This window comes from Mustelus asterias, chromosome 2, assembly GCF_964213995.1.
Source record: "Mustelus asterias chromosome 2, sMusAst1.hap1.1, whole genome shotgun sequence".
Classification (NCBI taxonomy): Eukaryota; Metazoa; Chordata; class Chondrichthyes; order Carcharhiniformes; family Triakidae; genus Mustelus; species Mustelus asterias.
The window spans coordinates 112,140,048-112,212,136 of NC_135802.1; the positions used below are offsets into that span (position 1 = coordinate 112,140,048).

Here is a 72,089-nt window from a genome sequence, read left to right on the forward strand (position 1 = left end):
GTGACAGACTTTTTCCTATTACTTTGTCTGGAATTGCCCTTTAGAAGACAATTTCATACAAGAAATTAGCCTTGAATTTCCATTGGGATTCTTCCACAGTGGAAACTCAAAGATGGAGTGGACAACGTTTGCAGTGTTTTACTAGGGTTTCTACAGCTCATTAAGGGTGCTATATAAATGCATATTGTTATTCATAGAATCCCTACAGTGCAGGAGGAGGTCATTCAGCCCATTGTGTCTGCACCAACCACAATCCTACCCAGGCCCTATTCCCGTAACCCCACATATTTACCCTGCTAATCCCGTGACACTAGGGTCAATTTAGCATGGCCAATCCACCTAACCCGCACATCTTTTGGACTGTGGGAGGAAACCGGAGCACCCGGAGGAAACCCACGCAGACACAGAGAGAACATGCAAACTCTACACAGACTGTGACCCAAGGCCAGAATTGAACCCGGGTTCCTGGCGCTGTGAGACAGCAGTGCTAACCACTGTGCCACCGTGCCGCCCCATTGTTACAAAACATTTGGATGGATGAATTAGAAAAGGGAGTGGGAATGGCAATGTTAGTCAAAGATGCCATTTGATCATAGATGAAATGACAGATGGTGCAATGACCTGAATCACTGAATTTATTTTGTTGAATTCAGTGAGACAAATACTTTTCAAATATTAGGGGGTGAAGGAAGACTGGAGTAATGTGACAGTGGAGTTCTGGAGTTGGTACTATCACACTGCTTTTCATGATATATGTCAATGAACTAGACTTTGGTGAACAGGGCACAATTTCAAAATTTTCAGATGGCACAACATGTGGAATGTGATAGTCTTCAAGAAAACATCGGCAGACTGGTGGAATGGCTAATGAAATTTAATGCACAGAAATATGAAGTGATACATTTTGATGGGAAGAACAAAAAGAGGCAATATTATCCAAAGGATAAGATTATAAAGGGCGCGCAAGAACAGAGACCTGAGTTATGTGTGTACAAATTGTTGAAGGTAGCAGGGCAGGTTGAGAAAGTGGTTAAAAAGGACATATGGAATCCTGGTGTGTTTAAGTACATATAGTACAAAAGAAGAAAGTTGATGGAACTTTTCAAACACTTGTTTAGCCTCAACAGGAGTATTGTGTCCAAGTCAGGACATTGCACTTTTAGAAAGGCTTTAGAGAGGGTGCAGCAAAGGTTTATGAGAATGGTTCCAGGGATGAGAGACTTCAGTTGTGAGGATAGATTGGTGAAGAGAAGGTTGAGACGAGATTTGATAGAACTGTTCAAAATCTAGACAGGGGAAAATAGGAAGAGCTAGTTCCATTGGTGGAAGTACTAAGACCCAAAGGACACCAATTTAAGGTGGTTGGACAAAGAAACAACCTTGACATGAGGAAACATTTTTCATGCAGTATAAAAAGTGGCAAGAATCTGGAATGTACTGTCTGAGAGTGTGGTCAACAAATTCAATTATTACTTTCAAAATGGAATTGGATAAGCAGCTGACGAGAATAAAGTTGCTAGGTTATAGGGAAAGGAACGTAAGAGTGAAACTAGCAGAATTGCTTTTGCAGAGCTGTCATGGAAAAGAGGGACTGAATGGCCTCTATCTGTGCTGTAATCAATCTATGTTTCTATAATGTCTATTTGGGCTCGGTGCTACGCATGGAAATTGAAAAAAATTGCGTAAAAAGAACCATTATATAATCTGCTGCTGCTTTATGATTTAGCATGCATGCAAAAATAAGGAGCACCCTGGTCCAAAAATTAATTACAACGAAGAGCAGGTTAAAAAGAGCATTTATTTACTGTCCAATATGATATTCTCTTCCATTCTTTTATCTTTCTTTGCCTTTTACATGCCCCCCCCACCCCCCACCCCACCCCCCATCTCCCACCAATACTTGGTCACTAAAGAACTATACGGAGATACCAGCATAAGTGCAATTGATCCCATTCAGACAATTTTAACAAACTTGGTTCTTTAAGTTTTACCCTTCGGTTAGAATGCCCATCACATGCTCAAAAGGCTATGCATTTGGCAAACCACAAATAAATTAAACAAAAAAAACACAAATGTCATTACCACTTGACAAAATGTAATAGCTCTTGACACAGAACAAATGACAGCAACATTCTTTCAGCAAACTAGCAACCACTGATTCCTTAAACATGCAGATACAGTAGGAATTGAAACATCTGAATCATTTAAGACATTTATTTATTGCAGGATTTTGAAATGTATCGCTGCAGTGTCTTAAAACTACTCCTCTACAATCTATCATGAGCATGTTGCTTTCCTTAGTTCCACACACATTTGATGTACAATTCTACTATTAACCCTGACATTATTTACCACATAGGCACATTAACCCTGTGAGATGTTGGTTTGAATGACAGGGGTGACTTCCCCTGTTAAAGACTGTTTTCATAAATAATGTACAGTAATGCCAATCAATAATGATGCTGAAACACATTAACCCTCCTATTTTTGTCTCACTGGACTTGAAGTTAGAACAGTTCATTTTCAGTAATCAATAACCAGCTACATGACAATGTAGAATTTTAATTTTAGCCACGATAGAGCACAGCTCCACAGAAATTACAATTTTCAAGTTGCATTGACCAGTGACCTGTGAAAAACAGCACAGCAAAATGTCAACTTATGCTTGCCACCTGGGTATTAAATATTAACTGCTTCATTTAAATTTAAATTAGTGGAATGGCGATGAATGGAACATATGATGCCATTTGTTCATTAGCATGGAGCGAAGCATACTAAATTGTAGTAGGATGGGCAAATGATGCAAACACAATGAAGCACAACCAAATTCAGATGAACTCAATTCCAGCAACGAAACAGATTCCCCCCCCCACCCAAAAAAAATCCCCTTAGGCATTTATCTGTAAACATCTTCCCTCATAAATAACGTAAATGTCTCCTTAGTATCGCCATGTCTAACTGAAGCTGAAATAGAAAGAATGGATCATACACAGCACGGAGAAGGTGAAAGTGTTTTTGGGGTTGAAAACGCTGGGAGCTCTATGGCTCAGCCATCGGACACAGGTGGAGTAACCCAGCCATATTTCTCATGTGTCTTCACCAAACTTTTAAATGTTGCTTCGGCTTCTTTACGAGTGAAGGCTTTCTTTGTCTTCCCGACTTTTCTGCAAATTCGGCCCTATATCAAAGGAAGGAAACACAAAATAAAATGGGTCAGTACTTCTGTTCACTGAAATGATAGGAAGAAAACAACTTTCACATGTTTAAAGAGCATCCTTATTGTGAAAAGAAAGCATGTAAAGATTTTAAGCCTATCAACAGCCCCTAAAGACAGGAGGATTTTGATGTGTATACATTGTGGGGGAGTGGGCAGTGGAGTGACTGTAATGTCAGCAGCAAGAAGCCAGATCTATTCTGATTTGAAATGTTAGTTAAATTTGATGGTCAAGCAGTCTGTGCATTTCCAATGCTGACAGATAGCTCTGATCGATAGAATGCCCATCCGTGGAGTAAAGCCAACAGAGAAGTCATGGGTAGGTTGACCAATGGTGGGTGGTTTGGGAGTGGAGGCAGTGACACTGGATTCTAAAGAATCGGGGAATAAAAATTGAGTGAGTTTATGTGAGTTTACCGGCCGGGTGGTCAAGTTAGAAATCTAGCCCCTAATCTACTAATCAGGTAAAATGTCCTTAAAAGGCAACCTTTGTAGGTTGCAAAACCACTGTTAAGGAGGCTGCAGCAAGGTTTAGGTGTAAGACTCTCTGGCCCTCCCCTTCTTAGTGGGGGGGGGGAGGTGTAGACAGGGGGGGGGTAGACGGGGGTGGGAGGGGGTGCGCTGTTTGCTCGTAGTGGGATCCTCAAGTTCCACCGCTGTCAATAGGAATTCCCACTGAAACCATTCCAGGTCGCCAGGAAACCCGCAGCAGGAGGTGTGTCGCCGGCAGGGCCAAAGAATCCCATCAACCTGAACAGCGGGAGAATTCCAGTCTATATTTGCAATTTCTGCAGATAACTGACATTTAAATATATTGAATAAAGAAATAAAAAGATGAATTGAGAGCAATAAACTGCCTGCATCAGCTGCCACTCATAGGAAGGTGAAGAGAAGTAATGTAGGGATTCCCACCAATTTTCACTTGGGAGGTGGCTCATTAAGAAGCTTGTGGGTGAAGTTGTTCAAGTGCTGAATTATGACCGAGGTAAAAGAGGCTTAATCTTGTTGACACTCAAGGGCACCCTACCTGGAGAGGAATCATTTGAACCACCTGGAAATATAGCTGTCTGGGTGTTTGCTCTCTGTAACACACATTCCAAAGCCCAGGACTACGTGCTGAGGGATGCACTGAAGGCTGAGGCAGCCAGTGCCAGAGAGACACAATGGGGAAAGCTTGCTGTCTAAGACCTTTCAGCCATTGTGCACTGAGAGATGCAACATTGTATAAAATCCCCTCGGGTTGTATGACGCACATTGAATGTATATTACATGTATCACAATTATACTGAAATGCCTCGGAGTGCAACTTGATCTATATAGACAACTTAAATACCTTTGTGTCATTTGTAATGACCATTTTTAAATATCTGTAATTTTTTTTACTGTATAAAAATACCTCAGAGTGCAACACAGAAAATCTGAATATTATTACACTGTGACAGCCATTTTGAAATGTTTGTAATATTCTTTCAGAAATTTTACGAATAAAGTATATTTTTGCAAAAAAAAAGTTTGCTCTCTATAACAGTCTGCAGATTTGGAAGGTGACAGACCTAAGGAAAAATGCCAAGGTAATGTTGCCCATGAGCAGTTGTCACTTCCACTTACGTAGGCTGCATTGGTTACTCGTGTTCTGCTTACTTCTTCAGAGCTGCTTTGTAAACTTGCAGCTGTTCGAATTGTAGCATGCATGGCTATACAGCAAAACCGTGCATAGTCAGGGTGCACATTACAGTTCAGGTCACGACAAACTAATCTTAATAGTTTACATAATTAGATCTCTCAACATGCCACTGCTGAACATTCCAGTATTGACGGACGGCTTCAAGGTAACCAATAATGTCATTGCAACCTGCAGCAAAGTGGCAAAATAGGACAACTGTTTCAATTTTGGTGGCAATGGATGGATGAAGTTTTGCGGGATAGCAGCCTAAAAACTAGAAAATGGCAATCTGAATACTTCTGCCATATGCATGAGAGATTAAGCCCGCACTCAGAAACATGCTGGTGAAAATGTTCTCCAGTAGCAGCATTTCTAAGATGACCTATTCAGGGCTAAAACTCCACAATATAGCTAGCTACTGAGAAGTACTTACATGCTATATCCGCTGTTTATGATTGTCGACAAGGCAGTGATTATAGATATTATTGCAGCTTATGCTGGGTTGAAGTTGCAACATCTATTGCACAATGAAACAGTTCTCCAATTTTGCACTTTCCCAATTACTTTAAAGCAATCATGATTTTTCATTCTCTTTAAACAATTTAACCACAATGAATGCCCGGGATTTTAAATGTATTTAAAAACAACAAAGAGAATCTTTACAGATTTGCCAAAAAGATCATCAATGATTTCTGCAATATTGCCAATCATGTTCACATAACCTTACGCCATCAATCTGAGTATGTCAACGTCTCTGAGCGGTTGCAGGGCATTTTTAAGGGGGAGGGTGAGCAGTCAGAGGTCGTTGTACATATTGGTACCAACGACACAGGTAGGAAAAGGGATGAGGTCCTGAAGAGTAAATATGGAGAGTTAGGCAGAAGGCTAAAGTGCAGGACCTGGAAGGTAGTAATTTCTGGACTACTGTTGGTGTTACGTGCTAGTGAGAGTAGAAATAGGAGGATTAGGCAGATGAATGCGTGGCTTGAGAGCTGGTACAGGAGGCAGGGATTTAGATTTGTGCATCATTAGGATCTCTTCTGGGGAAGGGGTGACCTGTTCAAGAGGGAGAGGTTGCACCTGAACTGGAGGGGGATTAATATCCTGGGTGGGGAGATTTGCTCGAGCCACTCGGGAGGGTTTAAACTAGTTCGGCAGAGGTGTGGGACCCAAAGCAGTAGGGAGACAGAAGACAAGGTTAAGGACAGCCAGAGATGAGGGGTGTTGATTATGAGGAGAGACTGAGCAGATTGGGTTTGTACTCGTTGGAATTCAGAAGGCTGAGGGGGGATCTTATAGAGACCTATAAGATAATGAAGGGGCTGGATAGGGTAGAGGTGGAGAGATTCTTTCCACTTAGAAAGGAAGCTAGAACTAGAGGGCACAGCCTCAAAATAAAGGGGGGTCAGTTTAGGACAGAGTTGAGGAGGAACTTCTCTCAGAGGATGGTGAATCTCTGGAATTCTCTGCCCACTGAAGTGGTGGAGGCTACCTCGTTGAATATGTTTAAATCACGGATAGATGGATTCCTGATCGGTAAGGGAATTAGGGGTTATGGGGATTAGGCAGGTAAGTGGAACTGATCCACTTCAGATCAGCCATGATCTTATTGAATGGCGGGGCAGGCTCGAGGGGCTAGATGGCCTACTCCTGCTCCTATTTCTTATGTTCTTATAAAAGTTAAAGAGAGCACATTAAATAGTAAAGGCAGTGTCAGTAATCCTAGTTAAAAGCAAATTATTGTGGATACTGGAATCTGAAACCAAAAGAGAAAATGCTGGAAAATCTCAGCAGGTCTGGCAGCATCTGTAAGGAGAGAAAAGAGCTGATGTTTCGAGTCCAGATGACCCTTTGACAAAGGGTCATCTGGACTCAAAATGTTAGCTCTTTTCTCTCCTTACAGATGCTGCCAGACCTGCTTAGATTTTCCAGCATTTTCTCTTCTGGTTTCAGTAATCCTAGTACTAGACAGATCAGGCAAAAGGAGGACAGAGACATAGACACAGACTAAACTGTATTTATTTCAATGCAAGAGGCCTGACGGACAAGGCAGATGAACTCAGGGCATGGGTAGGTGCATGATCTGGGATATTATAGCTATTACTGAACCATGGCTAAGGGAGGGAAAGGACTGGCAGCTCAATGTTCCAGGTACAGATGCTATAGGAAAGATAGAACAGGAGGTAAGAGAGGAGGGGGAGTTTCACTTTTGATTAGGGAAAACATCACGGCAGTACTGAGAGGGGGTAAATCTGAGGGTTTGGCCACTGAGTCTATATGGGTAGAACTAAGAAATAAGAAGGGGGAAATCACTTTGATAGGGTTGTACTATAGGCCCCCAAATAGTCAGCGGGAAATTGAGGAGCAAATATAAGATAAATGTAAGGAGATTACAGATAGCTCCAAGAAAAATGGGGTGGTAATAGTAGGGGACTTTTAACTTTCCCAACATTGACTGGGACAGCCATAGTATTAGAGGCTTGGATGGAGAGAAATTTGTTGAGTGATTCCGGAGGGATTTCTTATTCAGTATGTGGATGGCCCGACTAGAGAGAGGGCAAAAACTTGACCTCCTCTTGGGAAATAAGGAAGGGCAGGTGACGGAAGTGTCAGTGAGGGATCACTTTAGGACCAATGACCATAATTCCATTAGTTTTAAGATAGCTATGGAGAATGATAGGTCTGGCCAAAAGTTAAAATTCTAAATTGGGGCAATTTTGATGGCATCAGACAGGAACTTTCAAAAGTTAATTGGGGGAGTTTGTTGGCAGGCAAAGGGACGTCTGGTAAGTGGGAGGCTTTCAAAAGTGTGTTAACCAGGGTTCAGGGTAAGCACATTCCTTTCAGAGTGAAAGGCAAGGCTGGTAGAAGTAGAGAACCCCGGATGACTCGGGATATTGAGGCCCTGATCAAGAAGAAGAAGGAGGCACACGACATGCATAGGCAGCTGGGATCAAGTGGATCCCTTGAAGAGTGTGGCGGGTGTAGGAGTAGAGTTAAGAGAGAAATCAGGAGGGCAAAAAGGGACACGTGATTGGTTTGGCAGATAAGGCTCAGGAGAATCCAAAGAGCTTCTACAAATAGATAAAGAGCAAAAGAGTATCTAGGGAGAGAGTAGGGCCTCTTAAGGATCAACAAGTTCATCTATATGTGGATCCACAAGAGATGGGTGAGATCCTAAATGAATATTTCTCATCAGTATTTACTGTTGAGAAAGGCATGGATGTTAGGGAACTTGGTGAAATAAATAGTGATGTCTTGAGGAGTGTACATATCACCGAGAAGGAGGTGCTGGAAGTCTTAAAGCGCATCAAGGTAGATAAATCCCTGGGACCTGACGAAGTGTATCCCAGGACGTTGTGGGAGGCTAGGAAGAAACTTGCGGGTCCCCTAGCAGAGATATTTGAATCATCGACAGCTACAGGTGAGGCACTTGAAGATTGAAGAATGGCAAGTGTTGTGCCTTTGTTTAAATAGAGGTGCAGGGAAAAGCCTGGGAACTACAGGCCGCATGGTAGGCTGTTGCATAAGGTTAAATCTCATGGTGAGATAGCCAAATGAATACAAAATTGGCTTGATGACAGAAGACCGAGGGTGGTTGTAGAGGGTTGTTTTTCAAACTGGAGGCCTGTGACCAGCGCTGTGCCTCAAGGGATCGGTGCTGGGTCCACTGTTATTTGTCATTTATATTCATGATTTGGATGAGAATTTAGGAGGCATGGTTAGTAAGTTTTCAAATGACATCAAGATTGGGGGCATAGTGGACAGTGAAGAAGGTTATCTAGGATTGCAACAGGATCTTGATCAATTGGGCCAGTGGGCTGACGAATTGTAGATGGAGTTTAATTTCGATAAATGCGAGGTGATGCATATTGGTAGATCAAACCAGGACAGGACTTAGTTGATGGTAGGGTGTTGGGGAGAGTTATAGAACAAAGAGATCTAGGGGTGCAGGTTCATAGCTCCTTGAAAGTGGAGTCACAGGTGGACAGGGTGGTGAAGAAGGCATTCGACATGCTTGGTTTCATTGGTCAGAACATTGAATACAGGTGTTGGGACATCTTGTTGAAGTTGTACAAGACATTGATAAGGCCACACTTGGAATACTGTGTACAGTTCTGGTCACCCTATTATAGAAAGGATATTATTAAACTAGAAAGAGTGCAGAAAGATTTATTAGGATGCTACTGGGACTTGATGGTTTACGTTATAAAGAGAGGCTGGATAGACTGGGACTTTTTTCTCTGGAGCGTAGGAGGCTTAGGGGTGACCTTATGGAGGTCTATAAAATAATGAGGGGCATAGATCAGCTAGATAGTCAACATCTTTTCCCAAAGGTGGGGGAGTCTAAAACTAGAGGGCATAGGTTTAGGTTTAAGGCGAGAGGGGAGAGATACAAAATGGTCCAGAGGGGCAATTGTTTCACACAGAGCGTGGAACAAGCTACCAGAGGTAGTAGTAAAGGCAGGTACAATTTTGTCTTTTAAAAAGTATTTAGACAGTTACATGGGTAAGATGGGCATAGAGGGATATGTGCCAAATGCAGGCAATTGGGACTAGCTTAGTGGTTAAAAAAGGGGCGGCATGGATAAGTTGGGCCGAAGGGCCTGTTTCCATGCTGTAAACCTCTATGACTCTAATGCTGGAAATTCAAATGCATTGCATCCAATGTTAGTACCAAAATGCGCCACGTCAATTATAACACAGCCCATTTGCAGAGTAAATGCAGTTACCTTCATAGAACAGCATCATATAAATTAATTCCTCAGACTTTGTGAGAACAGAATGAGCAACTCAGTGCTGACATTTTGTGTTAGTTGTGGGAAACGGGAGAAGAGACTGTTTCCCGTTGTGATCCTAGCCTGGGGTTGGACGGGGGATTGATTTACTGCACGATATTCATGGGATCCCTTAACTAACATGGAGATGTGTTTGTTGTCCAACTAGAGGCTGCCGGGGAAGGAACACAGGGGGGGCCAGAGGAAGTGCAAGCTTGATTTAAACTTACTATGGTGATCATTACTGAGACTGATGTTTGACTGAAGGAGGAAAGTTGCAGAGCACTGCACAGGACAGGAGTCGAATCAAGATGTCACAGGGTAGCCAGAGGCCCTGCACCTGGGGCAGGGCTGGCCCACAAGGTACAGATGCAGATCTGAATGTTCTTACTGAGGTTGTGAGGGAGATGATTAGATGGATATAAATCCTGTGTCAGAGGAGGTCCAATGACCCAGTATGCTCAAGCAAGGTGAGTGCAGCCCACATTCCTAAAGATAGGATCTGGTTATTTGCCCTGCAGCAGACACACCAGCTGAGGAGTTTCAGAACTGCTCCTGAACATGGGTGCCTAGAGCACTTACTCACCCTTCAAAATGGTTCAGCGCTAAGAGTGTTGCTGAGGCCTTGTCAGCACTGACAGTACCTTCTAATAAATGGGGCCACATGATAATGGACACAGAAAACTCAGTGCTTCATCTTGCGCTCTTTTGTCCTTGTGGGAGAAATAAGCAAAATAGCAGACTGAGTCAGAAGCAGTGCCATTTTTCCTCCACTTTACCCAAGTTGCAGAGAGAACGCAGGACAGTACAGCACAGGAACAAGCCCTTTGGCCCACGATGATGCGCTGAACATGACGCCAAATTAAACTCATCCCTTCTGACTGCCTTTGGTCCATTTCCCTGTATTCCTTGCATTTTTGTGTGCTTATCTAAAAGCCCCTTAAACGCCCCTATCGTACGTTTCCACCACCAGCCCTGGCAGCGCGTTCCAGACACCTACCACTCTCTGTGTAAAACATTTGCCCCTCGCATCTCCTTTGAACTTTCCGCTCACCTTAAGTCCATGTACCCTAGTATTAGACATTTCAACTCTGGAAAAAAGATTTTCACTGTCAACCCTATCTATGCCTCTCACAATTTTATAGACTTCTATCAGGTCTCCCCTCAGCCTCGCCGCTCCAGAGAAAGCAACCCTGGTTTATCCAGCCTGTCCTTATATCTCACACTCTCTAATCCAGGCAGCATCCTGGTAAACCTCTTCTGCACCCTCTCCAAAGCCTTCACAACCTCCCTGTAGTGTGGCCTAACCAAAGTTTTATAAAGCTGCAACATGACATCTTGACACTTGCATTCAATGCCCTGACCAATAAAGACACGCATGCCATATGCCTTCTTTACCATGGACATAGCCAGGATAGTGGACAAGGAAGTCAACCCTGGTGAATCAGGAGCTCATAGTGAAGCAATGTGGTCATTCCAGAGTGCATTGCACTCCATCCCACCCGATAGAATGTTGTGCACTGAATTGCATTGGATAATCACAGCACTGCAGAGGCTTCGACCCTCTGGCGAGATGCCAGTAAGGTACACCGCAGACCTTTGAAAGGAGCCAGAAGGGAAGAAATTCAAGGCCGCAGTAACTATAGTGTTACTGGCAAGACATGGTGAGCAGTGGTGTGAGATTCGAGGTGTAAGGTCTTCAGTTATGTTTGTGACCATCGGCCTAGAGTGTTACAGGCCCCTGTGTCCAGGTCATCTCCAGGTAGCTCTGTCTCCTATGTTGAGGGTATGGCCTCCACTGGCTTCCTGCCCAGCTTTTCTCCTGCTGCTCTTCGTAAGGTGTTGGTCCTTATCATCATTTGGCTCAACATCTGAAATCCATGCTCCCATTGACACCTGCAGCCATCCTTGTGGACAGATGCCCATGCTATTCTCATTGGCAGCCTTGCCCCTGCTCATCTTCCCCCCCGATGCCAGGGTGGTGTCAATCCTTCAATGCCTGAGCACTGACTGCCCACTCTTCTGTCACATAAAGAGCACCAAGAGTATTTATTTCCCAAACAAGTCTCTCTGCACTGCTGATCTTCTTATGGGGTCAAGGTAATTCCCTGGGATGGCCATGAATGGCTCCTTGTCTATACCCATCTCCTTTCAGCTGGTCAACTGCAGGCAGCATGTGCAACTGTATATCCCCATGAAAAGTTCAACAACTTTAATTGGCCTTAATTGGGAGGCAGACGGCATCACTATCCCACCCTCCCCTGCAGCAATGAACATTGCCGGCTCTGGGAATGGATTCTCTAAACACCCTGGCTGGCGCCAATATATTTGGGTCCCATCCATGTCTGTTCATGCCCCTGGTGGGACCCAAAGAATCATCCCAGTTTCTCACACTAACTACCCATTCAGCCTTGAGAGACTTTGTGATAACAACTCTCTGTGCTATCTTTAACATTTATTGAAACATATTAGTGAAATTCCTCTGTCCAATATTTTAATCAAGTCAATCTATTTAAAATAAATAAGTTTATAATTGTGTTATAATGACGGAGACAGTGTATTAAAAAAAAAGTTTATTTATTAGTCACAAGTAAGGTTTACATTAACTCTGCAATGAAGTTGCTGTGAAATTCCCCTAGTCGCCACACTACGGCGCCTGTTCAGATTAATGCACCTAACCAGCACGTCTTTCAGACTGTGGAAGGAAACTGGAGCACCTGGAAGAAACCACGCAGGGCACGAGGAGAATGTGCAGACTCCGCACAGACAGTGACCCAAGCCGGGAATCAAACCCAGTTCCCTGGTGCTGTGAGGCAGCAGTGTTAACCACTGTGCCATCGTGCCGCCCACGGTGGCAGTCCGGTTTCCAGTCCACTAAAAATAGTGAAGAGGAAGTTAAACCAGAGTCAAATAAATTTCAGCGCAAAATTCCAACTAATTTTCACACTGTTCAATGGATTTAAACAACTAGAGATGAAATTAAATAGCAAACGCCCAAAAAAGACTGAGTGATGCAGTGGGTCTATCATGATGCACAGGCACTAGTATTAAGGTGAACAAAATGCCTGCATTATTGAATCATAGCACTAAAGCATTCATCTTTCAACTTTCCAGTCCCATGGGGGAATCCTGCCTGCTGAAATCATATATTTAAAAATGCACTCTGCATGCTTTTTGAGCTATTATCCAGGTGTAGCATGTCATCATAGAAACCCTACAGTACAGAAAGAGGCCATTCGGCCCATCGAGTCTGCACTGACCACAATCCCACCCAGGCCCTACCCCCATATCCCTATATATTTTACCCACTAATCCCTCTAACCTACACATCTCAGGATACTAAGGGGCAATTTTTAGCATGGCCAATCAACCTAACCCGCATATCTTTGGACCGTGGGAGGAAACCGGAGCACCCGGAGGAAACCCACGCAGACACGCGGAGAATGTGCAAACTCTACACAGACAGTGACCCAAGCCGGGAATCGAACTCAGGTCCCTGGAGCTGTGAAGCAGCAGTGCTAACCACTGTGCTACCGTGCCGCCCTGTGTCTGAATTCCTGGAAGCAAAATGGATAAGTTAGCTGCATTGATAGATGTAGGGGGGGGGGGGTATGATATTGTTGGCATTATGGAGTCATGGTTCCAAGGTGAGCAAGGATGAAAACTAAACATTGAGGGCTATTCAGTGTTTCGGAAGGACAGACAGAAAGGAAAACATGGTGGAGTTGCATTGTTGATTAAAGAAGATATTGATACGATATTAAGGAAAGATATTAGCATAGGTGAGGTGGAATTTGTATGGGGTTGAGATAAGAAATAACAAGGGGCAAGAAACATTGGTGGGGCTAGTATACAGACAACCAAACTGTAGTAGTAATGTTGAGAAAAGCATTAGACAGGAATTTCTGGAGATATAGGATGTTTTTCTGGAGCAATGCGTTGAGGAACCAATAAGGGAGCAGGCTATCTCGGATTGGGTGTTGTGCAATGAGAAAGGATTAGTTGGCAATCTAGTTATGAGAGAACCCTTGGGGACGAGTAACCATAATATGGTAGAATTCTTTGTCAATGATGTAGTTGATTCTGAGAGCAGAGTCCTGAATCTCAACAAAGGTAACTATAATGGTATGATGCCTAAATTGCCCATGATGGACTGGGAAACATTACTGAAAGGAAAGACAATGGACAGGCAAAGGCAGACATTTAAAGAACGAATACGTGAACTCCAGAAGTTGTTTATTCCTATTTGGTGCAAAAATGGTAAAGGAATTGTGGCCAAATCATGGTTGACAAGGGAAATTAGAGATAGTATCAGATTCAAGGAAGAAGCATACAAATTAGCAAGAAAAAGCAATAAGCCTGAGGATTGGGAGCAATTTAAAATTCAGCAAAGGAGGACCAAGGGATTTATTAAGAAGGGAAAAATAGAGTATGAAAGTAAGCTAGCAGGGAATATAAAAACTGACTGTATAGATATATATATATATATTCTATAGATATATAAAGAGAAAAAGTTTGACAAAAACTAATGTAGGCCCCTCACGGGAAACAGGAAAATAATGAGGGGCACAGATCAGCTAGATAGTCAATATCTTTTCCCAAAGGTAGGGGAGTCTAATCTAGAGGGCATAGGTTTAAGGTGAGAGGGGAGAGATACAAAAGTGTCCAGAGGGACAATTTTTTTCACACAGAGGGTGGTGAGTGTCTGGAACAAGCTGTCAGAGGTGGTAGTAGAGGCGGGTACAATCTTGTCTTTTAAAAAGCATTTAGAGAGTTACATGGGTACGATGGGTATAGAGGGATATGGGCCAAATGCGGGCAATTGGGATTAGCTGAGGGGGTTTTTTAAAAAAGGGCGGCATGGACAAGTTGGGCCGAAGGGCCTGTTTCCATGCTGTAAACCTCTATGACTCTAATTCATAATGGGGAATAAAGAAATGGCTGAGGAATTAAATTTGTACTTTGCTTCAGTCTTCACAAAGGAGGACATGAAAAATGTACCAGAAGTACCAGAAGTGTTCGGGGCGGCACAGTAGCACAGTGGTTAGCACTGCTGCTTCACAGCGCCAGGGACCTGGGTTCGATTCCCGGCTTGGGTCACTGTCTATGTGGAGTTTACACATTCTCCTCGTGTCTGCGTGGGTTTCCTCCGGGTGCTCCGGTTTCTTCCCACAGTCTAAAGATGTGCGGGTTAGGTTGATTGGCCATGATAAAATTGTCCCTTAGTGTCCTGAGATGCGTAGGTTAGAGGGATTAGTGGGTAAAATATGTGTCGGGATAAGGAGGTAGGGTGTGGGTGGGATTGTGGTCGGTGCAGACTCGATGGGCCGAATGGCCTCTTTCTGCACTGTAGGGGTTCTATGAATTTAAAAAAGTGCTGAGGGAAACATGTTTTAGTGAGCAGCTAGGAAATCAGCAATAGTAGAGAAATGATTTTGGAGCAATTGATGGGATTGATGGTGAATAAATCTCCAGGTCCTGATTATCTTCACCCAGAGTACTTAAGGAAGTAGCCCTGGAGATAGTATCCATTGATGGTAATTTTCCAAAATTCTTTGGACTCTGGAAAAGTTCCTACAGATTGGAAGGTAGCTAATGTAAGCCCCCTATTCAAAAAGGGGTGTAGAGAGAAAACAGGGAACTAAAGATCATTGAGCCTAATGTTGGTACTAGGGAAGTTGCTAAGTCTATTATCAAGGATTTCATAACTCGGCATCAGACAAAGTCAGCACGGATTTACAAAAGGGAAATCATGTTTGACGAATCTATTGGAATTTTCTGAGGATGTAAATAGTAGAGTTGACCAAAGATAACCAGTTGATATGGTTTATTTAGACTTTCAGAAGGCTTTCGACAAGATGTCACACAACAGACTACTCTGTTAAGTTAAAGCACATGGGATTGCAGGTACTGTCTCGAGATGGATAGAAAGCAAAGAGTTGGCATAAATGTGTCTTTTTCTGATTGGCAGTCAGTGACTAGTGGGGTTCCGCAGGGGTCTGTGCTTGGACCCTAACTGTTCACATTACATATTAATGATTTGAAGAGAACTGAATGTATTATCTCCAAATTTGCAGATGATACAAAGTTGGGTGGAAAGGTGCACTGTGCAAAGGATGCAGAAATGCTTCAGTGTGATTTGGACAGGCTGAGTGTGTGGGCATATGCATGGCAGATGCAGTATAATGTGGATAAATGTGAGGTTATCCACTTTGGTAGCAATAATAGGAGGACAGGTTATTACGTGAATGGGTGTAAATTGAGAGAGGTGGATACTCAACAAGACCTTGGAGTCATCGGGCATCAGTCACTGAAAGTAAGCACGCAGGTACAGCAGGCAGTAAAGAAGGCAAATGGTAAATTGGACTTCATGGCAAGAGGATTTGAGTATATGGATAGGGATATTTTGTTGCAATTGTATAGGGCATTGGTGAGGCCACATCTGGAATACCGTGTGCAGTTTTGGTGTCCTTATCTGAGGAAGGATGTCCTTGCTATAGAGGGAGTACAGTGAAGGTTCACCAGGCCGGTTCCTGGGATGGCAGGTCTGTCATATGAGGAGAGACTAAGTCAGTTAGGATTATAGTCACTGGAGTTCAGAAGAGTGAGAGGGATCTCATAGAAACTTATAAAATTCTAACAGGGTTAGACAGGGTAGATTCATAAAGAATGTTCCTAATGGTGGCGGAGTCCAGAACTAGGGGTCATAATTCGAGGATAAGGGGTAAACCTTTTAGAACTGAGGTGAGGAGAAATTTCTTCACCCAGAGGGTGGTGAATGTCATAGAAATCATAGAAACCCTACAGTGCAGAAGGAGGCCTTTTGGCCCATCGAGTCTGCACCGACCACAATCCCACCCAGGCCCTACCCCCACATATTTACCCGCTAATCCCTCTAATCTACACATCCCAGGACTCTAAGGGACATTTTTTAACCTGGCCAATCAACCTAACCCGCACATCTTTGGACGTGGAATTCACTACCTCAGAATGTAGTTGAGGCCAAAACGTTGTTTGATTTCAAGAAGAAATTAGATATAGCTCTTGGGGCTAAAGGGATCAAGGGATATGGAGGGGGAAGGGGGAATCAGGATATTGAATTCAATGATCAGCCATGATCAAAATGAATGGCGGAGCAGGCTTGAAGGGCCGAATGGCCTACTCCTGCTTCTAGTTTCTATGGAACGCATTTCTGCTAAGCAAAGCTCGCAATTCTGAGCCTAATAAGAGAAAATGACCCCTTCTAAATAAAGTTCACATAGTGGAAAGAAGCAGAAATTATTGATATTAAATTGCCAATATTTAGGTTAAACAATATTGATGGCAGATTTGAATAAATAACCACTGAATTAGGTAGTCAAAATGATGACGAAAGGAACACAGTGGCTATTCCCTCAAAAAACAGATGGTTGAGAAATAAAAAAAGTTTTTTTAAAAATTCATTTTGGGATGTCATAAGCCTTTCGGCCCATCAGGTCTGCACCAACCATCAAATACCTATCCATTCTAATACATTTTCTAGCACTTGGTCTGTAACCTTCTCTGCTATGGTGTTTCAAATGCTCATCTAAATGCTTGTTAATTGTTACCCCTTCCATCCTTTCAGGCAGTGTGTTCCAGATTCCTATCAGTCTCTGTGTGAAAAAGGTTTTCCGCAAATACCCTCTAAATCTCCTGCTCCTGACCTTAAATCTATGCCCCCTGGTTATTGACCCCTCTACTCCTTCCTATCTACCCTATCTATGTCCTTCATAATTCTGTACCCTTCAATCAGGTTCCCCCCCCCCCCCCCCCCCCGCCTTCTCTGCTCTAAGGAAAACAACTGAGGCTAACTAGCCTCTCTTCATAACTGAAATGTGCCAGTGCAGACAACACCTGGTGAATCTCTTCTGCACCCTTTCTAGTGCAATCACATCCTTCCTATAGTGTGGTAACCAGAACTGCACGGAATACTCTGGTTGTGGCCTAGCGAGTGTTTTATACAGCCCCATTATAACACCCCTGCTCTTATATTCTATGATGTGGAGATGCCGGCGTTGGACTGGGGTAAACACAATAAGAAGTTTAACAACACCAGGTTACAGTCCAACAGGTTTATTTGGTAGCAAAAGCCACACAAGCTTTCGGAGCTGCAAGCCCCTTCTTCAGGTGAGTGGGAATTCTGTTCACAAACAGAGCATATAAAGACACAAACTCAATTTACATGAATAATGGTTGGAATGCGAATACTTACAACTAATCAAGTCTTTAAGAAACAAAACAATGTGAGTGGAGAGAGCATCAAGACAGGCTAAAAAGATGTGTATTGTCTCCAGACAAGACAGCCAGTGAAACTCTGTGGGGGTTACAAATAGTGTGCCATGAACCCAATATCCTGGTTGAGGCCGTCCTCGTGTGTGCGGAACTTGGCTATCAGTTTCTGCTCAGCGACTCTGCGCCGTCGTGTGTCGCGAAGGCCGCCTTGGAGAACGCTTACCCGAATATCAGAGGCCGAATGCCCGTGACCGCTGAAGTGCTCCCCAACAGGAAGAGAACAGTCTTGCCTGGTGATTGTCGAGCGGTGTTCATTCATCCGTTGTCGCAGCGTCTGCATAGTTTCCCCAATGTACCATGCCTCGGGACATCCTTTCTTGCAGCGTATCAGGTAGACAACGTTGGCCGAGTTGCAAGAGTATGTACCGTGTACCTGGTGGATGGTGTTCTCACGTGAGATGATGGCATCTGTGTCGATGATCCTATATTATATTCTATGCCTTGGCTAATAAAAGGAAAGTATCATGTATGCCTTCTTAACCACCTTATAGAATCCCTACAGTGCAGAAAGAGGCAAGTCAGCCCATCAAGTCTGCACCGACCACAGTCCCACCCAGGCCTTATCCCCATAACCCCACATATTTACCCTGCTGTCCCTGACACTAGGGTCAATTTAGCATGGCCAATCAACCTAACCTGCACATCTTTGGACTGTGGGAGGAAAGTGGAGCACCCGGAGGAAACCCACGCAGACACGAGGAGAATGTGCAAACTCCATACAGACAGTGACTTGAGGCCGGTATTGAACCCGGGTCCCTGGTGCTGTGAGGTAGCAGTGCTAACCACTGTGCCACCCGTATCTACCTGTCCTGCTGCCTTCAGAGATCTTTGGACATGCACCTAAGGTCCCTCTGGTCCTCTGTACTTCCTAGCATCCTACCATTCATTGTGTATTCCCTTGCCTTGTTAGCCCTCCCAAAATGCATCACGTCACACTTTTCAGGATTAAATTCCATTTGCCACTCTTCTGCCCGTCTGACCAGCCATACTGTCAAGGACAGAATTTACTTCCCATCCCTAATTGGTCTTGAGGTAGTGATGGCCACCTTCTTGAGCCGTTGCAGTCCATGCGTTTTAGGTGTACCCGCAAGACAGTTAGAAAGAGAGATCCAGCCAGTGTAAAATCAGAGATAAGATTCCAAAGCACGATGGAGAGTGACTTGGAGGGGTTATTTGACCTCATTCTTATGAGGCGAGGAATTTTTAAGTTTTAAAGATTTTTGTTTAAAGTACTCCATTTTAAAGATCTATGCCAGTAATGTCCTCAAATGTTGTTCTCCCTTAGCTGCTGGTACCTATGTTAACAACATTTGGACAAAGCTATCACGAGAGTGGGGGAGAAGCATTGGCATTAGTGAAATTCCCAATGATAAAATTCATACCACATACACAGTTATGGCAACCAGCAATCCACTTGGCTCAATAGGTCAAAAGGATGTTACTGGTAAGTATTCCAATTGAGTCTGATCCTCCCTTCAGATAACATCCATATCTGCATACTTTACAACAAGGATCACCAGATAGTACTCAAAAATAAATTTTATTTGATTTCACCAACCCTGTTTCAAACTCCTTGGTACCAAATAGAATTGTGGTGCCCTTTGACATTGGTTTGTTGGTGTTCTTCGTTCCACTGCAGGAAGTCAGGCTTTAAATGTGGATTCTCATATTATATCTTCTCTGTCCTTTGTTTGTGACCAGGAAGTGTCTCTCCAAATCTTTCCTATTCCATCTGAAATCCCCCTACGCAGGTACTGCATTTTAAGTGGGCTAGAGACAGACCTATACTCATCGTTTTTCTCACATCTAGAGGTGCGTGATACAGGTATCTATTTCCATAGCTACCTTTTTTTCTGGAACAAGGTGGCTACCCTGTCAACAGAGAACATAGCTTGAAGAGCGCCACTCCATATCAATCATGGCTGACCAGGAGTCTCCCATTCATACCAGCTGCCATAGACATATTAGAAGGATTTGCAGATTGATTGCTCAAGTTATGCACACATCTTCCCTGGCCATCAAGTCCAGGAGTGAGACTTAAAGCTTTTGCAAGCAAAATGAACATGTTGCACCTCATTTGAATTAAACAAAGTAGTTCCCTGGTGCGTTTTCCATGACATCGCTTTGATGAGTCAGAGTCAACTTGCCAACCAATCAGCACTCTTTTCTCATACAGTCTCAATTGTTGTTCCCTTTTAAATTTGGATTATTGTATCTGTCCTTCTGAGTGCAAGGCAAAAAGCTTCAAGAGCCTCTTTTTCTTTCCAGAAATACTCAAGTTCTGTACTACCAAGCAACTCATTCTCTCCCTGTTCATTTGCATGCACAATTTGGCTGTTGCTCTGGATCCAAAACCTGTTTTTCTGGGTAGAATTTAATCCAGTCTGCCACTGCCAGAAAAATGGCAGCTGGGTGCATTTCATACCGGGAGAAGCCATGTGTCAAGCTGCCAGCATTGGGAAAACTCCCTCCATTAATTTGGGGTGGGGTGAGAAATGTGGGGGGAAGTGCCTGCATGAGAAACTCTTATTCTGAGATTGGCTCCCAGCTATTTCCAGCTGGGAAGCAGCATCTACTCTGTCAAGCCCTTTTAAGAATTTTATATATTTCAATGTGGTTACCTCTCATTCTTTTAAACTCTACAGAATATAAATCTATTCTACTCAATCTATCCTGAATGGGCAGCCCCCTCATCCCAGTAATCAATCAAGTAGATCTGGCCTTAAATAAGGAGATTATAACTGTACAAATACTTCGGGTGTGATCTCACCAAAGCCCTGAATAATTGAAGCTAGTCTTCCTTGTTCTGGTAATCTAACCTCACCAACCCCCTCCTTCCACCAATGGCTAACATATCTTTTGCTTTCACAATTGTTCAATTTACCTGCATGTTAACTTTCTGTGATTCATGTACAAAGATCCCCAAATCTCACTGCATGTCAACATTTTCTAATCTCTCACCTTCTAAGAGATACTCTGATCATAAAAAAATGACCAGGAGTCAGCTGTTTGACCCATCAAGGCTGCTCCTCTCCGAGTCTACTTTTCGATTTTTCTCACCAAAGTAGATAATTTCCCACATTCTCCATATTCTTCCCTACATACTCTGCTACTTTTCCAATCACTTAACCTATCATTATCCTTTTGCAGTCTCTGTGTACTTCTCACAGCTCACTTTCCCACCTAGTTTTGTATTGTCAGTAAAGTTGGATATAATTAAACTCGATTCCGTCATCTAAGTCAGGCTTGTCTAACCTGCTGCCCACAGTCCAGATGCGAACCCTGAGGCTTTTTCATGGACTCAGCCATTGAAGACTTCGTGAACCATAATTTTGAAAATTGCTACAAGCCTGATTATCCAATGATGGGCTGGTTTTCCGTGCCTTGGCTGCTGATTGGCTCACCAGTGAGCCTTTTGGATTTGAGCCTGATAATTGGATTTGGACGCATCTGACCTCACATTGGAGACATCAGGTAGCCTCCACTTTAATATACTCGGAGGTAGGTAGCAGTCAGATGGAGCTCAGGTGACCTCAGGTGGATCTGGGATGGTCATAGGTGCGACAGGCCCAGGATGGTCGAAGTTACGGTCGGCCCAGTGTCTTGGCATGTATGTGTGGGGAAGGGGACAGTGAGGTTATGTATGGCGTAGGAGTATAGAGGATGCATGTGTGTGTGGGTTGGGGGGGGAATTAATGTGTGTGTGCATTGTGGGGGGCAGGCTATGAGAATGTATGTATGTGGGGAGGAGTCAGCATTGAGCGTCGTATGTCTGTGGACAGTGAGAGTGTGTGTGTGTGAGACGGGGCGGAGGGCTGGTGAGTGTGTGTGTCAAGGAAGGGTGGTCAGTGAGACTTTGGGTGGAATTTTCCCGTCCCGCCCACCACAGAAATCGTAGCGGGTGGGATAGGACGGTCTTGGGGCGAGCACAACTGGAAAATCCCACCCTGTGTATGTGTGTAAGAGGCGTGGAGAGGCAGTGAGTGCTTGTGTGTGTGAGAAAGAGAGAGAGTGTGCCTTACTCCCAGTCTCAGGTTTCTCACTCACTCTCATTACCCCACACCAACGAATTCTTATGATCCCCATAACCCCACACATCTTGGGACACTAAGGGATATTTTAGCTTGGCCAATCCATCTAACCTGTCCATCTTTGAACTGTGAGAAGAAACCGGAGCACCCAGAGGAAACCCAGGCAAGCATGGGGAGAATGTACAAACTCCACCCAAGGCCGGAATTGAACCGGGGTCCCTGGTTCTGTGAGGCAGCAGTGCGAATCATTGTGCCATCATGCCACCCTGATCAACAGAGTTCAGCTTGAACAGGTTACTTCCTGCTATCTTGGGTCAATCACACAAGATGCAGAATCTACAAAGAAAATTACTTAACAAGGGTCATGGCATTGCAAACTCACTTTAAAGAGTATGGAGTAGCCATAGCACCTCAATTGCAACAAAAATGGGTCTTCTGAAAGCCCTTATTTGTCTGGTGACGATGCACGGCTGTGAAATCTGGACCATCAAGAAGGATGATGAGGCTTGAATAACAGAGTCTGAAATGAAACGACTCAGATAGATATTATGTGTGTGGTGGACAGCAAAGCAGACAAACAAGGTGCTCGAGAAAGTTGGTGTTAGAGAAACTGCAGTCACCTCTTTTACAATCCATGGACTTGTTGGATTCAGTAACTTTGCCATTTCCAAATTTCCTGGTATTTCCCTAGTCTCTGCCTCTAAGGGTATCATAGTAATTATTGCTAAGCTCCTTTTTTACATACTTGCAAAAGCTCATAAAATTGGTTTTATATTTCTCACTAGTTTACTCTTATCATCCATGTTCTCCTGCTTGATCAATTTCTTGGCCACATTACTGATTTTAAAAATCCACTCAATCCTCAAGCTTATTATGTCCTTTGGCAACATTGCTTTAATCTACCACTGTTCTTAACTTTTGTCTTTACCCATGGTTGTGACATTTTCCAAGTCTTTTTTAATCATTCATGGGACATGAGTGTTGCTAGCTAGACGAGCGTTTGTATTGCCTATCCCTAATTGCTCTTGAGTACATGGTGGAGAATAGCCTCTTGAATCGCTGCAGTCCATGTGGTGTAGGTACACCCACAATGCTGACAGGGAGGGATTTCCAGGATTTTGATCCAGTGGCGGTGAAGGAATGACGATATATTTCCAAGTCAAGATGGTGGGCGGGATTTTCTGCCCCTCCCCTGTACTGCCATTGGCCAGCAGTACGATCTTCCGGTCCCACTGCTGTCAATGCAATGTTGTTCGCACTCTCTGGAGAGTGGAGGAGGTGGGGTTACCATTGAAGGGACTGGCCAGAAATTCCCACCTGGTGTGTGACTTAGAAGGGAACTTCCAGGTGGTGGTATTCCCATCTGCAACCCTAACCTTCTAGATGATGGCAGTCATAGGTTTGGAAGATGCTATTAAAGGTTTTATTCTTTAAGGGAGTGCCTATTCATTGAGAATGATGAATTATATGAAACATTTGCCATTGGTTATCTACCATCATTTTTAAAATTTAAAGTTCACAATCTTCCTCAGCAAACTTAACCCCAAAGCAAAGTAATTGGCTTTGTTTAAATTTAAGACTCGGGGCTCTCACTTGGGAGGAAGTCCCACCTCAGAGAGGTGCTGGATAATCTTACTGGCCAGTAGCTCTCTCGCCTCAGCGGTGCCACAGGCTGCAGTGGTCAGGAATGAGACTTCAAGCAGTCCCCTGAGTTTAAGATCTGGGAGTCCAGAGCCAGGTATGTGTGGATATCTCAGGATAGGAAAGGGAGACGAGGCCCAGGGTGTGTGGGTGGGGATTGGATTGTTGATGGAGAGGCCAAGAGGGGGGGGGGGGGGGGAACCCACAGGGGCCAGACCTTGTGAGTAGGTGGGGCACCAAAAAGGAGGCTGTTGATGGATGCCTCCCCCCCTCTCCCCCACAGTCCCTTCCCATCTGAGCCCTGAGTAGGGTTCACTCCAGGCTACCCCCAGCCCTGAACCACTCTGCAAGCCTGAAAATTGAGACTGGATGGGAGATGGCCTTTACATGGTCACCAATTGGCTTCTTTTATGGGCTCTTGCCTCTCCCAATATAAAATTGCAGGGAGGTTGGGGTGGGCAGGCGCTTGGTAGAAAGATCATCTGAGGAATGTTTGTGGTTCCTGCCTGCAAACCCGCTGGTAAGTGAAGATAAAATTCTGCCCCTAATTTCAACCTTAATCACAACACTCTCAAACTTAATTAGGATCACTATCCCCTGGAGGATCCTTTACTATAAGATTACTAATTATTCCATGAATTCATCCTTCATGTTTCATTTGCCAACCTGGTTTGTCCAATCTATGTGATTCTTGCATTACCCTTTTAACAAGTCCAAGTTTATAATAAGTGCAACACTATAATTGCTGTTAGGACGTCTAAAAGCTACTCCCCTTCGTGTTTTCTGTCCTTTACTCTTTCTTATATCTCTCCATAGTGGTTCCACATCCTGATTTTCAGGGCTAAGATTCTTGCTCCCTACTATCTTTATCTTCTTCTTTACAATCATAGATACCTCATCCCCATTTCTATTCTGTTCACCTTACCCTAAAGCCACATACCTGGAATATTTTGTTCTAATCTTGGTCACTCTACAAGCATGTTTCAGCAATGGCTACCAAATCAAACCCATTTATTGCTACTTGTACTATGTGTTACAAATACATTTTTCCCTTGATATGGCCTTAACTCTAATGTCCAATTTTATTCCTAAACTCTCTTCCTAACACAGTCTGTTTGAATTTACCCAAATCACGCCTTGATTTATAAATTTACCCTCACCTTTACCTTATTAATTTAAAGCCCTATTCATCACCTTAGTTATTTGCCAGGGTTGTGGTCTTAATCCAGTTTGAGTCCATCCCAACAGAACAGCTCCCTCCCCTCTTTCTATAATGCCAGTGCCAGAAACCCATGTAATGAAAACCCTGCTTCCAACACCACTCCCTTAACCACAAATTTAAACCCCTAATTGGCTTGTCCCTGTGCCAATTTGTGCAAGAATGAGGTATTAAATCAGGGATTTTTGTGATGATATTTTAATTTGTTAACCTAGCTCCACAAACTCTCACAGCAAAGCCTCATTCTTAATTGTACTTGGGCTGCAAGAATTGGATCCTCCCCTTCCTTCTCCAAGTTCTTCCTCAACCTGGATGGAAGTGTGCTTTACCTTGGCCCCATTCCCCATCCATGACTATTCGTGCCAGCTCATGTCCCCATTCCCCCATGGCAGCTCATACACTCAATGCCAACCCATGACCCCCACTCATCCCAAGGCTCTTTATCGCCCCTAGCTAACTTAATGCTAACTCATGCCAACCTATGCCCCCTGCCAAAGCACCCATTGGTTATCATAGGCTGACCTCAGGAGCTATGTTGAGCTGAAATAAAATAATGTTCTAAATATCTATTACAGACTTTACAATATTATAAAAACTCTCTCAATGATAAAAGCCCATTCAATACATTTGAATCCCTTCACATACTTAATCCCGGTATTCATAGCTCCCACATCAAAGCCAGTTAATCCTTTTAGAATCACTTGGAGCTTTCGGTCAGATTGTAAAATTACAGCCCCCCCACTGTGATAATGATAGATTGTGGAGGCAGTCAAGCAGTACTAACACTATAATGATAACACTCAGGTTTATGTAAACAAATATATGCTGAAATTGCAAGCACTGATTTTTTTCAACTGAGAAACATGGCAGGCTTTTTCAAACTTTAAAGAGCAGGAAATGTAAATGACTTGACAGCTTCACAGTTCCACATACCTTATCCATCTTTTATGTACATTCAATTATACACTTAACAACCCAAAAGGATATCTGAGCTCTCCAAAAGGGTACCTGATCTCTACAAAGAATTCTGATACTTTTAAATGTATTCCTCAACTTCATAAAGCTCACAAGTTGTGTTACAAAAATCTGGATGATGAAAATTGCCACACTTCTAAATGTGCCACTGCCTCTCTGGAATATGGATGTATGAAATATGTTCTGCCCCTGTTCTACCCACCTCCTCCCCTATCACCTTGACGAAAATAGTAGGGGTGCCAGATACGGCAGTAGGACTTACAGATTTGGGACTCAGAAGCCACTTTGGCTAAGGTGCAGAACCCTTCTATCTCCATGAAAATTCTGACTCATGTTTGAATCTCTCCAATCTGATTTTCATCCCTGCCACAGCACTGGAACAGCCATAATCAAAGTACTAAACAACATTCTCTGTGACTGTGACAACTGTTACTTCCCATTATTATCAATCTCATTGTAGCCTTTTGATAGTCAACTACATCATTCCCCTTCAAAGCCTCTCCTTTGCTGTTTAGCTGAATGGAACTCCCTCAGTTGCTCTCATTGTTACTTATCCAACCTAGTGTATTTTGACATTTTTCTGCATTAGAGGAACTAATTGCTTGTTTTTAATTATGTTGGTATCATTCCTGCTGCTGCTCCAGCCACTTGATGGTGCTGCCCAGCGAATTTGGTCCAAAACTTGAAGTACCAAACACTTCAGTCGAACATAAACTTGGTTCTTGGTCAATTGAAAGTATTTATGATGGGTATGAGCAGCTCAGTCTTGTGATACACTAAGTCACTTGATCCATTTTGGTGTCTAGCATGAGGTCAAAGTAATAGTTCTTGTGTCTTTGATTTGAGTATATTGCAATGTCATTGTAAAACTGGCCTCCTACAGAATAAACATAGAGGACACAAACATTGGCTGTACAAGGTGAAGGATGTTGCTGTCAAAAAAAACCCAAAAGAAAGCAAATACATTTGGAGAAAGGAAACAATCTGTGGCTAAGCGATGTGGAGCTGCAGCATCCAGTTTGATGACTGATGGAGTTAAGGTAATGCGACATGAGACTGGTGCGAAGACAGTTTGTTTGGCACAATAGGGTACCCTCTCAAAAGGAAAGCCGTGCAGTATGCCTAATGGAACAGCAACAATCAGCATTGTGTACAGTACAACCATACCTTGTGATGCAACACATGTTGAAGATAGCTTAAGGAAGCTGTCAAAGTCTGCCAACAGAACTACTTATCAGGCGTAAGTTCCAAACGTGCATGCAGCAAAGTGTGGCCTGTCAACCTGTTCCACATTTGTTGCTGAAAGATGCTTAGCTCTGGCACATATTTACAGCTCTTTCATTGCTCATCATGTATGGACAAGCACATATTTAAGCTGCAATTTACACAACATTCTTCACTCACTCCAATCTTCATACAATCGCTAACCCAAAATATCTGCATGACACACCTAAATGTCATGCAGGGTGCTTCAATGACAGTTTGCTTTTCAGCGAAGATAATAAGGCAATTCTGTGAGGCGTTGCCATTGGCACAGAGCCTCATTCAGGGTGATTCCAGATCATAAATTTATAGCTACAAGGCTGCAGCTGTGATTTGCCAGTGAAGCTTTGTGCTGAGAGCACCTCAGAATTAATTACCTTCTATGTTATCTTAATAAAGAAAACATTTTGCAGTAAAAGAATTATTTGTTTTCATAAAAATGTCAGTGTGTACTGTAAAAATGAAAATTAATATAGCAGCTAAAAACACCTCTGACCGTTCAAAGCTTTGGTGGTTTATTTAAACTTTGCTTAGATCCATTTTAGTGAACTTGAGAATTTCTCACTGCAGCTAAGGACTTGCTCACATAGAGGGCCGTAAAGCAATTTTTCATGTTTGTTCTTGAGATGTGGATGCGCAAGGTATTGCCTATTCCAAATTGCCCTGAGGAGTTGCTGACATTTGATTTGATTTATTGTCACATGTATTAGTATACAGTGAAAAGTATTGTTTCTTGCATGCTATACAGACAAAGCATACCGTTCATAGAGAAGGAAAGGAGAGAGTGCAGAATGTAATGTTACAGTCAGAGCTTAGGTGTCGAGAAAGATCAAATTAGTGCGAGGTAGGTCCATTCTAAAGTCTGATGGTAGCAGGGAAGAAGCTGTTCTTTAGTCGGTTGGTACGTGACCTCCCTGGCAGGGCCAGGGAGATGGCATCTGCTGTGGAGGTTTCTTCTTGAAGTCCCACAATCCTCCTGTCAATGGTGCCAGATATTGAATTCCAAGATTGTTGAAACAAAGGCATTATTCATCCAAGTCAGGATGCTGTGTGATTTGGAGGAGAATCTGAAAATGATGGTGTCTTGATAATATAGCTGCTCTTGTCCTTCTAGGCAGTAAATGTTGTAACCATATTACTGAAGCAATGTTTTTCCCAATGGAAGAAGCTGGAAGAGATTATGTCTGGGGTCGTGGGGTACTTAATTATGCTGGCTGCTTTTCCGAGGCAGCGGGAAGTGTAGACAGAGTCAATGGATGGGAGGCTGATTTGTGTGATGGACTGGGCTTCATTCATGACCCTTTGTAGTTTCTTGTGGTCTTGGGCAGAGCAGGAGCCATACCAAGCTGTGATACAACCAGAGAGAACTTTCTAAAGTGTATCTGTAAAAGTTTGAGAGCGTCGTAGCAAACATGCCAAATTTCCTTAGTCTTCTGAGAAAGTAGAGGCATTCGTGGGCTTTCTTAACTATAGTGTCAGCATGGGGGCAAGGACAGGTTGTTGGTGATCTGGACACCTAAAACCTGAAGCTCTCGACCATTTCTACTTCGTCCCCATTGATGTAGACAGGAGCATGTTCTCCACTACACTTCCTGAAGTTGCCGACTATCTCCTTCGTTTTGTTGACATTGAGGGAGAGATTATTGTCGTTGCACCATTTCACCAGATTCTCTATCTCATTCCTGTCTCTGTCGCATCATTGTTTGAGATCTGACCCTCTACTGTGGTGTCATCAGCAAACTTGAAAATAAAGTTGGAGGGGAATTTGGCCAGTCATAGGTGTATAAGGAGTATAGTAGGAGGCTGAGGGCACAGCCTTGTGGGGCACCGGTGTTGAGGATGATCATGGAGGAGGTGTTGTTGCCTATCCTTACTGATTGCGGTCTGTGGGTTAGAAAGTTCAGGATCCAGTTGCAGAGGGAGGAGCTGAGCCCTGGGCTCAGGTTTGGAGATGAGTTTCATAGGAATAATGGAGTTGACGGCTGAGCTGACGTCAATAAATAGGAGTCTGACATAGTTGTCTTTGTTAGCTAGGTGTTCCTGGGTTGAGTGCAGGGCCAGGGAGGTGGCATCTGCTGTGGAGGTTTCTTCTTGAAGTCCCACAATCCTCCTGTCAATGCTGCCAGGTATTGAATTCCAAGATTGTTGTCCAGTGAAACAAAGGCACTATTCATCCAAGTCAGGATGCTGTGTGATTTGGAGGAGAACCTGAAAATGATGGTGGCTTGATAATATAGTTGCTCTTGTCCTTCTAGGCAGTAAATGTTGTAACCATGTTACTGAAGCAAACTTGATGAATTGCCGCACTGCATCCTGTAGTAGGCAAAAATGGCCATGAGGATGGATAGAGCTTAGCAGTAGGTTACTGAAAAAGCTGACAGCTCCATGCTGCATGGTATTCAGCTTCTTGATTGTTGTCACACAATGCTGTTGAATAATGAATTCAAGAGAATAAGGACTGTTACATTCCTGACTTCAGCCTTGTAGGTGGTAGACAGGCTTTCAGGAGTCAGGAGATGACCGCTTCTGCCCTTCTCTTATAATCATGGTGCAGATATGGCTGCTAATCTTTTTGGCTAACCAAGTAAACTAACTCAAATTAACTCAGGGACAAATTAAAAGGGGCAGCTCTCAAAAAGGAGGTCAACCGCCCGAAACAAAAGACAAAGCGGAAAGGAGACTTAAAATATCAAATCAAAATGTGATTAAAGGGGTCAATAATGCACCCCAGTTCCTGCGGTGCCCAGCGGACATGGAAGGCGTTAACAATGCCCTCAGACACCGCATGTTCCCTCTCCAGGGACACCCGGCCGCGAATGTAGCCGTGGTAGAGGGGCAGACAGTCGGGTCGGATGACTCCCTTGGTCACCCACTGTCTGGACCTGTAGATGGCACGTTTTCAGGAGCAGGTTCAAGAGGAGGTCCTCCTCCTTCCCCGCCCCCCCTCCGCACCGGGTGTCCGTAGAACAGGAACGTGGGGCTGAAGTGCAAACAAATCATCAACAAAACGTTTTTGAGGAAACTAAAAAGGGAGTGCAGTCAATAACATGAAATGTAGACATGGCTCACGGACTCCACAAGGTTGCAAAAAGGTCAGGTCGCTTGTGAACTGATTTAACCTTTTGTTGTATGGAACTGCTGTATGCACCAACCCCCATCCCAGGTCCCCAAGATAATGGGGAGGATCCTTCCGCAGAGGGACCTCCACGAGGGACCTCCGCTGCCCAGCGGCAACAGGGCCCACCAAGGTGTATCTGGGCGATGGGTGAGGAAGTGAGGTAGAAAGTGTGCAGCAGCAGCCCGTACAGTAAACGCCTCCGTGCAGTAACAAAGGGCACAGAGGGCATTTCCACGAGGCGGCTTAAGCTGTGGGGCACCTGGCCTGGGAGGGCGGGGAGGTCGAGGCTTGGGGCCAATGTGAAATTCCGTCCGAGCAGGAGTACACTAGGGCGGGATCCCACCGCACAGTTGTGCCTCCTCAAGACCATGTGTGCCCTCGGGTCCGAGCATGACCATTCTAAGGTCTTGGATGGCATTGGCCGCGTGCTCAGAGAGCTCGTGGGGTGCCATCCAGCCCACTCCTCCGCCACCCAGCACGTCCCCGATCCTGGTCACCCCAACATCCATGGCCCTCCTCTCCGCCAGCCACCAGAGGTTATATGGTTGGAGGAGCGGATTTCTGAGCAGTGGCTCTCGAATGATAGCCGCTACTTCTGACGGGGAGAACTGTGGGGCGAGGCGACCGTGTTCCAGACTTTGAGAAGGTCCAGATAAAAGACAGGCAACGCCTGCAAGGAGTTCCGAAGACCCTCCAGACTTATGTACAGGAGCTGCACTCCATAATTCAGGCTATGCACCTGGCGGAAGAAATACGTCGCCAGGGCACACCATCGTGGAGGAGGCTCTACGTAAAGGTGTCTCCACAGGGTCTGGAGACAGAAAGTCGCCACCTGGGTGTGAAGGCACACCAGCGCCTGACCGCCTTCCCCAAGCGGGAGATGCAGAACCTCAACAAATCTTCAAATAAAAGAGAAGTTAACCCACAATCAGCTTCAATTCCAAAAACTCCTTCCAGGTGAAACAGTGATTTAGTTGTACAGTGCAGTCCATTGTCCCAGAAGAACCGGACGAGAGTTTTCTGGATGTCTGTGACAAAGTCAGTGGGGAGGGGTCAGAGTGACCAGCCGGTACCACAGCACGGAGGCAATCAGCTGCTTTATGACGAGAACTCACGCCCTGTAAGACAGCATTCGGAGCAGTCCTGTCCAGTGACCCAGGTGAGCGGAGACTTTGGTCTCCAACTCCTGCCAATTCGTCAGCCAGGATGCAGATATGGCTGCTCTGGTTCAGCATCTGGTCAATGGTTATAATTGGTTAATTAGGAATGATTGCTGAAGTAAAGTTCATTAATTATTTTAAAAGTGAGTTTGATAACTGCTTGGAAAGGTGCATACTGATGAGTTTGGAAGCATACCAAGTGGAGAAAAACCATAGTGCAAGCATGGTGCATTGAGCTGTGTATTCCTGTGCTACTTATATTTCTTGCAGGAAGCAAAGATTTGCTTGTTTAAATAAACTCAAATTCCAATTACGAAAAATCTTACATCTGACTATAATTGCTGCATTTAGAGAACGAAGGCAGCAGAGTAAATATAGATCCAGTTCTGAAAGTAAACCTCATGGTGAATTTGTGACATGACCACTTCAAATAAAAGAGAAGTTAAGCCACAATCAGCTTCAATTCCAAACACTCCTTCCAGGTGAAATAGTGATTTAGTTGTACATCCTTTAATCTGGCACACTAATATTTGCTGCTCACAATCTGGTCTCCTCCACCTCAGAGACACCAAACACAGATTGGATGATCATTTTGTTGAACACCTCCGCTCAGTGAATTGAAGTTCCTCAACTTTAGTACCATCCTCTGCGCCCTTTCCAGGGCCTTGACATCCTCCCTGAGGTATGGTGCTCAGAATTGGATCCACGATTCTCGCTGAGGCCTAACCAGTGACTTATCACAGCTTCCTTGCTTTGGTCTGTGTAACTTCTCTTCCCAGTTCCAAGACCTGTTTTTGATGCATCTATTTGCTGTTCTGTTTACAAATTGTAACAGTCCAGCTGCTTGACTTGGTCTTGACTGTTTAACTAACATAATTCTGTAACATTAAATATCATCAAGGCTTGGGAAAACATAACAAAATAAAAATCCTTGAGCAAATTCAACACCAAGCTCTTTTTAAATCAGGTATACATAGAAAATTCTACTACCTGCACAAAAACATCTGCATAGCTTAAATTTGTAATGTATCCTTGATCTTAGCCATCGGACAGTAACTCAGATCTTTGCAGGATTGTTGTGCCTCTAAGGATTCTTACCTTTCTCAGCTTCTTAGTTACTACGACGGACATGAAATGCCTCAGCTTGGTTGTTTGAACTATGATCTTGAGTTTGATTAACATTTTAAGTTTTTTGTTTTATGACAATAGATCATCCACTAAGGAAATGAAACATTGGGGTCACCTTCGGGGATTTAGAGAAAAATGGTAGTTTCCCTGTTCCTGGCCTCTTTCTTGAAGGACACATTGCTTCTCTTTTTGGCTTCGTTCCCATAAAAGTGACTTTTACACTTGTAACCCTTTAAACTTGCCTTTACTATGATAGCAAGTGTATTTTTGACTTGTTCCATTTATCGATTGCTTTGCTTCCAGACAAAGTGTGGAATTGCTCTTTGGAATGGCTATAATTTCTATAACGTACTTCTTACAATTCATTGGCTTTACTAAAATTATTTTTCCGCATTCGAGGTTTTAAAAGAGTTGTGTTTCACACAGAACCTGATGTATCTCTTCAAACTCATTATTTGCTAAGGTTTCTCAATGTTGCACTTTGCATTGCAATCTAACAGATCTGCTGTTCATTTACTTATCTGAGTAGATTCAATTGGGAAAGTTGCTACCACTTAGTGTATCTGCCCTTCCTATAGAAATAGGGCTCCTGATTTAATATCTAAATTTTGCCTATTATTATTTTTATTATATAAAACTGAACCTTTACTTGGGAACTTCCAAGAGGAATTGCCCAGAGCCTCTCTGGGGTACCCCACTAATGCGACTCTGGGGAGCCGGGAAGTTATGGCTCAATATTTTAGGTTGCTCACCTTTCATCAGAAATGGGAAAAGTTGGAATCTGATATGTTTCAAGCAAGTGAAACATTGGGGGAGGATGGCTAAAGAAAACAAAGGAATGTCTGTGATAGGGGGAAGACCGAAGAGATTACATGATAAAGGAACTGGTGGCTCAGGGCCAAAGGGAATGGTAAAAACAAGGAATGGTAAAAACAAGATGTATGATGAGTGGAGGTGTGAATGGTTGAGTGACGAATAGCTGCCTTCTAACAGCAAAAACAAGATTAAAATCAAAACCAATGTAGAGAAAGAAAACAATATGGGTGAAGAGATTACAGTCCGAAATTGTTGAACTTAGTATTGAGTCCAGAAAACCTACTCAATATATGAGGCTCTGTTGCTTGAGCTTCATGGGAACAGTGCAGTAGGCAGGGGGAAGGAGAGATCAATGTGAGAGCAAGGTGGAGATTTAAAATGACAAGTCAAAAGCTCAGGGTCATGCCTGCAGATGGAGGTGTTCTGCAAAGCAATCACCCAAACTGTTTTTGGTCTTCCCAATGTACAGCAGTGAATATTGGTTGATGGCCTATCCCCAGAAATGGAACAAGAGAAGTTGAGGAAAGGAAGAAAAGAGTCAGAGATGAACTACTGAAAGTGAGAGAAGGGTGAAAATGAGAAACAAAGGGCCCGATTTTACCATTGCGTCATGCTGTTATTGGGCATGAAAACTTGGTAAAGTCGGGCGTGAGGCGATTAGCGCGATCCGCGCCCGCACAGATGCCCACTTTACCAAGGCCTGAAAATGGCCGCGATCCGAACCACGCCCGAAACGGGCGCGATGTCAATTTAAATGCATTTGCATGATATTTAAATTGACTTAATGAGCTGGATGCCCAATCTTACCTGCATTTCCCCCTTTACCATCGCGTTCGCCCGTGCAGATTCAGCCCGAAACAGACAAGCTCGGCAAAGGTCTGTTTCGGGCGTTCCAGCTTCTGAAAAGGTAAGTTCAGAGCTTCCAACAGCTCTCTAACTCAGATCGGTGGTGAGGGGTGGGGGGAGGGAGGCGGGCCAGATCATTCTCTGATGGTCCAGTGGGAGGGAGGAGGAGGCAAATCAGATGGTTCTCTGGTGGGGGGAGAGGAGGGAGGCCCGATCATTCTTTGGTGTGGGGGGGAGGGAGGGTCAGATCATTCTCTGGTGGTGGGGGAAGGGGTGGGGGGGGGGGGGGGGGGGAGAGGAGAGGAGGAGGGCCAGATGGATCTCTGGTGGGGGGCGGGGAGGCCAGATAGTTCTCTGGTGGGGGAGGGGGGTGGGGGAAGGCCCCAATCATTCTCTGGTTGGGAGGGTGGAGGGGGAGGGCCAGATGGCTCTCTGGTGGGAGGGAGGAGGGAGGCCAGATCATTCACTGGTGAGGGGAGGAGGGAGGCCAGATCATTCACTGGTGAGGGGGGAGGGAGGCCAGATCATTCTCTGGTGAGGGGGGAGGGAGGCCAGATCGCTCTCTGGTGGGGGGGGCGAGGAGGAGGAGGGAGGCGGGCCAGATCGTTCTCAGGTGGGGGGTGGGGAGTCCGCTGCCACTCTGCGGGCAATCGGTGGCGGGGGGGGCGGGGGGGGGGATCGGTCTGGGTTGTGGAGGGGTGGGTGGATAAGGGGGACAGTTATGGGGGCCATCACTCCCACTTTTCGCTCCCGGGCCGCTTTATCCACTTTTTGGGGCCCAAGAGTGATGTGACAGGGGCATGTTTTTCTCATGTTCTTTCACTGCGCATGCACAGTTCAAAGTTCAGATCAGAGCTGCAGCATTTCGGGCACGATAAGCCCCGAGCACAGCACAACTCAGACTCGCGATTTTTTTTTCAGGCTAAGTGTATATGGGGGCGCCTGAGAGCAGTGTTCCAAGTTGAATCTGAATTCTGTCCAGATTCAGCACTTAGAATCAAAATGGTAAAATCAGGCCCAAAGTTGATAAAATGTTCCAATTCAGGGTGAGAGCAGGAAATGGCCCTGATATACAGGGAAAAGAGGTGAATGAGGGGGCACCAGTAAAACTGGAGCCATGATCAAAGATGCATGTGGTTCTCTGAAACTGTAAATAACCAATAAAGTTGTCAGTTCAAATGAAATATTTTTCACTTTTTGACCTTTTGGTTACAGTTTCAAAAAAAATCAGTGGCATTTGATTCTTTAGGCTCACGGAGCACCAATCTGAGACTTTCCAATGAGTTCAAAGTTTTTTTTCCAAGGTTTTCTGCATTTCTGATAGGATTCTCAAGGTTTGAGCAGTGCCAAATAAGATCCTGTGTAGCCTCAGTATAAGAACACAGAAACAGGAGGAGCCCATTTAACCCCTTAAACCTATTCTGCCATTCAAAGAGATTATGGCTTATGTGACCTTCCTCCATATGCCTTTGTTCCCATATCCCTTAATATTTTTGGTTAACAAAAATCTCAGTTTGAAAATTGCTGTTTGTGGAAGAGAATTCCAAATTTCTACCACCTTATTTATATAAAAGTGTTTTCTAATTCCACTCCTAAAAGACTGAGTCTAATGTTTAGACTACGCTCCCCAGTCCCAGACTGAAGTAATGGTTTCTTCCAATCTACCCTATTTTCCCACCGCCCCCACCCCCCAAAAAATTATCAAATCACCTCTGAACCATCTAAATTTCAGACAATACAAAGTTAAAGTTTATTTATTAGTCACAAGAAGGCTTACATTAACACTGCAATGAAGTTACTGTGAAAATCCCCTCGTAGCCACACGCCGGTGCCTGTTCGGGTACGCTGAGGGAGAATTTAGCATGGCCAACCCATCTAACGTGCACATCTTTGGACTGTGGGAGGAAACTGGAACACCCGGAGGAAACCCACGCAGACACAGAGAGAATGTGCAAACTCCACACAGACAATGACTCAAGCTGGGAATCGAACCCGGGTCCCTGGCGCTGTGAGGCAGCAGTGCTAACCACTGTGCCACCGTGCCGCCTATAATACAACACAATTCTATTCTGTGCAATTTCTCCATTTAATTTTAACCCTGGGAGCCCAGGTAACATTCTAGTAAATCTACACTGTTCTTCCTCTAAGGCCAATATATCCTTCCTGAGGTGCCGTGCCCAGACGTTCTTACAGTACTCCAGGTGTGGGCTGATAGGGCTTTGTATACCTGAAGCATGACTTTTATCCCTTAGTATTCTACTCCTTTAGGTCTATAGGTCAGAATTCCTTTAGCCTTTTTGATTATTCCTTGTATCTATTCATGTCATTTTAATACTCTGTGTTCCTGAACTTCTAAATCTCTTTAAAACTTCACTGGTTCTAGATTTTCATCAGTTTTAAACTATTTAGGTCCAAAGTGAATGGCTCTATGTTTACCTACACTGATATCCATTTGGCACAATTTTGCCCGTTCATTTAATCTATCAAAATTTCTTAGGGAGGAATTTTCTGGCCCTGTTGTGATGGGGCCAGGGCTGGAAAATGTGGCAAGCCGTTCAAAAGTCCGTTGGCTTTGGCAGGCTGGAAAATCCCACTGGTGGGAGGGGTTGGATAATTCTGCCCTTGGTAACTTTATGCTTCCATCAACACTGCTTACAATGTTACCTATCTTTGTGTAATCAGCAAATTTAAATATGGAGCTTCCTGACCTACCATCTGAGTCATTAATAAATCCGGTAAATAGTTGAGGCTCCAATACAGATCCTTGTGTGACAGAAAGTAGTTACATCCTGCCAATTAGTGTACCTTTTCATTATCCCTCCTCACTTTCTCTTGCTGCTCAGCTAACTTCCTGAACAGGTCAATATAATAACTATAATTCCATGAACTTCAACTTTAGCTAACAGTCTCCAGTGAGGGACTTTATCAAATACCTTCTGGAAGTCCATATTCATAACATTCTTGGTCTGCTACTTTGGTCACCTCAGAAAATTCAATCAAATTTGTCAGGCATGAGCTCCCCTTCACAATTCTTGCTGACTCTCTCATTTTTCAGTGCTGAGTCACCCTATATCTAATTATAGACTCCAGCAACTTCCCTACAACATAGGATAACTTTTGTCATCTTAAATAATGGATTGACATGTGTAGTTTTCCAATGTAAAGGATTGGTACATATGGAGAGAACTTTATAAGATTATAGTTGGAGCCTCTGCAACATTTGCATCTATATTATTCAATACCCTGGAATGGAAACCATCTGACCCTGGGGAACTGTCACTCCATTATTTTCCTCATTACTGTTATTTTACTCACACTAACTTTGGAATGTCCCTATCCCCAATTTAATATTAGTTTCCTTGGGATGTCTGGCAGACTGACTTTTTCACTGGGCGGCATGGTGGCACAGTGGTTAGCACTGCAGCCTCACAGCGCCAGGGACTCGATTCCCACCTTGGGTCACTGTCTGCGGAGCCTGCACATTCTCCCTGTGTCTACATGGGTTTCCTCTGGGTGCTCCGGTTTCCTCCCACAGTCCGAATGACATGCTGGTTAGGTGCATTGGCCATGCTAAATTCTTCCTTAGTGTACCCGAACAGGTGGCAAAGTGTGGCAACTAGGGGATTTTCATAGTAACTTCATTGCAGTGTTAATGTAAACCTACTCAAGAAATTAAAAAATAAACTTTAACTTCGTCCATTGTAACAATTGATACAAAGTAATTATTCACCATGCTCTCCATTTCCATATATTTTGTCCATTTTTTTTCTGAATCCTTCATGCAGACACACTTTTGGTCTGACATCTTGGCCTGGAGTTTAGCTGGGTGGTGAATTCTGTACAGAGAAAAGGGCAGCAGATGGTGCTGTTGTAAGGTTGTGAAACCCAGAATATGCTGTGGAATTTAATTGCAAAGTTCTTTTAAACTTTTTTCTTCCATAGGTTCCCACTCACAGGCAACCTGTTTGATAAACCTTTAGGTGGAAATCTGCTTCACAAGGCCGAAGCTTACCAGAACAGATAAGTGCATTGCGTGAAGGGGAGAAATTTTGGTTGTGGTGGATTCCAATATGAGATGGGAGGAGGAGTCGATAGTGGTCTGAGAGATAGAAGTGATCGGATGGTGGTCTTGGGGGGATATCCTGTTTGTTAGGAAGTGGGCGATGAGGTGGATCCATTGGTAGATGGCAGGAGGCTCAATTGTGAAACAGGGATTTTGGGGGAATCGGAGGAATTTGATCTTAGGATTGTTTAAGGGGGAGGTGGGTGGGGGCAGAGGTGAGAGAGCAGAGGATCAATGCAATCTGGGTGGAGGAATCCAATTGCAATTGGGGTGAGTTGTTATGGTGGTTTGGCAGGTCAGGTCCTGGTTGGTGGGGGATGGGGTGGTGGTCCAATGGCGGATAGGCAGATGGGTGATGGGAGGACAGAGTTTGGTGAAGTGACTTTATGAAGTAGATTTTTGGGCCTGGCGAAAATACTCCTCTCTTCCAGGTCCATAAACATGTTGTAGAGGCAGTCAACTCATGGGTTCAACCATTCTCACCTTCTTTCTGCTGCTGGGTTTTCAAAGGCTGGAAATCCCAGCTGGTTATAGTTGCAAAATAGAATAACCAGGTCCGGATCTTATGTTTCCTGGAGGGTCATATCAAGGAAGATGCGCTGGGGACCCACTGGAAGTTTTCACTTACAGTGGGCAATTTCCCAGCATCTTGAATTCTCTGAAACTTTGATTTAAAGTTGAAGACCTCGGGTGGTTCTGACTCTCAACAGAATAGTTACCTAGGGAACGTTAAAGGAATAAAACCAGTTGTAACTCCTGGGTACCAAAACTACTGACCCCCTCAAACCACAAAAGAACCCTGACTACCCCCCCTCCGAGTAGCCCCAACCCCGACTACCTCCCCAGCCTCAAACCACCTCCAACACCCCCCACTATCTAAGTTCGCTCCGACCCACCCTGTGAACCAGACTACTCACTAACCCACCCTGACTACTCAATTAACACCATTCCCCCTGCCAACCACCCTCCCCCTTCATGCCATAAAGCTTGAAGAAGAGTTAATATTTGTATTAAGTTCGGAGAATCCCTTATATAATCTACCCAATTTCAGAACTTGTTACCTCCCACGCACACAGAGCAAACAAGGTGACTCAGAAATTCAACCCTGTGAGATACAGGATGGAAAGGTACCAACGTAGCCTCATTTTTTATGTGGTTTGGGTCCTCAATAAGTATTTAAATGATGAAATTTGTATGTATTTCAGTGTCTGTAATGTAAGAATGGTTTATTAGTTTGTAATTTTAATATAATTTTATATCAACGTTATCCTTCTTTTAATATCCTGCTAAATTTGTTTGTCTATTTTTGTTGCTACATGATTATTATATATTTGTATGTTTTAACCTAGTTAAAATCTATATATGAATTTTTCAATGTAAGCTACAAGGCAATGCAACCTGTGGGTTGCAAACATATTTCTTGAATAACATATTATTATTCTTATTATTATCAATACTAGCAGACAGTTGAGAGGCTTTTTATTCTGGGTTGAAATTAAACTCAGCAATAAATTCTAGTCTTACCAGTGACTCTCACATCCCAAGACCAAAAAGAAAAAGATAAACGATGGTCTAACTCATTACAGCACACAGTACCTGCATAATATAATACATTTATAGTTGTTTATACACATTTGAACTTTGTCCTTTTGACCTAAGTGCAGCGTATACATAATGGGGGAGAGGCAAGATGAGTTATTTGTTGTAACCCTGTACTTCAGTCCTATTATAAAACTAGTCACATGTTAGTTGTTTTTGTTCCTAACTGAAGTCATCCTAACCATTCCAAGGTATATAGGAGAGACAGGAAAGAAAGGAAAGAAGGAAGTGACAGTGTTGAATAAAGATGGCATTACAGTACTGTAATCTCTCTGGCCAGAGGCAAGGAGTGAAAAAGATGAATAATATTGTTTGGTGTAGTATACAGACCACCAACTGGTGGAAGAAATATAGGGAAACAAATTTGGAAAGAAATTACAGAGAGGTGCAAGAATGAAATAGTAATTATAATATAATTATCCAAACAGAGTGGGAAAGGAATAATGCAAAGGGACAAAAAGGGCATGAGTTCCCGGATTGTGTTCAAGATAACTTGCTGCAGCAGTATGTTTCTGGTCCAGTGAGAGGGCAGGCATACTGTTCTGGAGAATGAGTTGGACCAAGTGGATCAATAATAGTGGGAGAGCATTTAGCGGACAGTGACCACTGTATCATAAGGTTTAGGTTCGCCATGGAAAAAGACAAGGAACAATCCAGAGCAGGGATAATTAATTGGGGAAAGCCAACTTCAATAGGATGAGAATGTATCTGAGTCAAGTGTGTTGGAAACATATGTTGGCAGAAACAATGGCAGCTGAACAATGGGCCACCTTCAAAGAGATAGCATTGCAGGAAATGTCACGGTATATTCTCTTAAAGGGGAAAAGTAAGACAAATAAATCTAGAGCAGTGTGGATGACGAGAGATAGAGCTGAAGATTGCACATGAATGCAAGAGAAACAGTGAAAATATTAAAGAAGTATTTTGCACCTTTCTTTGCAAAGGAACAGGCTGCTACCCAGGTGAGAAGAGGTGATTGGTACATATGAGGAATTAATAATTGAGGAGGAGGCGGTGTTAGAAAGGTTATTTTTACTTAAAATTGATAAGATAGCAGAACCGGGTGAGATAAATCCAAAGATATTGAGGGAGGTGAGAGTGGAAATTGCAGAGGCACTAGTGATAATCGTCCAATTTACCATAGACACAGTGATGGTGCCTGAGGACAGGAGAATTTGGATTTACAGCGTTGTTCAAAAAGGGGATGCAAGAATAATGCTAACAACTACAAAGCCGTCTGTTTGACCTCAGTGGTAGGGAAACTTCTGGAAACTATAGTTCAGGGGGAAAAAAATCAATAGTCACTTAGACAAGCGCCGGATAACTAAGGAAAGCCAGCACGGATTAATTAACAAAAAATCATGTTTACCTAACTTGCTGGAGTTTTTTGAGGAGGTAGCAGAGAAGGTTGATAAGGGCAATGCTCTTAATGTGATGTATACGGATTTTCAAAAGGCATTTAATACAATGCCACACAGACTTGTAAGCAAAATTCTAGATCATGGGATAAAAAGGAAAGTAGGCATTTGGATGAATGACAACAAACACACAGTAGTGATAAATAGTTGTTTTTCAGATTGGAGGAAGGTTTGCAGTAGAGTTTCCCAGGTGTCAGTGTTGGGTCTCTTGCTCTTCCTGACATATATTAATGACCTAGACTGTGGTGTGCAGGACATGATTTCAAAATTTGTAGATGTTACAAAGATTGGAAATGTTATTAACTGTGATGAGTATAGTCCTGAACTTCATAATGACATAGATATGTTGGTGGATTGGGCAGACTAGTGGCAGATTAAGTTCTATGCAGAGAAGTGTCATTTTGGCAGGAAGAATATGGAGACAGTTTCAAATAAAGAGAGAAACTGGATAGGCGGTGCAGGAACAAGGGATCTCAGTGTTAATGTATATATGGCATTGAAGGTGGCAGGGCATATTGAGTGAGCAGTTAACAAAACATAAAATATTTCAGGATTTATTAATCGGGACATTGAATACAACAGTAAGGAGGTTATGTTGAACTTGTATAAGACACTAATTAGGCCTCATCTGGAGTACTGCATCCATTTCTGGGTGCCATACTTGAGGAAGGATGTGAAGACATTGGAGAGAGTACAAAAGAGATTCACAAGAATGATTCCAAGCATAAACAACTATGAGAATAGACTAGAGAGGTTGGGTCTGATTTGCTTGGAGAAAAGAAGGCTGAGAGGAGACTTGATAGAGGTATTCAAGCTCCTGAGGTGTATGGACAGGATAAATAAATCATGAGAAACTGTTCCCTTTTAAGACTACATCAAGAACTAGCGGGAATAGATTTAAAATAATGGGAAAAAGGAGTAAATGTGATGAGGAAAATATTTTCACACAGAGGGTGGTTGGAGTCTGGAACGCACTTCCTGAGGGAGTGGTGGAAGCAGGTTTGATCCAGGTATTCAATAACAAATTGGATTGCTATCAGAAAATAAAGAATGTTATGGGGATAAGGCAGGGGTGTGGGACTAGGTAGAATGCTCTTCCAGAGAGCCAGTGCAGACTCAATGGGCCAAATGGCCTGATTCGGCACTGTAAAGATTCTGTTCCATGCAAGTCAAATATGTTTTGCATGAGGAGATTAAACGGACTTTGTAAAAAAAAGCTGCCCCTACGTTAAAAATATTTAATATCTGATATGCTTACCACATAAAGGCCATTACTGCCTTCTGAAAGGAAGCAGGCACCGCAGAAGGGCAAAGGAAATGAATATGCTTTATCATTGTCATGTGACTTGACCAAACATTTTAGTGGGCTGTTAATTTTCATCAGTAGGAAGCCTAGCACATTACTGACAACACTAATTATTATGCCACTATTTTAAACAGATGACACTATGTAGTATCTGTTCCACTCCTCTCCTGTGAGTAGAAGAAAATGACAGGCCACATTGTCCTTGCTCTGTCCTTGTGGAGGAGGTAGGAAAAGTGAATCATTACAAATGCAGTGCAGTCAAGAATCAACAATAGTAATTTTAAATTGCCAGTGCTCAGACCTCAGTTCAGTGATGGAGATAATGTTACTTTGAGATCCAGATTAGTGGTATATATTACATTTATGTGTGAATTGTGTGCCTTGATGAGTTCCAAACTAACTTGATAATGGTGTTAGGAAGTGAAAAGGACTTAAAGATAACTTAAAAACAAACACAATCTCATGATAAAGTCGATTGAAGTTTAAATATCCAAATACTAATTCCGATTATTTTGTTGAAATTGAATAAACAAGCTTTTTGCACTAAGATAGCATTCCTGTTAATGGTGGAACTGAAAATAGTGATAATAATTAAACTAAAATCTAACCTTGTATGTATCATTTTCCTACTTTGATGTATTTTATTGTTAATCCATTTTGAGTAAAAGTCTAAATCATTTCATGGTTGAGTTGCCAAAATGTTCTCTGTGCTTCAATGCAAAACAGAGACTCGTCAGAGCAAATTATTTATTTCAGTTAAACAGCAATCAGAAGCAGTGACACTTTCTCTCAATCAGATGCAGGCAAACTTGAGCGATGGATGAATAATTGTCAGGACAGGAAGCAGACCTGCTATTCCTGTAACTTTGATTCAGTACTCCCTGGTTGTGAGGTAGGTGCTGCACTACCTGTGCTCCGAGGTTGCCCAGACATTTTACTGTTTTTATTTAATTAACTACAATTTTATTAATCATATTCTCTCAATTAATTTCTTCCAAGTTTAATCGATTTAACATGATAGATTTTAAGTGTCCTATTGTAAACTTCCCCATTAGAAATTGGTGTACATTAGATATTGCATTTTCAACTCGCACATTTTATTCTACCTCAACTTTTTCATCAAAGTACCACATTTAGTCTTAATGGTATTTAAATGAGTAATTTCACCATTAGCACCATTTTTTAAAACAGTTCCAAAACATTATAAAATTTAATATTTTTCTATTGTCTACTTTGTGTTTTGATTTGAAAATGTTCCTATTAAACAGGGAAAGTTGAGATATTTATGAGGCGGCATTTCTGATCCTGACAATATAAGAGAATCACATTAACATTGGTAGGAACGCCCAAACCAGATGTGCTTCAATGTTTTTCATATTTCAGCTGTGTTAACTCAGCTCCTCACAATTAGGCCAAAGCTAATTCCCTTGACTATATTAGTGCTTACTGGGTCAGCATTAAATTCCAAAAATATTTCCTATCCATAAAAGAAAGGAAGGTTGTTAAACTTCGTTGTGATTTTTGAAAAGAATTGATGGAAAGACCTCCAAGGATCTCTAAGAACAAATGAAACATACTTGTTTTATCTTGTATTTTTATTGCAGGTAAGTTTGGCATCCGTTTTGTGCATCACACTATAACCACTTGAATAGCAAATCATACTACTTTTAGTAGTTATGGTTGGGGTTAGAATGCTGAGAAGAACACTGGGAAAACTTTCTGCTCTTCTTCAAATAGTACGACCAAAAAAGACAGATGGAGCCTCAGCTCAACATTTCAACTGATGGGCATCAGAGTAACAATGCAGCAGTCCCATGTGGGATAGGTATCAGGAGTATCAACTCCTGCTGGTTTACCTATTGGACCTTGTACCAAAAGGAAAGTAAAACAATGGACTGAATTCAATGGAGGAAGCAATAACTCTGATAGAAAGCCGGGCAACCCTGTCATGACCATTTCCAGAAAGCATGACATTATTAATTGCTGGCATCTGGACTTGAATCCCTTTAAGTTTGAAGATCCAGTTCCAACAGCTGACGGCTGGCAGCTCTTCAGTCCCAACAGCACCACCAAGAGTGGTGGACACTGCTGGGATTGCAACTGGCCAAGAACAGCGAACATGATGGAGACCCCAGAATCCAAGTGGTCATCACCCAGGAAGCCTGAAAAGCAAACATGATGTGGGCTCCTGTGGAGTTCTTCATTCAATGGCCTGATTTGGAGATTCAGCATCAGGATGGTGGGGGAGGGGGGAGTGAGGGGGGTCACCTCCTGCCCTTGCTGCCTATTCACACCCCTGCAAACCCCTCCTCGTTGACCCCATCCCACCCTCACTCACCTGTGGCCTCGGGTATGTCGTTGATCTGTGGCCTCTGTTGGGTTTACTGCCCAGTAAAGAAGTCTCACAACACTAGGTTAAAGTCCAGCAGGTTTATTTGATGGCATTTGGTTTACTGCCAGCAACTGTCACTGCTTCCCGCTGGCACTGTTTGCATTGGACAGCTGCCGGCTTCTGATTGGCCTTCAGCTGTTGGGAGGTGGGATTTCCTTGATCCTAGGGAAGGCCTGCCACTGGCCATTTAAGTGCCTGATTGGCACTTAATACACTGGGCCTTTCCCAAAGGAGGCAATATGGGCTCTTGCCGGCTCTCCAGCTGGCAAGTGGGACCTCCATCATCTGAATTATGGACTGCCTGAAGTCTCTGATGTAGAGGAACAGATATCTGAAGTAAGTACTCATGTTAATAAAGCCATAAAAAGGAAAATAAAGGTTTATTTCTAGATGGGTATAACTGAAAAGCACTGAGGTTACATTAAACTTGTATGGAACCTTGGGTGGACTACATTTAAGAGCACTAATAACTGTTGTCTGAAAAAATGAGACTGGTTGCTAGCAATCATTCTGCTATCGCCAGTTACATCTTTTCTACAGGCATCTTTTATTTCCTTACTTATTCCATTACCACTCCACACTTTTGCCTTGCACCATCATCCTTTTTATTATTTAATCTCAACTGCCTTCCATTCTGTCAGAGATCTTCTGTTTTGCTTTATTTCTGCCCTGCACTTGCTTAAAAATCTGCTATATATATATTATATATATATATCTGACCTTTTCTAGTTCGGATGAAAGGTCCTTGATCTGAAATGTTAATTTTGTTTCTTCCTCCACATATGCTGTTTGGCCTGCTGAATATTTCCAGCACTTTGTTTTTATTTCGGATTTCAAGCATCCACAGTATTTTGCCTTAGTGCCGATAACCCCCTGGTTAAGTCCACACATTCACCACTTAGTACATGTTGTGCAATTGACAAATTAGGAATATTCAAACAGACATTGTGTGGTGTTCAGAAAGCACAGTAATAAATATACTTCCAGCAGTTAGTAAATAGAGGGAAGTTGGACCAGGCTGCAGCTGGACAAGTCCCACCATTTCTCCCTCTGATACTCAACCATCAGCTGAGGATACCTAGTACCATACCAACAGAAGAACATGACAATTCCCAGCTCATTCGGGGGAAAATACTGAATAATTCAAGACAGTACTGCCCCCTTCTTTTTGAAAAACTAGATAAATGGGAACAGAAATACCCTATTCAAATACTTTATTCCTTTAGTGGTTGTTATCAGTGGTTATGCAGCAAAACAATTTCATTTCACAGTCTCTGCCACTATCCAATAAAAATTTAAAGTTTTGCAATATGTAGAGAATCAAACATGACAGGAGCGTCTAACTGACAATTTCTCCATGCTCTGTGAACCTGCAGAAAAAAATCATACTAATTGCTCCCACCCCCATGCACATTAGCTGTGGCACAGATGAGGCAGAGTGCAGTTTATCATCCTCGCTGTTTTGGGTAAAGCTGAAATGAGGCCAAAATTTGCAAAGCAAGCATCTCACTGCTGTACTGAAAGTGATCCTTGCTTTTCTAGTCAAAGAGCAGCAAATGAGTTTTCTAAAATTGCATCTGTACATCAAAAGTGCCTGTAACTTGACTTGCTATCGCATCCATTTGTACAGCCAATAATTGAAGGAGGAAGCTACTGTCTCAAATCCTTTGATATAGTGTAAAAACTTACATTAATACAAGTTTAGCTTGGTAAATGCTGACAACAATGTATTTTGCTAACTTGATGAAGTTGAATAATTGGCATCAATCATTCACATCAAATTCTAATAAAAATTGGCATTTACTGTGTTCTATTAGGCTAATAAAATTATATTCTGATTAATTTGTACCTATTGACAGAAACAAGTGATATTTCACACCTGAGTGTTCTACAACATTTGCAGTTCTAAATATGCCAGAGCCAAACTGCATAATGTTGCTGACTTCGGTACGTAAAACAAAATGTCACTGGCTAAAATCTACTGGTTCCATTTTGAGTCACTAGTATTCCTACTTTTGCTTTATTTTGAACAAGTGTGTTGTCCTATGCTATATATAAATTAAGTCAATTTAAAAACTACATTTAAATAATCATGAAATCACAAAGGAATAAGATATGAAATATTTCTCATGTAAAATTCCAATCATACATAAGAAATGTATTTATGCTGTATGGGTTAATAATATAAAAGTACATTACATGTTATTCCATTGCAACACATGTGTTATTTAGTTATTGAGTTAGCTGAAACTTGTATTATTCACTGATACTACAAGAGTGGCTTGCAGCCTGAACATAAAAAAACACAAGATAGTTCACCAATAGGTGAATGCTGAGCCCCTGGGGAAGAAATTGTTACAAGTGATAAACAAAAACTTGGCTGAAGAAGGATTTGAGGTTTATTTTAAGAAGGAGCAGACAAGCAGTGGAATTTAGGAAGGAGAATCCAATAAGGAGTACTGAATTGCACATTTGTCAAATTGTAATGGATTCAGCCTTTTATTAATAGTGCAAAAACAAAAGTAGCTCATAACAGTTAATATTAAGTTAATCATTAGGTAACTATATTTATAATTGTTGGCCTATTTGTATGTATCAAAGCATTCATGAGAAACGTCTGCATTTAATTCTCAATCATAAAGTATGAAATGACTTTTTTTTACTGAGTGGGCCAAGCTTCCTGCCATAGCATATTTTGATTGTGACAAAATTAGGAGATAATAAAATTCAGTCAAAGTATAGGTATAATGAAGCAATACTTGGTTGTCTACTACAAAAATAATCAATATATTTACATGACTGATCAAATAAAATTGGGTGTGCGGGTATCTGGCAGAATCGTAGCTGGCATGAGGTCAATATTGATGTCTGGAGGTTGATGAACAGCAGGACACTGAGTATTTATAAATAATTTTTAATAGTGAAATACATGTGGGTCATCATGGGGCAAAATGAAAGTATGGAAGATGGTGAGTTTCTTTAGTTTTAATGTATATATATTATGAATGATTACTGGCAGTGGGGAGACAGATGTTGGCATTATGTCAGGTCTTACCTGTCCTTTGACCAGACTGGCTGCGAACTGCCTCATGACTGCCTCCACAGTGTAGGCGCTAGACCAACCCCGCGGGGTCAGCAGCTCCATGCAGATCGCTCCTCCGTCCAGCACGTAGCCGTTCTCCAGCCGGGGGCTCAGCACCCTCATGAAGGGTGGCGAGAAGGGGAAGTTATCCGGGAAGTTGAGGTTGAGCAGGATGCACTCGGTGCTCGTCTCCTTCATGTCCTGCCACAGCGCCGAGTCCTTGTCCACCTGCAGCAGCTTGACATTCCACTCGAAGAGGTTGTCCTCCACCAGCTCCACGCTGATGAAGTGGTCGGTCAGTTTGCGGATATCCTGCAGCTCCTTCATGAGCCTGCGGCTGCGGACCTGGGCGCAGTGCTGCTTGTTGGGGGGCTGCCCAGGGATGGAGCTGCTGCTGCCGCCGCTGCTGCTGCTGGCCGGGGGCACCTTGCTTCCAGCCTGCTGCTTGTCCTTGTTGCTGTCCTTGGTGGAGGGGGGTTGCTCAGACCTCTTGTGGTTGTGTTGCTGCTGGTGGTTGCTGTGGTAGTGGTGATGGTGATCAGACTGGAGCAGGATGCTCTCGTTACTCGAGGAGTTGCACTGCTTGTTGGCATTTTTCTGGCTGCCGCTTTTAGTCGCCTTGCGGGAGCCTTGGTGTTTTGCACCATCGGTGTCTCGATCGTGGAGGCGAATTAGACCAATCTTCCGGAGCAGGGTGGCCATCTCTTGGCAAATCGACAAGTTTTTTTTTCTCTCTTTCCACCCCCCAAAAAAATTAAAAATCCTGAAGAATAATGTTGGAGGAAAGTGGTCGAGGCGCGAAGAGAAAAAAATGCAGTTTGGCACAACTCATTAGAACGAAATCATGTCTTTTTTTAAAAAAAGAAATCCCATTAATAGAATAAGCGATCGACGGGAATATCTCAGCCCGTGTAATTAAAATAAAGTATTAATTCGTAGTCAGCAAACTGAGCGCTCCTTTACAAGAATGCACGATGGCAAAAAAAGTCCTTTCTGTTTGTGGCTCTGCCGGGTGTTCTAAGATCTTGCGAAGGGGGGAAAAAAACAAATAAACACTCTCCAAGAATGAAATAGGAATAAAATAGATCAACCTGTGAAGCTCCGGCCCAGCGCGGTGTCTCCTGACTGTAGCAGAGCTGGAGGAGATGTGCTTGGGTGCGGATCAGCTCTGGGGTGGGCTCTGAGCGCTTGTCATGGCTGTGAAGCTCCCTCTCTCTGGCTGCCCCGGCTCAGCAATGGGGAAGCTGCCTGTGCACTGGTGCTCCGGACCTGACGTCCAGAGCGAAGCTTTAATAAATTAAACACCGACTTGCACGTCAGTCTCCCTGCTGCCTGCGACGCCAACCCCCGCACTGAGATATATCACCAGTGCGAATCACAAAAGGAAAACAGCCTCCCCTCCCTCCCTCTCCTACCCTGCTTAAATTAAAATTCAAAGAGCATCTGACTCCTCGGCTCGATTTTCCATGCACCGGTTTAAAGGGTCTCTAATCCCTGCCCCCTTTTTGTGCCTTGGCTGGCAATTTGCATTATTTTCAAATCATTAGTAACACAAAGGAAATACAGGACTCGGGGCTGGAGGGGGATCAATTAGGACACATTCAGTAAAGTCACCCTGCACACCAGTTTCTGAACAGGAGATGCTACGGTTCAAACGGTGCATTCGTGCTTTTAAAGGTGCACCCGCCTTCCATTTTAATTTTTCCAAGAAGAAATGTTTGGCAAATCTTGCCTTCATTTGTTTACAGGTGCACAATACGGTGTAAATACTGGCAATGTTCATGGCAGCATTGTGAATTATGTTAATTTGCAATGAAAACACCTTCTGTCTTTGTTTGTCATTCTTACCCAAATAAAAAGGTTTAATGACCAACTTTCTCCTAAAAACGGCCCCTTTAAAATTTCCACAAATCCTGAAAAGCGCACCCAGCCTGTAATTTATCACATCCTCGCTACAATGTAATAAACAGTAATCAAACAACAACTTCCATTAATGTAGCACTAATACGTAGTAAAACATCTCAAGGCACTTTACAGGATCTATTACCAGACAACTGAACAACATAAGGAGTTATTAGGACAGATGGCCAAAAGCTTGGACAAAGAGAGATGTTTTCAGGAGCGTTTTAGAGGAAAGAAGGGTAGGTGGAGAGGTTAATGGAGGGAGTTCCAGGGGGGTTTGGGCAGCTGACGGCCTGGTGGAGCAATTAAACTGGGGATGCTTAGAAAGGTCAGAATTGGAAGAGATGAGAAATCTCAGAAGTTTGTAGGGCTGGAAGAGGTATAGTGATGGTTACAGGAAGGGGCAAGGGCTCAGAAGGATTTGAAAACAAGAATGAGAATTTTAAATTTGAGGCATTGCTTAGCCAGGAGCCAAAATACATCCACGAGCACAAGGGTGTTTTGCAAAGGAGACTTGGTGGTGAGAGTTAGGGCATCAGAAGCAGAGCATTTATTGGTGAGTAGAATGTGGGTGGCTGGCTAGGACTGCAATAAAATAGTCAAGTCTAGATGTAACAAAAACATGGATGAGGATTTCAACAGCAGATAAACTGAGGTAGGGACAGAGTCAGGCAACGTTTTGGAGGTGGAAATATGTGGGTCTTTGTGATGGCACATGCAGATATTTGATCAGAATATTATATCAGGGTCAAATATGACATCAAGTTTGCGAACAGCCTAATTCAACATTAGACAGTTGCAAAGGGGAGGGATGGAGTCAGTAGCTAGGAGATGGAGTTTGTGGCAGGGACTGATGATAATGGCTTAACAATATTTGGCTTGAGGTAACTTCTGCTCAGCCAGCACTGGATGTCAAACAAAAGCAGGCTGACAATTTAGAGACAATGGAGGTGTTGAAAGAGGTGGCTGGGGTTGTCAGTGTACATCTGGAGCTATCCATTGTTAGCACTGGTGCCTGACTCACCAGGGGCTCAGGTGGAATTCCAGCCTCGGGTTAATGTCTGTGCGGAGTTTGCACATTCTCCCCGTGTCTGCGTGGGTTTCCTTCTGGTGCTCCAGTTTCCTCCTACACTCCTAAGTTGTGTAGGCAAGGTTGATTGGCCATGCTAAATTGTTCCCAGATGTCACAGAGATTGGCAGGGTAAATGCATGGGGTTTCAGGGATAGAGCCTGGGTGGGATTGTTGTCGGTGCAGGCTTGATGGGCCAAATGGCCTCTTTCTATGATTGTGTTGTTGGATGATATCACTAAAGGCAGCATGTAGATGCAAAATAGGAAGGGATCAAAGATTTTAAAAGCATTTAGACAGTTACATGGGTAGGATGGATATAGAGGGATTTGGGCCAAATGCGGACAATTGGGACTAGCTTAGTGGTTAAAAAAAAGGGCGGCATGGACAAGTTGAGCTGAAGGGCCTGTTTTCATGCTGTAAACCTTTATGATTCTATGACTCTATAGATCCTTGGGGGATTCCAGAGGTAACTATGCTAAAGTGGACGAATGCAACCAGCTCGAGCAGTCTGACCCAGCTGGATGATGGAAGAGAGGCTTTGGTGTGGATGGGGCATGGTTGGTCAACCCGGTTGATGGCTACAGATAAAGAAGGATGATGAGGGATGATTTACCATTGTCACATTCATACAGGGTATAATTTGTGACACTGATATGGGGCATTTGAATACTGTGGCTTCTAATAGAGTGATTCAAACATGAAGCTACTGTAACAATCAGCATGGATACGTGAGCCAAGCACTTTGGGAAGGGAGGAAAAAACAGAAAATGCTGAAAACACTCAGCAACTCTGACAGCATCTGTAGAGAGAGAAACAGAGTTAACATTTCAGGTCAATCACAATTCATCAGAATTCATGAAAATAGTTAAAGATATAACAGATTTTAAGCTCCACAGAGGGAAGCTGAGAGGAAGAATAAACAAAAGAGATCAGTGATAGGATGAAAGACTGATTAAATAACAAAAAGGATGATGATGCAAAAGAAGGTAGTACAAGTAAAGAAACAAGAGAGGTCTGGAGAATCTGTATTTGGCAACAGCAGAATTATTACCATCAGCTGCTGCATTAAAACAAGGGGAACAGGGATTATGATTGAAATTGTTGAACTCAATGTTGAATATGGAAAGCTGTAAAGTGCCTAAATGAAAGATGAGTTGCTATTCCTTGACCTTCCATTGAACTATTTTGGGACAGTAGGAGGCCAAGGACAGAGAGATCAGAGTATGAATGGGAGAGAATTAAAATGATAATTGAATAGAAACTCAGGGTCACACTTGCACTGAGATGTTCACCAAAACAATCAACTAATCTCTGTTTGGTCTCTCTCGTCTAGCAGAGGTCAGACTGTGAGCAGCAAATACATTAAATTCAAAGAAGTACAATTAAATTGCTGTTTCAGCTGTGAAGTGTGTTTGGTACCCTGGGTGTTGTTTTTCGCTCCCAAAAGTTGATTCAATACCAAACAGCCTGTGCGTTGAAACATCAAAATCCCTGTGAAAATCTCATGATACTGATTTTAAAGTAAACATTTTTTTATTTTCTAGTATTTGTCTTCCAAGATTTTGTAAATCCTGATAAAAGTACCTGCAAGTGTAGGCCCAGATCAATGAAACTGTAAACTGGTGTTTGAACAAGAGGATTGCAAGATTTCATTGGAAGGTAAAATTGAGGGCTTAACATTGGGAAGCTATGACGTAAAATGGATGATTTGAATAGAGATTCAGGTTAGCTAAGCTCTGCACCTTTGAGATATGGTCAGGTTCCAATAGATGAAACTAAACAGTAAAATGTCAGAACATGATATTGCATATCATTTATGTTAATCTGTCTGAAAAGTTTTTGACTGATAAGATAAACCATCCCAAGGTTCTTTCAAAACCAAACCATTGCAATGGAAAATATGAATTAAAGGGCAATAGCTCCAATCTCAGTGGTTGCAGAAAAATTCATATGAACAAGGGAATCAGCACCTGGAGACACCTAATACCATACACTAAACTCTAGCACTATCTAACACAAACAAAAGGCAATTCAAGTTGCTGTTTTTCAAGAACAAGATGAAAAGTGAATGCTCTTGCCACTCTGGCCCACAATTCTAATAGACTATCAGGGAGGATATAACTCGCTGAAGATACATAGTTAGGTAGCAAACTGATCAGCTGGGAGCAGATTACTAATCAATAATGAACTTCTCCAGTTTATGTACAATTAATTGTTAAAGCTGTGTGGAAATGTGTGATAAAATGTATTAGTGAGTGTGGATACATGGACAAGGGAGAAAATAGTTTGATAAAGGCAAAATACTGCGGATACTGGAATCTGAAACAGAAAGAGAAATGCTGGAGAAACTCAGCAGGTCTGACAGCATCTGTGGGGAGAGAATAGAGGCAACATTTTGAGTCAGGATTGTCTCTATTCTCCCTCCACAGCTTTTATCCTCAACCCCACTCATCATGATTCTACCTCCTTCCCAAAATCCACAAACAGGACTGCCCTGCTGTACCCATCCTATCAGCGTGTTCCTGTCCTATGGAACTAATTTCTTCCTATCTTAACTGCATGCTCTCTCCTCTTGTCCTGTCTCTTCCCACCTACATTTGTGATTCCTCTGATGCCTTACAAACAATCCTGGCCCTAAGGGCCTCCTCGTCAATGTGGATGTCCAATCCCTCTATACCTCCATCCAACATCAGGAGGTTCTGCAGGATCTGCACTTCTTCCTTAAGCAGTGGCCTGAACAATCCCCGTCCACCATAATTCTTCTCCACCTAGCTCAACTTGTTCTGTCACTTAACAATTTCTCCTTTAACTTGTTTCACTTCCTGCAAATAAAAGGTGTAGCTACGGGTACCCGCATGGGTCCAGTTATACCTGTCCTTTCGTGAATTATGTGGAACATTCCTTGTTTCATTCCTACTTAGGCCGGCTCCCACAACTCTTTCTCTGTTACGTTGATGACTATATTGGTGCTATGTCATGCTCTCATCTGGATGTGGAAAAATTTATTGATTTTGCTTCCAATTTCCACCCATCTCTCACCTTCACATGGACGACTTCCCTTCCCTTCCTTGACTTCTCTGTCGCTGTTTCTGGTGATAGACTGACCACCTGATTCATTACAAGCTCACCGACTGCAACAGCTATTTCAACTACAGCTTCTCACACCCAGCTTCATCAAAGGACTCCATTCCATTCTCCCAGCTTCTCTGCCTCTGTTTCATCTGTTTCTGTGATGCCATCTTTGAAAATGGTGTTTCTGACATGTCTGCCTTTTTCCTTAACCAAGGTTTCCCCAGTGTCTATGGCTGACAGAGCACTCAACCAGGTTTGAACCTTTTCACGGACATCTGCCCTCACCCCAGCTCATTCCACCATCCATGTATTTAATATTCGATAATAGCAGGCCTCTATCACTTAACTCGCTGTGCTGTTACAGGTAAAGAGTCCAGAAGGTTTAAAACCATTACAATCTCTTGCAGGATTAGAGAGGGTGGAATGCTTTCTGGTAATGGAGGATGACCTAAGGCTTCTGCATTGGCTGTGTGAGCCCCTGGCTGATTTTGAAGATATATTTGCCGAAAAGAACAGTGCCCATCGCTGTATTCTAGCAGAAGCAATTGGTGCAATTTCTTTGTCCTCCTTGAAAAACACTAAAAGTGGCTTTTTTTTATTCAAGTGTGGGACATGGGCGTCGCTGGCTGGCCAGCAGTTATGGCCCATCCCTAGTTGCCCTTGAGAAGGTGATGGTGAGTTGCCTTCTTGAATCGCTGCAGTCCACGTTCTGTGGGTCAGTCCACGATGCCATTAGGGGGGGAATTCCAGGATGTTGACCCAGCGACTGCGAAGGAACAGCAATATATTTCCAAGTCAGGATGGTGAATGGCTTGGAGGGGTACTTGCAGGTGGTGGTATTCCCATGTCTCTGCTGCCCTTGTCCTTCTGGATGGAAGTGGTCATGGGTTTGGAAGATGCTGTTTAAGGATCTTTGGTGAATTGCTGCAGTGTATCTTGTAGATAGTATACACTGCTGATACTGAGCGTCAGTGGTGGAGGAAGTGGATGTGGAGCCAATCAAGCGGGCTGCTTTGTCCTGGATGGTGTCTAGCTTCTTGAGTATTGCTGGAGTTGCACCCATCCAGGCAAGTCGAGAGAATTCTTTCACACTCTTGGCTTGTGCCTTGTAGATGGTGGTCAGGCTGTGGGGAGTTAGGAGGTGAGTTACTCGGCACAGCATTCCAAGCCTGTTCCTGTAGCCACAGTTTATGTGGTGAGTCCAGTTGAGTTTCTGGTCAATGGTAACCCCAAGGATGTTGACAGTGGGGAATTCCATGATGGTAACACCATTGAATGTCAAGGAGCAGTGGTTACATTATCTCTTTTTGGTGTTGGTCATTGCCTGGCATTTGTGTGGCGCGAATGTTACTTACGTACTGTGATAATAGTAAAAGGTTTTCTGTTAATGTATTGATGAAACTTCTTGATGCCAAAGATAACAGTTAGGCCTCCTTTTTCTATCTAGGAGTGTCCTCTTTCCACATCAGATAGAGTTCTTGACGTATATCCTATGGGTCTCTTGAACCTGTCTTCCATTGCATGGGATAATACAGCCCCAATTCCATTTGGTGAAGCATCACATGTAAGAACTATCTTCTTAGAGGTGTCAAAATGCACTAATAAACTTGAAGATTGGAGTGCCTGCTTAACTTGATTAAAAGCTGCTTTTTGTGGCGTCTTCCAGTACCAACTTTGACGTTTCTTTAACAACACATGTAACGGAGCCAGCAACATTGACAGATTGGGAGGACCCGCTCATAATAGTTAACCATCCCAAGGAAGGATCTGAGTTCTGAGGTGTTCCTAGGGGCCTGTACTCCTATAATCGCTTTCCCTTAGCATTGATCCAATAACCAAGTTAAGCCTCATCTGCTTGAAAGATGCACTTCTCTATTTTTAGGCACACTCCTGCCTTCTGACAACTCTGGGCAAACCCTGCAATGAATTCTGTATAGTTCACTGAAAAATGGCGCAAGCTGACAAAACCCCAAACATGTCTTTTGATGTGTATTTATGGTGACATAAGCTCTTGATGCATCGTCTAGTTCTAATTGTTGGCAAGTGTGGTTCATGTCCAATTTGGTATATGTCAGACCACCAGCCAACTTTGCACACAGATCCTCTATTTTGGGGATGGGTTACCTATACAGTTGTCAGTTACCTATGGTTTGGTCTTGCCTGATTTGACTATTGGCACAATAGGTGCTACTCACACTGCAAATTGCATGAGCCTAATGATGCCCAAGTGTTCCTGTCATTTTACTTCCATCCCTAACTTCTCTACTAACGCATAGGGCACAGGTCTTACCCTAAAAAATCTTGGTGTGGTTTCCGCATCTACATGGATCCTAGCTTGCAATCCTTTCATCTTTCCAAGTTCCTCTTGGTACTTCCTAATGACCTTGTGCAGGCCCCCTTCTTTTATCTTAAAAATTTCCAGGCAATTCAACTTAATCTCCTAGCACCAATCACGCCCCATTAAACCTGGACTTTGGCACAACACCACCATCAGCGGTAGCTGTGCTGACTGCTGTCTGTAACTCACAGGAGCTGTAGTCGTTCCTACAATCTTTATCGCATCTTCAACATACGCAGCTAGCCTTGCAGCAATGTTCATGAACTTCAGGGATTGAACTCCTTCTTTAATTTACTGGTAGGTCTGCCTGCTCACAACAGTAGCTGATGCCCATGTCTACCTCCATCTTCAGTGGTCAGCCATTTGCTAATAACATTACTGTGATGGGGGCTACCTTGTCCACTTCCACGTTGCTTAGTGGCATAACATTTCATTCCCCCATTGGACAATCCTCCATACTATGCACCGGGGTGGACTATTTACTCTGCTTGTACCATAGTATCCCTACAGTGCAGAAGGCGGCCATTCGGCCTATTAAGTCTGCACCAACTCTCCAAAAGAGCATGCCACCCAGGCCCTCCCCTCTGCCCTATCTCCATAACCCCACAAATTTACCATGGCTAATCCACCTAACCCACACATCTTTGGACTGTGGGAGGAAAGCGGAGCACCCGGAGGAAACCCATGCTGACACGGGGAAAACATGCAAACTCCGCACAGTGACCCAAGGCCGGAATCGAACCGGGTTCCTGGTGCTGTGAGGCAGCAATGCCAACCACTGTGCCACTGTGTACTGGGCTGACCCTGCAGGCTTTTACATTTGTGCCTTAAATGACCTTTTTATCTCCAACCTAAGCACTCTGCTCCTTTAAACCTACACACTTCTGGGGAGTGGCTTCTCCCACATCAAAAGAAGTACTACTCCTCAGCTGCTTAAATCTTCACTGTTCTGTGATTCTTCCCATTTCTGCATTCAACTCACTGCTCGAGCTTCATTCCACACCCTCACTTCTGGTGCCATTACTACTTCCAGTTTCTCGATGGACCTCAATGCTTTGCTCGCTTTGTAACCCCTTGGTGCCCTTCTCGATGCTCTCTACCATTTCCATCGCTTTCTTACAAATCAACTCAGACTCAGTCAACAGTTTTCTTTGTATAGCTGCATTATTTACATTACATACCAAACAATCTCTTAACATATCGTTTAAAGCTGACCTGAAGTCACAATGCTCTGCCAACTGCTTTAGGTTTACCACAAAGACTGCAATAGTCTCCCCTGGCGCCCTCCCAGTCAAGTTAAACCTACATCTTTGTAATGTTACCAAAGTTTTAGGGTGGTAATGCCTCTTTGCTAGCTCGGTGAGGTCTGCAAATGTGTTCATGTTGGGAACACTCGGGGATGTTAAACTTTGGATCAAATTAAACGTCTGAGTCCCATATGCGGTGAGTAAAATAACTTTCTTCTTATCCTCCCCCTGTATTCTATTAGCCCTGAAAAAATACTGCAACCCGTTCCACATACTGTACCCAATTCTCAGTGGTCACATTGAAGGCTTCTAGCTTTTCAAAGAGGGCGATGCCTGCTCCCTCTTTTATTTTAGGCTTGGATAGATCTGATTCAGTCTGCAGTTTTACAATGACATTCTCTTCGAATTCCTTGCTGCAAACAGAGTTGCTCTGATTTACCTCGTCGTCAATGTAGTAATTGCAAGGATTGGCGACCACTAGTTAGTATAACAAACTTTTTTTTATTCGTTCATGGGATGTGGGCGTCCCTGGTTGGGCCAGTATTTATTGCCTACTCCTGAGGGCATTTAAGAGTCAACCATATTGCTATAATGGATTATTTACAAGCAGATCAATATATAGAGTACTTTCATGATGTTATCACTTCCAGCTCTAAGTTCTATTCTTACTGCAAACATCCGTGCTCTGCACCGAGATTTTCATGCTCGTTCACCATTGGGTGATTGAGTCACATGACCCTTAAAGGGGCCAACTCTGTTTCTCTCTCCCCAGATGCTGCCAGATCTGCTGATTTTTTCCCCCAGCATTTTCTGTTTTTGTTTTACATTTATTTGTATTTATTTTAATTTCTAGTGTTTATTTTATGTCCTCTTTCCTAGTACTTTTGGCCAACATAATGGGGATGTGTCACCTAATTCTTATACTGCTTTTCACCTGCTTTTCTGGAGGTGTACTCTATAGTGACTCACCATACATTGTTTTCTTTGTTTGTGGCTAAGGGCTGTGTTAAATTTATCTCCACTTAATAGCAGAGTTGATATCAAGAACATGACACTTTGAGAATCACAATAACAAATTCACATTCTACCAGTTTGGTACAACAGATTTGGGTATGACCTTACTGCAGTACAAGTCATACATGATATTTGTCATGAAAGCTGACATGTTTTACAATATACATTTGATATTTGACATTCAAAGACAGAGGCACCTTCTTATAACCTTTATATAAGCCTAAACTCATCCACACAAGAAGACACAACTAATGAGATTTAGCAGATTGTAACAGTTTAATCCAGATAAAGCCTAAATTTCAGTAGATTTAGGTCAAGGGGGCATGTTGTGCCTGTCTGGTCTCTGTATAGCAGAAATAACCTGTAAAGTTCATATAACACAAAACCAGAAAGTGCTGGAAAAACTCAGCAGGTCTGGCAGCATCAGTGGAGAAAGAAACAGAGATAACGTTTCAAGTCCATGTGACGTTACCCCTGCTTCTCTGTTCACTGATGCTGCCAGACCTGCTGAGTTTTTCCACCATTTTCCATTTTTATTTCAGATTTACAGCATCTGCAGTATTTTATTTTTGCTCCATAAAGTTCATTTATATTGCTTAGTAGTATCCTGCTCATGGACACTCAGTTTGGGTTCGGCCAGGGTCATTCAGCTTCTGACCTCATTAGAGCCTTGTTCAAACATGGAAAAAACAACTGAACGCTAGAGGTAAGGTGAGAATGAATGGCCTTGACATCAAGGCAGCATTTGACTGACTGTGGCACCAAAGAGACCTAGCAAAGCTAGAGACAATAGGAATCAGTGGGAAACCTCTCTGCTGGTTGGAGTCATACCTAGCACGAAGGAAGATTGTTGTGGTTATTGGAAGTCAATCATCTCAGTTCCAGGACATCACTGCAGGAGTTCCTCAGAGTAGTGTCCCAGGCCAAACTATCTTCACCTGCTGAACCAAGGACCTTCCTTCCAACATAAGGTCAGATGTGGGGATGTTTGCTGATAATTGAATAATGTTCAGCACCATTCACAACTTCAGAGATACTGAAGCAGTTCACGTCCAAATGCAGAAAGACCTGGACAGTATCCATTTGGACTGACGAAGGAGATAGTCATCGACTTCAGGAAGCGTAGTGGAGGACATGCCTCTCTCTACATCAACTGGGATGGAGTGGAAATGGTCGAGAGCTTCAAGTTTCTAGGTGTCCAGATCACCAACAACCTGTCCTGGTTCCTCCATGCCAACACTATAATTAAGAAAGCCGCTACTTTCTCAGGAGGCTAAGGAAATTCGGCATGTCCGGTACAACTCTCACCATTTTTTTACAGATGCATCATAGAAAACTTCCTTTCCGGATGCATCACAGCTTGGTATGGCTCCTGCTCTGTCCAAGACCACAAGAAACTACAAAGAGATGTGAACGTAGCCCAGTCCATCATGCAAACCAGCTTCCCATTCGTTGACTCCGTCTACTCTTCCCGCTGCCTCAGAAAGCAGCCAGCATAATCAAGTACCCCATGCACCCAGGACATACTCTCTTCCATCTTCTTCCGTCAGGAAAAAAATACAAAAATCTGAGGACACGTATCAACCGACTCAAGAACAGTTTCTTCCCTGCTGCCATCAGACTTTTGAATGGGCCTACATTCTATTAACTTGATCTTTCTCTACACTCTAGCTGTGACTGTAATACTACATTCTGCACCCTCTCCTTTCCTTCAGCCCTATGTTCTCTAAGAACGGTATGCTTTGTCTGTATAGCACACAAGAAACAATGCTTTTCACTGTATACCAATACATATGACAATAATAAATCAAATCAAAAAGTGGCAAGTTACATTCATGCTACACAAGTGCCAGGCAATGACCATCTCCAACAAAAGAAAATCTAACCATCTCCCCTTTGAAATTCAATAACATTACCATCACTGAATCCCCCACTATCAACATGCTGTGATTTACCATTGACTAGAAACTAAACTGGACTAGCCAGACAATACCGTGGCTATAAGAGCAGCTCAGGTGTTAGGAATCCTGCAGCATGTAATTCATGTCCTGACTACGCGCCCCCACCGCCCCCCCACCGCCCCAAGCCCGTTCCCCATATACAAAGTACAAGTCAGGAGTGTGATGGAAGACTCTCTACTTGCTTGGAGGATTGCAGCTCCAACAACACTCAAAGCTTGACACCAATCAAGATAAAGCATTCACCTGATTGGCACCACACTCACATTTACTACCCCCCCACTACTGATGCACAGTGGTAGCAATGTGTACCATCTACAAGCAGCAGTCCAGGAACTCATCAAGACTTCTTAGACAGCACCTTCCAAACCCAGGACTGCTCCCATCTAAAACGACAAGGGCAGCAGATAAATGGGCACACCACCACCAGCAAGTTCTCTTCCAAGTCACATAATAGAGGTGGCACGGTGGCACAGTGGTTAGCGCTGCCTCACAGCGCCAGGGACCTGGGTTCGATTCCTGGCTTGGGTCACTGTCTGTACGGAGTCTGCACGTTCTCCCCATGTCTGCGTGAGCTTCCTCCCACAGTCTGAAAGATGTGCTGATTAGGTGCATTGGCCATGCTAAATTCTCCCTCAGTGTACCCGAACAGGTGCCGGAGTGTGGCAACTAGAGTATTTTCATAGTAACTTCATTGCAGTGTTAAGGAAAGCCTACTTGTGACACTAATAAATTAACTTAAAAAGAAAACTGCATTGGAAATATATCACTGTTCCTTCACTGTCACTGGATCAAAATCCTATAACTCCATCCCTAACAGCACTGTGGGTATAACTACATCATATGGACTGCAACAGTTCAATAACCTTCTTAATGGTATTTAGGGATGGACAATAAATGATGACCTAGCTAGCAATGCCCGCATTCCATGAACGTATATATAAGAACAAATCCTAACAGCTGGATCTTCTGTTCAAGGTTAGATGGCATTTGTTGTAGGCAGAGCAACTTCTGAACTAAAATTAATCTCTTTATTCATCTGTATGTAAGTTTAGAATGTAACTTCCAATGAAAAACCATGTACTGGAGAATGTATATCATGTCCACACATTTCCAATCATCTACAAAAGTGGTGAATAAGCACTATTACAACAATATGAATCGTTGAAACTGTTAGTTTATATTGGTTCAGAGATAGCAAGAGTCTGGCATCGCCCCTTTTAGTGATGGCCCACTGTATTAAGTGCCACTCAAGTAATTACCGGACAGTGATGGGTTAAGGACCCTGAGGGTGATGTCCCACCTGCTGGGAGCTGTTGGTCAGCCAGAGACCAGCAGCTCTATTGAACAGTACCACTAATGGGGAGGCGGTGACTGCTGCCAGTATGACATCCACCCAAGACCTAGTATGGTCACTGGATCCAGGCCACAGGCGAGTTATGGTGCATGTGGAGTTGTGGGATGGAGGGTGCAGAGAGGGTAGTGGGGTTAGCAGCAATGGCAGGGGGGGTGGCTGTCAGTGGGCTCTGCCATTCCTAATGTCGGGTCCCTCAATCAGGCACTGAGTGCCTTTGAATTAAGGATCCTCCTGGGAGTTTGCAAGCAACCTTGCATGAATTTGCTTGTCATGCTCCCTGCATCGGGAAGGCTTTAAATACCACCCTGCAATTATCATCTAGCCAAGGGGTCAGCCCTAATTTAATGAGGAGCATGCCAGGAGAGCACCAGACACACCTAAAAATGAAGTCCCAACCATGGTGAAGCTACAATACATACATGCATTCTAAAGAGCAGAAGCAGCAGCATGCTGTAGACAGAGCTAAGGAAACCCACAACCAACGAATGGGTCAAAGCTCTATAGTCCTGCCACACCAATCGTGAATGGTGGACAATTAAACAACTAACTGGGCTCCAAAAACAACCCAATCCAGGATTATGGGGGAGTCCAGCCTGTCTGCAAAAGACAAGTTTGAAGCATTTGCAATCACCTTCATCCAAAAGTGCAGAGAGGATGATACCCCTTGACCTCCTCCTGAAGTTCAAACCACCGCGAATTGAAGTCTTCAGCTAATTTGATTCACTCCAAATAATATTAGAAAAGAAAGACAAGAGATACAGCAAAGATTATGGGCTCTGACAATGGCCTGGATTCACCAGGCCCACTAGCTCCTGGCAGAAATTCCAATGGCCCTTGAATTGGCTGTCAGGCGATTCTCCCAGCCTGCCCCACTTGCCCTGATCACATTCCCATCTAGCATGGGCGGGAACGTGATGAATATTCAAAACTGCTAATATACATTTAATTATCAGGCTAAAGGCCCGGTTTAACACACCACCCTGCTCTCCTGTCCCACATGTCCATCCATGGCCTTTTGTAATGTTCTAGTGAACCCCAACGCAAACTGGAGGACGAGTACCTCATCTTCTGATTGGGCACTTTACTGCATTCTGGACTGAACATTGAGTTTAGCAACTTCAGAGCATGAACTCTCCCGTCCACCTTCACTCCATTTTCATTTATTTTATTTCATTCTGTTTCTTCTTTTCATCTCATTCATCTATTTCATCAGCCTTCTTTCTCTCTTCCATTTTTCCACTTCTCCATTCCAGCCCTCCTTCTTGCCCACCAACCCCCTCCCCCACTTCAGGGCAACTGCCATTCTCCCCAGGCAGTCCCTCAACCATGTGTATCTCTGTTCTGCCATTCACACATTCTGATCACTTAATGGGTACTTTTAGCACCTCGGCCTTCTGTATCCTCATTTACATTCCCTTTGTCACATTCCAGTCCCCTCCCACCCTCATAGTATAAATCTCTGCTGATTCTCTTTGCTCTTAGCTCTGACGAACGGTCATCTAGACTCGAAACGTTGGTTCTATTCTCTCCCCACAGATGCTGTCAGGCCTGCTGAGATTTTCCAGCATTTTCTGTTTTTGTTTCAGATTCTAGAATCCACAGTATTTTGCTTTTATTTTATTATAAACGCCCAATTCAATGCTTCCTGCGATGTGCCCTCCCCCCAACCTACTCTCCCCGCCCCCTCCCCCCCCCCCCCTCCACCTCACCCAGTTGGATGTCCACAGGGGGGCAGACTTTTGTGCAGGTCCTGACAAACCTAGACCTGGCACCTTGTACTGCAAGGTGGGGGGGGGGGGGGGGGGGGGTAAGTGCTGTGCTCATGTGCTCTCTACCCTTGACCACTGCCAAGCAGCAGAGGGAGAGCCCCTCATGGGACCTGGGTGTTGGATGGGCTTGGAAAAGGGGTTGACCGTGGAACTCTCCCCTGGGATGGGGGTTGAGTGGCTGCACTAGTCCTTGTTGCCCTGGGAAAAGTGGTATTCACTTTCAAGATGGTGATTTCAGACACCATTCTAGGAATAGATATTCATTATTGTCTCTGTCCTTTAAAACCTTTGAAGTGCCCTGGTCACTTTGATATCCATGCCCCATGGACACCTGGAAGCCTTCAAAATCACCACAGCACTCCATTTCATAATAGAGATTGATCCAGATGTTGAAAGCCCTCTTTAAAGTGCTCTTACAAATAACTTGTCAGTTCTAGCCTGGAGATCCCCTTGCTTTCTCTCATAACCCACAGCTGCTGTGAAATCCCTTTGGAGTGCTTTGGTGATCAGTTTCACATTGAAAGGTCAGAATCTGGTGTCTGCATCCTTTGAGGTGGTTTGATTGACAGGTATGGATTACTTACCTACTAGAAAAGAGACTTAATTGTTTTTCTTTCTCTTCAGAGTTGAATGCATCTAGAGTGTTTCAGTTTCGTTTGGACCAGTAATTGCCTACTTTCACCTGTGTAATATTTTAAATCCATGGAAACACCTCTGTGATCTGCTGAACTGTACTGTCACTAGATCACAGGGTGTCAACTGATCATCACGTTAAGTGAATCACCTGCTGGTCAATTTGCATGAAGCTTTCATCCTTGCTTATTAACTCTGCAGTAGGCTCGAGGCTGCACAATGTTCGGCCTTTAGTCAAGCAATCAAACTCTTAAATCATCTGAAGAATTTCCAGAAAATAGTTTATCAACATGAACTCAGCTGATTCATTGCAATTCTTCACATTCTCTTCATGTAATCACAAATTCAATCCATCTTCTGTTTCTATCAACAATTTTTTGTAATTGTTGTCTTGAAGTTACCAGGACATTTTACATTTATGCCTATATGCTTCTGATGTGAAATCAAGTGGTGAAAATATTTCATTGCCAAATTCTAATCTGCACTAAATGGGGTAGTGCTTTACTTATATAGTGTCAGCTTTGTTTGCATTCTTAACTCACCTGTTGATAATATTTTCATCAGAGTTTAAGTGCTGTTCAGGAAATCACTTAAATTTGGTAAAAATTTGGTAAATTTGTCAAAACATCTTTGGGCAGAAACAACTCCAAACATATGAATTCGGAGCAAGAATAGGCTATTCAGTCCCTCGAACCTGCTCTGTCAAGAATCTATCTACCTCTGTCTTAAAAATATTCAATGGTCCTGCCTACACTGCTCTCTGGGGAACAGAATTCCAAAGATTCAAGATCCCCTGAGAGGAAAAAGTTCTTATTTCTGTCTTAAATGGAGACCTCTTATTTTTAAACTATGTCCTCTAGTTCTCCCCAGTGTCTACTTTGTCAAGTCCCTCAGGATCTTATGGGTTTCAATCTTATAGCCTTTCCAATCTTTCCTCATGAGATAATCAAGCCCCCCCCCCGCACAAACCCCCATCCCAGGTACCAGTCAAGTGAAACTATGAATTGTTTCTAATGCACTTGCATCCTTTCTTAAATAAGGAGACAAAAACTGTACACAGTACTCTAATTTTGGTCTGCTAGCACCCTGATGTGTACCAAAACATCCCTACCTTTATACTCCATTCCCCTCACATTAAACTACAGCATTCCATTTGTCTTCCTAATCATAAGTTCATAAGATATAGGAGCAGAATTAGGCCATTTGGCCCAGCGAGTCTGCTCTGCCATTCGATCATGGCTGATGTGTTCCTCATCCCCATTTTCCTGTCTTCTCCACATAACCCTTCAACCCTTTATCAATTAAAAATCTGTCTAACTCCTCCTTATTCCACAGATTCACAACCTTTTGGGAGAAATAGTTTCTCCTCAACTCTGTTTTAAATTTGCTACCCCTTATCCTAAAACTATGACCTCTCGTCCTACAATGCCCCACAAGAGGAAGCAGCCGCTCCACGTCTATTTTACCCATACCTTTCATCATCTTGTATATCTCAATTTGGTCTCCCCTCATTCTTCTAAATTTCAGAGAGTATAGGCCTAAACTGTTCAATCTCTCTTCATACGACAAACCCCTCATCTCTGGAATCAATCTAGTGAACCTCCTCTGAACTGCCTCCAATGCCATTACATTTTTCCTCAAATAAGGGGATCAAAACTCCAGGTGCGATCTCACCAATGCCTTGTATAGTTGCAACAATACTTCCTTACCTTTATATTCTATTCCTTTAGCTATAAATGGCAACATTCCATTCCATTTCTTTATTATCTGCTGTACCTGCATGCTAGTTTTCTGTGACTCATGAACGAGGATACCCAGATCCCTCTGCACCGGAGCACCTCAAAGTCTCTCCCCATTCAGATAATAAGTCGCCTTCCAATTTTTCCAACTAAAATGCATGACCTCACAGTTATCCATGTTAAACTCCATCAGCTACATTTTGGCCCACTCTCCGAACCTATCTATGTCCATTTGTAAGGTTATTTCCTCATTGCAACTTACTGTCCCGCCTATTTTTGTGTCATCTGAAAATTTGGCTATAGAGCCTTCTATCCCTGTATCCAAGTCATTAATATAGATTGTAAATAGCTGGGGCCCAAAGACCGAACCCTGTGGCACCGCACTAGTTACTTCTTGCCATCCAGAAAAAAAAACATTTATCCTGACTCTCTGTCTTCTGTGAACCTCCTCTGAACTGTCACTACATCAACAGGATCCCTATTATCCACTTTGCTTGTTACATCCTCAAAGAACTCTAGCAAATTAGTCAAACATGATTAGCCTTTCATAAAACCATGCTGACTCTGATGGATGATGTTTTGACTTTCCAAATGTCCTGATATTGCTTCCTTGATAATTGATTCTAACACTTTCCCAACAACAGATGTTAAACTAACTGGTCTGTAATTTCCCACGTTTTGCCTCTATCCCTTTTTGAATAAGGGCATTACATTAGCATTTTTCCCAATCCATTGGAACCTTTCCCTTGTCCAGGGAATTTTGGAATATTATAACCAATGGATCAACTATCTCCGCCGCCACTTCCTCTAATACCCTAGGATGTAGGCCATCAGGCCCGGGGGACTTATCAGCCCTCAATCCCAATAGTTTGCTGAGTATCTTTTCTCTATCGATGTTGATTGTTCTAAGTTCCACCCTTTCTATTACCTCTGAGTTGCCCACTCCTATAGGAATGGCACTAGTGTCCTCCACTGTGAAAATTGAGGCAAAGTATTGATTTAATCATTGCTGTACCTGCATACTAACTTTTCCTGATTCATGTTCTGGGACACACACATCCCTCTGAACCTTCAGAGTTTTGCAATCTCTCTTTATTTAAATATTATGCTGCATTTCTATTCTTCTTGCCAAAATAAACAAGTTCACATTTCCCCCAGTATAATCCGTCTGCCAATTTTTTGCCCAAACACTTAACCTATGTATGTCCCTTTGCAGCCTTTTATTTCTTCCGCATAACTTACTTTCCTACCTATCTTTGTATCAGCAGCAAATTTAGAAACCATATGTTTGGTCCCTTCATCCAGGTCATTGATTATGACTTGTAAATAGTTGAGGTCCCAGCACTAATCCCTGTGGCACTCCACTTGTCACACCTTGCCAACCCAAAATTACGTGTTCATCCACCATTTCTTTATTTTTCATTATTAATTCCCCTTTCTCACTCTCTAGAGAACCAATGCTCACTTCACTTACTCCTTTCCATTTTAAATACCTGGAGAAACACTAAGGGCAGAATTTTCCCAAAGCTAGGCAGTGTAGCTCAGTGGGCAGGAAAAGTAATGAGGAAGCCGCCAGCCCCAACGGCGGCTTTTCCCGCCATATTGTTTAGCTGGTTGAGCCAGCCCCACCAGCAACAGCACTTTTAAAAGATCAGGGTGCCCAAAATTGAACATTGCCTAACACACACTCCACCCCCCCCCCCCCCCCCCGCCCCCCACACCACTTCCCCGAACAACCCCTCTTAACACTTCCCTAACAACCTTCTGACATGGAACAGCCTCCTAAACCAAACCCCCCCCAACACACAGAACACCCGCCATGCAAACACCTCTCCCAATGGAGCACCCTTCACGCAACACCCCCCCCCTACACAACATCCCTTCCCACATAACACCACCCCCCCCCCCCCCCCACAAGACACACAACACCTCCATCAGGCAGTGCCCCCCCCCTCCCCCACACAAGGAACACCCTGCCTGCAATGATACTCTGGCAGGTACATGCTCTGGGAGACCTGCTGTGATTCACATTGGTGAGTCCATGTGCCGACATGAATGGACCTGGTGTAAAGGCATGATGAAGACACTTAAATTTATTCTAATGGGGATCTTGACGTTCAAAGTAAGGATTCTTGTTTTGTCATTGGTACGGGATAGGGACAGTCACTATGGGAATCCCCATCAGTGTCACCCACGTTTTGGGACTCCCGCCAGATTTTACACTCCTGCTGCTAATCTTACCTACTGAAAACAGGATCAGAAAATCCCCACTATTTGTTTTCATATCTTTAGACAGATTTCTCATACTCTAATTTCTCGCACATTATTTTTTAGTTATTATTTGCTGTTTTTATACTCTGTCAAACCTTCTACCTTGCCACCCACCTTTGTGGATTTAAAGGCTTTTCCTATCAATTTGATACTATCTTTAACTTCTTTATGGTGTGACCTTCACCTAGAGTCTATCTTTTTCACTGGAATGTATCTTTTCAGAGTATTTTGAACTATCTCCCTAAATACCTGCCACTGAATCCCCACTAATCTATCCCTTAACCAAATTTCCCTGCTTACTTCAGCCAGCTCTGAAACACTATTCTTAAATTGACTCCTCTCTCCCTCAAACTGAATGTGAAATTCAATCATACTATGATCACTGCTACCTCAGGGTGCCTTCATTATGAGGTCATTAATTAATCCTGTCTCATCGCACATTATCTGGAGATGCCGGCGTTGGACTGGGGTGAGCACAGTAAGAAGTCTCACAACACCAGGTTAAAGTCCAACAGGTTTATTTGGTAGCACAAGCCACAGGCCACAAGCTTTCGGAGCGCTGCTCCTTCATCAGGTGAGTGGGAGTTCTGTTCACAAACAGGGCATATAAAGACACAAACTCAATTTACAAGATAATGGTTGGAATGCGAGTTTTTATGGTAATCAAGTCTTAAAGGTACAGACAATGTGAGTGAAGGGAGAGTTAAGCAGGACAGTTAGTGAGATTTTGCAAGCCCAGGCAAGTCGTGGGGGTTACAGATAGTGTGACATGAACCGAAGATCCCGATTGGGGCCGCCCTCATGTGTGCAGAACTTGGCTATCAGTTTGTGCTCAGTAATTCTGCGTTGTCGTGTGTCGTGTAGGCTGCCTTGGAGAACGCTTACCCCGAAGATCAAATAATTACCAAATAAACCTGTTGGACTTTAACCTCGTGTTGTGAGACTTACTGTCCTTAGAAAGACAGCATTGGTGTTGGAGGAAGTGGAGTGTAAATTTACTAAAATTACACCTGATTCAAAAAGGGCTCATACAAACTAAGATTATATTCCCTGGAATTTAGAAGGTTAAGGGATGAATTGATTGACGTTTTCCAGAAATTAATGGGAAAAGATGTGTTAGATTGGTAATGGCTATTTAGTCACCATGGACTACTCTCCGGAATCGGTTGCATTCTTGGACACACACAACTCCATCAAGGACGGTCACCTCAGCACTTCACTGTACCGCAAGCCCACAGATAACCTCACGATGCTCCACTTCTCCAGCTTCCACCTAAACACATTAGAGGCCATCCCCTACGGACAAGCCCTCCGTATACACAGGATCTGCTCAGATGAGGAGGATCGCAACAGACACCTCCAGACGCTGAAAGATGCCCTCATAAGAACAGGATATGGTGCTCGACTCACCGATCGACAGTTCCGACGCGCCACAGCGAAAAACCGCACCGACCTCCTCAGAAGACAAACACGGGACACAATGGACAGAGTACCCTTCATCGTCCAGTACTTCCCCAGAGCGGAAAAGCTACGACATCTTCTCGGGAGCCTTCAACATGTCATCGAAGAAGACGAACATCTCGCCAAGGCCATCCCCACACTCCCACTTCTTGCCTTCAAACGACTGCACAACCTCAAACAGACCATTGTCCGCAGCAAACTACCCAGCCTTCAGGAGAACAGTGACCACGGCACCACACAACCTTGCCACAGCAACCTCTGCAAGACGTGCCGGATCATCAACACGGATGCCATCATCTCACATGAGAACACCACCCACCAGGTACACGGTACATAATCTTGCAACTTGGCCAACGTTGTCTACCTGATATGCTGCAGGAAAGGATGTCCCGAGACATGGTACATTGGGGAAACCATGCAGATGCTACGACAACGGATGAATGAACACCGCTCGACAATCACCAGGCAGGAGTATTCTCTTTCTGTTGGGGAACACTTCAGCAGTCATGGGCATTGAGCCTCTGATCTTCGGGTAAGCGTTCTCCAAAGCGGCCTTCACCACACATGACAACACAGAATCGCTGAGCAGAAACTGATAGCCAAGTTCCGCACACATGAGGATGGCCTCAACCGGGATCTTGGGTTCATGTCACACTATCTGTAACCCCCACAACTTGCCTGGGTTTGCAAAATCTCACTAACTGTCCTGGTTGGAGACAATACACATCTCTTTAACCTGTGCTTAACCCTCTCTCTACTCACATTGTTTGTACCTTTAAGACTTGATTACTTGTAAAGATTCGCATTCCAACCATTATCTTGTAAATTGAGTTTGTGCCTTTATATGCCCTGACTTTATATGCCATGACTCCCACTCACCTGATGAAGGAGCAGCACTCCGAAAGCTTGTGGCTTGTGCTACCAAATAAACCTGTTGGACTTTAACCTGGTGTTGTGAGACTTCTTACTGTCATTGCACATTACCAGATTCAGTATAGCCTGCTCTCTGCTTCGTGCTCAGATATATTCCTCTAACTAACTGTCCTAAAGGCACTCTATGACCTTATCACCCAGCTTACCTTTGCCAAACTGATTTGTCCAATATATATAGAACCATAGAAAATTACAGCTCAGAAACAGGCCTTTTGGCCCTTCTTGTCTGTGCCGAACCATTTTATGCCTAGTCCCACTGACCTGCACTTGGACCATATCCCTCCACACCCCCCTCATCCATGAACCCGTCCAAGTTTTTCTTAAATGTTAAAAGTGACCCTGCATTTACCACTTTATCCGGCAGCTCATTCCACACTCCCACCACTCTCTGCGTGAAGAAGCCCCCCCTAATATTCCCTTTAAACTTTTCTCCTTTCACCCTTAACCCATGCCCTCTGGTTTTTTTCTCCCCTAGCCTCAGCGGAAAAAGCCTGCTTGCATTCACTCTATCTATACCCATCAAAATCTTATACACCTCTATCAGATCTCCCCTCAATCTTCTACGCTCCAGGGAATAAAGTCCCAACCTATTCAATCTCTCTCTGTAACTCAGCTTCTTGAGTCCCGGCAACATCCTTGTGAACCTTCTCTGCACTCTTTCAATCTTATTTACATCCTTCCTGTAACTAGGTGACCAAAACTGTACACAATACTCCAAATTCGGCCTCACCAATGCCTTATATAACCTTACCATAACACTCCAACTTTTATACTCGATACTCCGATTTATAAAGGCCAATGTACCAAAGGCATTCTTTACGACCCTATCCACCTGTGACGTCACTTTTAGGGAACTCTGTACCTGTCTTCCCAGATCCCTCTGTTCAACTGCACTCTTCAGAGTCCTACCATTTACCCTGTACGTTCTTCTTTGGTTTGTCCTTCCAAAGTGCAATATCTCACACTTGTCTGCGTTAAATTCCATTTGCCATTTTTCAGCCCATTTTTCTAGTTGGTCCAAATCCCTCTGCAAGCTTTGAAAACCTTCCTCACTGTCCACTACACCTCCAATCTTTGTATCATCAGCAAACTTGCTGATCCAATTTACCACATTATCATCCAGATCATTGATATGGATGACAAACAACAATGGACCCAACACCGATCCCTGCGGCACACCACTAGTCACAGGCCTCCACTCAGAGAAGCAATCCTCCACAACCACTCTCTGGCTTCTTCCATTGAGCCAGTGTCTTATCCAATTTACTACCTCCCCATGTATACCCAGCGACTGAACC

At 43.4% G+C, this 72,089-nt stretch overlaps 1 protein-coding gene across 1 annotated transcript; it reads right to left on the reverse strand.

Annotated features, from left to right (window-relative positions):
• Positions 1–1,779: 1,779 nt before the first annotated feature.
• ube2ql1 (ubiquitin conjugating enzyme E2 QL1) lies at positions 1,780–49,262 on the reverse strand. The gene is made up of 2 exons (XM_078228504.1): positions 47,999–49,262; positions 1,780–3,178 (listed from the first exon to the last, which is right to left on the reverse strand). The coding sequence occupies exons 1-2, from the start codon at positions 48,725–48,727 to the stop codon at positions 3,047–3,049; spliced, it is 861 nt and encodes a 286-aa protein (XP_078084630.1). The 5' UTR covers positions 48,728–49,262; the 3' UTR covers positions 1,780–3,046.
• Positions 49,263–72,089: the final 22,827 nt, after the last annotated feature.

What these genes read in the sequence shown, in the direction of transcription:
- ube2ql1 (XM_078228504.1), bottom strand. Translation starts at nt 48,727, where the DNA reads ATGGCCACCCTGCTCCGGAAGATTGGTCTAATTCGCCTCCACGATCGA. An exon ending in CCAGTCTGGTCAAAGGACAG is followed by an intron (nt 3,179 to 47,998) that starts GTAAGACCTGAC and finishes CCTTTGATATAG; the next exon opens with GGCCGAATTTGCAGAAAAGT.